Genomic DNA, 72,089 nt, shown 5'->3' on the forward strand with positions numbered 1-72,089 from the left:
CATTTTCAATGTCATTTTATTTTACTATATTGTTAAACATTTTACCATGCCATTATTATATTCCAGTAGGGCCTCGCCTGACCTCATCACTACTCTACCGAGGTTAGGTTTGGCACTTACTGGGTACCGCTGTGGTGTACTCATATTACGCTTCTGCACATCTTTTTGTGCAGATCCAGGTACATCTTACCAGCCTAGACGTCAGTGAGTTACCTGTGCACGGAGACTTCGAGGTATATCTGCCAGCGTCCGCAGACTCCGTAGTCCCCTTCTGTCATTTTATGTTGCTTCCTTATATTTTATTTAGACCTTGATATATAGAGACATTGAGAATAAATTCTTAGAAGCTTGTGACTTATTTCTATTGGGTTTTGGGAGTTGTAATCATTTGAATTGTAGTTTATTTATTTTCAGATATTTATGATTATTCAGCATTGATAGGCTTACCTAGCCTTAGAGACTAGATGCCATCACGACCTCCTACAGAGGGAATTTGGGGTCGTGACAGTGTCTTGCTTAACCTCGAGTGGGAGAAATTCCCCATAGGCATTGAGTCTTACGTGCAACTTGGGTAATTGAAAACCATGTACGCGAGGTGACGAGTACGTACTTGGTTTATATGTGCAAATTTTATTGAGTTAAAGTCTTGAGCATATTGTGTAGTAAATTGGATAATTGTTGGCATATATTTAATCATCTACTTATCGTGCCTAAACCCTTGTTGTTGACTATGTTATTATATGACAATGTGATGTGATTGTTATTTGATTATTTACGAAATTTCGTGAATTTGCTGGCTTGATAATTATTGGAATTTAATTTTATTTTGGATTTTTCCCTCTACAAATAATTAATTAAATGAGCTTAAGAAGAGGTGTTTATATAATTATTGAAAATTTGATCTTTTATGAAGACTTTGCTTTAGGTTGTGTAATTTCTATCTCTATTGATTGTTTTTGGGTGTTGTACACATTGTGTGGATCATTTGGCTATTTGCTATAAAATTAATTGACTTAGTTGTAGCTTTGAAATTTGGTTGTGTCCATTGGGCAAATTGTGATATGAATTGATTTTTGTTATGTTGTGATAATTTCCCGTGTAAATAGTTGTGTTGTATATTGTCTTGGCGGAGCGATAAGGGTGGCTATAGGAGCGATAAGGGTGGCAATATGAGCGATAAGGGTGGCTATTGATATTGTCTGGGCAGAGCGATAAGGGTGGCTATAGGAGCGATAAGGGTGGCAATAGGAGCGATAAGGGTGGCTATTGATATTGTCTGGGCGGAGCGATAAGGGTGGCTATAGGAGCGATAAGGGTGGCAATAGGAGCGATAAGGGTGGCTATTATCAGGGACGATATGTGATGATGTGGGGTTGTGGTGTTGACAATTTTCATGTGATGTTGTGATTTTCTTGTGTTTATTTTTATACCTTGTGCAACTTGTCTTGTTGTTAGTAAATTGATAATAATCTGATTTATGTTGAAATTGGGAGCCTTTGGCTATTGCCAGGCGGTTTATAAAATGAAATGTGGGCACGAGGTGCCGTGAATTTTAATATGAGATAGGGATATTGGCGTGAATTGTCCATGCAGTTGTGATATAAAATGTGGGCACGAGGTACTGTGATGAAATGATAATGATATTTGGCACGTGAATTGTCCGTGCAGTTGTGATATGAAATGAGGGCACGAGGTGCCGGGCAAATATGATGATTTAATTATGGGCACGAGGTGCCATTGAAATATGAAAATGGGCTGAGACCCATATTTATGAAAAATATGAAATGGGGTGAGACTCGTATTTTGATGATTTTGAAATGAGGTGTCACATGGTGACTTTTTAATTGAAAGAATTATATTCAAAATATTTATTTGGAAGGATTTTTACTTAGAAAGTATTATATAAAAGAATTGTATTTTGAAAGATATTTATTTGAGGAAATTGTATTTGAAAAGATTTATTGAAAGAATTATATTTGAAAAATAATTATTTGAGAAAATTATATTTGAAAGAGAGTTATCTGGAAGAACTATGTGAAAGACATTTATTTGAAGGGCTTGATTTAATTGGGTGTAATTTTGTTTATTAATTGCTGAGTAATATTAATGGTATTCTTGTCGTCTGTTGTGCATATCACTAGTTGTTTTATCCTGCCTTTATTATTATTTGTTTCCTATTATTTTATATATTATATTGCACAGGTTATTAGACTAGTGAGTGTCTTGACTGTACCTCGTCTCTACTCCATTGAGGTTAGTCTTGATATTTACTGGGCATCGCTGTGGTGTGTTCACTCTACACTTCTGCAAATTTTTGTGCAGAGCCAGGTATTGGAGTTATTGGACTTGAGAAGAATTAAAGCGGGATCGTAAGGATTCAAGGTAGAGCTGCTTGGTCGTCGCAGTCCCTTGGAGTCTTTCCATTTCATTGTATTTTAATCAAACAGTATTATATATTCGGTCCTCGTGATTATTCTATGTATTCAGTTAAAGTTCGTGACTAAGTACTACCAGTCTTGGGAGGTTGTATATTGTAATTATTTCCGCTGTTAGTTTTGGTTACTTATTTAATTTAAAAAAATGGCTTAAAAAATGCAATGAAAATTGGCTTACCTAGTCTTAGAGAATAGGTGCCATCACGACTCCTGTGGTGGGATTTTGGGTCGTGACACCACAATGCCAATTATATATGGTAATTTTATTCCTTTAATATATATATATATATATATATATATATATATATATATATATATATATATATCTATTATAATAATTTTAAAAATTCTCTACTAAAATTCAAAATTATCTTATATTTTTATTCTTAAAATTAAATTATATTTTAAAATATAATCCCATTTCGAATAATTTATTTACATTTTAAAAAAAAGTTTACGTCATACCAATGTTTTTTTAAAATATACTTTTTGTTACACTTGAAAATCGGTATCGAAACTATCAATTAGAAACCAATATCCCTCTCGTTGAATTCGAGAAAAAAAATCTTTCACATAATCTAATGATTCAAAACTAATATTCTTCAACGAAAAAATATTATACCCTTATAATGTTGGATTGACTGCAGCTAAATGAAGAGGTTTCAACTTATATCCTTAAATTCCTAGAAGGTGCTAAATTAAAATTAATGATAGCAATTGTATAGCCAAAGCTGTGTTATTTGTTTGATATCCATTTATACAAATTGACTCTTCAAAGTAACATTCTTTAAAAAGAAAAAGAAAAATAATTTTTTCTTTAATATTGACTATTTTTGTGATGTTTCTTTCTCCAGCACGTAGGTTTACATTATTATATATATAAATAAACTTTTATTCGATTTTTAAACTCCATTTTGTTATATGGATTAAACATAGATGTGTACCCTATATATTACATTTATTTTAAAAGAAATTCGCTTTATTCAAATCTAGCTATAGTATTTTAAAGAACTATAAGTATAAGGTTTTAAATGTGAAAGAGTTTTACTAGTTATATGGAGTAGTTTTTTTTTCTATTTTGCCAGAGTCGAAGTAGTATTTAAATAATTAGATAAGATAACAAAAGTTCCTAACATGATTGCATATGATCATTAACCGAATTAAGTATGATAACAAGATAATAAAAGATAATTTTTTTTATTTTAATTCAAATTTAAAAACTTTATCTATAAATTCAAAATATCCTTTAATTCATATTCAGTTGTTTTTAGATATATAAGTGCCACGACCCGAAATTCACACCTTCGGACCGTGATGGCGCCTAACATTTCACTTGCTAGGCAAGCCAACGTTAGAATAATATTAATCAATTTTTAAATAATTTTTAAATTATTAATAATCAAAGAAACAAATGCGGAAGCAAAGTTTGAAATATAGTGAATAATCCCTAAAACAAATGACGGTGTATAAATACCATCCCAGAATTGGTGTCACAAGTGCACGAGCTTCTAGAATAACACAAATAAAGGTCTGAATAAAATGAAGCTGTCTGAAAATAAACACACAACTAAAGTAAAATAGACGAGGACTTCAGAACTGCGGACGCCATGCAGTTATACCTCAAGTCTCCTCTGAGTAGTTGAAATCCGAGCAAGTCTATGGCACGCCGCTGAGACCAACTCTGATATCTGCACAAGAAGTGCAGAGTGTAGTATCAGTACAACCGACCTCATGTATTGGTAAGTGCTGAGCCTAACCTCGACGAATTAGTGACGAGGCTAAGGCGGTTCACTTACATTAACATGTACGCAATATTAGTAACAACAGCAATAATAGAAATAAATCAGGTAACTCATTCATAATGATTGAAGCCAACTCAGCAGTCATAACCAATTATCATTTCCATCAATTCTGTTGCAGCGTGCAACTAGCTCTCACAATATATTCACATTCAATTATGTTGCAGCGTGCAACCCGCTCTCACAATATATTCATATTCAGTTCTGTTGCAGCGTGCAACCCGCTCTCACAATATATTCATTTTAATCAAGTCTGTTGCGGCGTGCAACCCGATCCTCCAATATGGACTTTTAATAAGTCTGTTGCGGCGTGCAACCCGATCCTCCAATATGGACTTTTAATAAGTATGTTGCGGCGTGCAACCCGATCCTCCAATATGGACTTTTAATAAGTCTGTTGCGGCGTGCAACCCGATCCTCCAATATGGACTTTTAATAAGTCTATTGCGGCGTGCAACCCGATCCTCCAATATATTCATTATAATCAATCATGTTGCGGCGTGCAACCCGCTCCTCCAACATATTCCTTTACCAATTCTCATAGAAGAATTTCCCTAATAAATGCAACAATTAATATAAAATTATAAGACAACAAGCATACACTAATTATGATTTAATTACGAACAACCAAAGGCAAATAACAAATTATTATAGAAATCAGAGAGAAAATATGCAGTTTAATATTTAATATGCTAAATATCAAATAACAATTAAGGCACATAATTGTAACGACCCGACCGGTCGTTTCGAGAATTTAAGTCTCGTCCGGTGGCATAAGGCCCTGAGCAGCTTCATATTATGTGTATAGACTTACGTGCATAGTTGAATTTATTTACCGGATAATTCAGAGTGATTTGGGACACTTAGTCCCTAAAACGAAAGCTTAAGTCTTAGGATTTTGACCATAGTCGGAACTATGTGAAGACGACTCCGGAATGGAGTTCCGTTGGTTCCATTAGCTCCGTTGGGTGATTTTGGACTTAGGAGAGTGTCCGGACTGAAAATCCAAGGTCTGTAGCGGATTTAGGCTAGTAATGGCGAAAGTCGAATTTTTGGAGATTTGGACCGGAAGTGGACTTTTTGATATTGGGGTCGGAATGCGATTCCGAGAGTTGAAACAGCTCTGTTATGTTATTTGGGACTTGCCTGCAAAATTTGACGTCATTCCGGGTTGATTTGATAGGTTTTGGCACGAGTTTTAGAAGTTGAAAGATTTGAAATTTATAAGTTCGATTCATGGTGCGATTCGTGGTTTCGACGTTGTTTGATGTGACTTTAAGGCTCTACTACGTTCGTATGGTGTATCAGGATTGGTTGGTATGTTGGTTGAGGTCCCGGGGGCCTCGGGTGAGTTTCGGGTGCTTAACGGATTAAAAGTTTGATTTGTGTTACTGCTAAGTCTTCAGGCTTCTGGTATTTTCGCACCTGCGAAGAAGAGACCGCAGGTGCAAATGCGCACGTGCGGAGAGGCAAGCGCAAAAGCGAAAAAATAGAGGAGGGCCAGGGGTCGCAGGTACGAGGAAAATTCCGCATCTGCGATGCCCGCAGATGCGAAGATTAAGGCGCAGGTGCGAGAAGAGCTGGACTTGACAGTCTCCGCAGGTGCGGAGAAATTGTGAGCATCAGCGGCTCCGCAGAAGCGGATTTTTGGCGCACAGAAGCGAGAAGAAGCGCAGGTGCGGTTGGACATGCGCACCTGCGGTCGCGCAGATGCGGCTATTTATGCGCAGGTGCGGTCACGCCTGGGCAGAAAAGAGAAATCCGAGGGTTTGGTTTCATTCTTCGTTTTTGCACTTGAGAGCTCGAAATTTGGCGATTCTTCGAGGGTTTTTCAGAGGAAACTTTGGGGTAATGATTCCTAACTCGTTTTTGGTTGTATTCCATTAATCTATAGTGTTTTCTCCATTTAGTTTCGGATTATTTGGGGTTGAAATTGGGAAAAATTGGAAGAACTTCTTCAATGAAGATTTCGAGTTTTGAAAGGGGATTTGTGGTCAGATTTGAGTAATTCTTATATGGTTGGACTCGTGAGTGAATGGGTGTTCATATTTTGTGATTTTTACCCGATTCCGAGAAGTGGGCCCCATGGGCGATGTTGAGTTAATTTCGGAATTTTCGTTAATACGTTGATTTCGTTAATTAGATGAGTCTATTATTGTTGTAATTATGATATGCAATTGTGTTTGGTTAGATTTGGACCATTTGGAGTCGGATAATTGAGGGAAGGGCATTCTTACGGACTGTTTGAGCTTGGTTCAACGTAAGTATCTTGCCTAACCTTGTGTGGGGAACTTTCCCTTAAGATTTGAGTCTTCTATGTTGATTTGTAGTCCATGCACGCGAGGTGACGAGTGCGTGCTCGGACTTATTTCTGAAAAATTGGCCTTTTAGGATTCTTAGGTCCTTATATTCACTGAGTATGAAGTTGTTCTTGATATGATTAAGTTCCTATTTACTAGTTTCACCTCTACATGCTTTAATTAGAATTAATTGCTTTCAGGATTCACTCTTATTGCCTATTGTATTCTTATTTGACTTAACTGAAGATTCTACCTCCTCTATTGTCATGCTATCTTTTCATAACTGCTTATCTTTATTTGAAATTATTATTATATCATCTTATAATTTGTTCAGTCTTAATTGAGGTTATGATTATCTTTCCGCTGCTTATTCTTAATTAAATTGTTGAAAATCCTTAGTAATTTCTCAACCTTGAAAGAAGTTTTAGATATCCTATGTCTTAGTCGACTTGTTTTATTTGGAATTATTTAACTCGTGTTAGTTTCCCTGTTGTTGAAATGTATATTGTGGGATCGTTGATACACGTTAGTTTCCCTTTATTGAGTTGTTCTCTTTACGCCTAGCATTCTTTACTGTGGTTATTCCTTGTGATTTGGTCCCACATTTTTCCTGTGATTTAAAAGTTCTTGAGTTGATTTACTTGTCGTACTTTGTATTATTGCCATTGTTGTTGTTGTATTTGTTGTGGTGATGCACGAGGTTTCTGACGTGCGATTGTTATTATTGTGATGCACTAGGTTTCTGCCGTGCGGTTGTTGTTATGGGGTTGCACGAGGTTTCTGCCGTGCTATTGTTACTATTGATATTTGCACATGCGGCGTGACAAGGTGGGATATATATGTGTGTGAGTTGCGCATGTGGCGAGACAAGGTGGGAACATTATTATGCACGTGTGGCGAGATAAGGCGGGCATTTATGTTACTATTGCACACGTGGCGAGACAAGGTGGGTTGTGTCAGGGATTGATTTGTGATGATTTATGGCCTGGGGGCATTCTTGTTGTTGATATTTGTGTAGTGGTATACGTACCTGTGTGAGCTTTATCTTGTGAAAGTTGTGAGAAAATATTCTACGTGTTGTCCGTTCTTCTTCTTCCTTATGCTTATTTGTTGGTATGGACTATGTTAGGACACTTGCACAAGCATACACGTAGTTAAGCACTTTTATTGGATAAGAGGTGTTCTTGATATTGTTGAGCATAGATGCTCACCCTTGTTAACTTGCCTTCTATGTGAGAATGGCTCTATTGGCACGTGAGTCATCAGTGTGGTTATGAGGTGTTATGAGGGCACAGGATGCCAAGTGTTAGGGTTCAGGTATTGAGACCCGTGAGTTGTGAATTGTCCAAGGTTCGGTACCTCGTGGAGTTGTTGACTAAAACCTGATGTAAAAGCGGTTGTAATTACTGAGTTATTACTTGTCCTTGCTGTATTCGTGATTCCGGATTTAGGTTGTGTTCCATTCACTTTGTCTGCGTCATTTTCATGATATTCCGCTGATACTTGTTGTTTCTTGCTTTAATGCCATTACTGTATTGTGAGTCATATTGCATAATCTTTATGTAGACATCATACTCCTGTTATTCATGTACTTATATCTGTTCAGTTTATTAGACCAGTGGGTGTCTTGACTGTTCCTCGTCACTACTCTACCGAGGTTAGTCTTGATACTTACTGGGCACCGCTGTGGTGTGCTCATGCTACTCTTCTGCACATTTTTGTGCAGATCCAGGTACTTGTTCGTTAGCTAGTTGGGTGGACTGTTGCTATGGAGACTCAAGGTAAACCTGCTGCTGCGTTCGCAGGCTTCGGAGTCACCTTCTAGTTTTCGTTTTGCTCTGTTTATTCTTATTTCTGGACAGTTGTATTTAGAAGTTTTCTAGCAAACACTCTGTAGAGTTTATGACTTGTACTACCGATTTTGGGAATTTTAAGAGATTCTATTTAAATAATATTGTTGTTTTAATTATTGTTAGGCTTACCTAGTCCCTAAGACTAGGTGCCATCACGATACCCAACGGAGAAAAAATTGTGTCGTGACAATAATTCAAATAGCATGTAAAAATTAATGCAGGAATTTCAGAATTAATATTTGATAAAGAATAGGAGAGAAATAATTATTATAACAATTAATTCATATTTAAAATAATTAATGATTTTTCAACTAAATACACAAACAATTAATTTGACGACGTATAGACACTCGTCACCTCGCCTATACGTCGTTCACATACATTTCACATAACAAATAATTTAAGGATTCTATTCCCTCAAGTCAAGGTTAACCACGATACTTACCTCGCTTTGCAAATTCCAATCAATTACTCAGCCATAACTTATCCTTTTAAATTTGCCTCCGAAAGCTACAAATCTATTCACAAACAATTCGATATATTCAATACTAATCATAGGAATTAATTCCATATGAATTTACAAACTTTCCAGATAAAAATCCGAAATTCATTTAAATATTCGATAGTGAGACTCACATCTCAAATCTCGGAAAAACTTACGAAATTCGAACACTCATTCCGAGACGAGTCCAACCATACAAAAATTATCCAATTCCGATGTCAAATGGACATTCAAATCTAATTTTTTTGTTTTTGGAAAGTTTTACAAAAATTCCAATTTCTTCCGTCTAAATCCGAAATAAACGATGAATATAGACTTAGATTTATGAAATACAATCACTATATGATAAAGAACACTTACCCAGTTCAAAATCATGAAAAACTTCTTTGATATCGCCCCTAAACCGAGTTCTAATGGAGGGTTTGTGAAAAATGGGAAAAATCTCATTCTGGTTCTGTTTTAAGTCACAGGCGTCAGGCCTTCTTCCCGATCGCGAAGGGCCTGTCGCGTTCGCGATGAATAGCAGCCCATGGCTTTCGCGTTCGCGAGTCCTCCTTTGCGTTTGCGAAGGCTTTTCCCCCCTGGCCTTCGCGTTCGCGTGTCAGTGCTCGCGTTCGCGTAGAAGGACAACTGACCCCTCCCCTAGGCCTCTAAAGCTTCACGTTCGCGTTGAGCTGGTCGCGTTTGTGAAGGGTAAAGTCCCCATAGCTTCGCGTTCGCGACCCAATCTTTGCATTCGCAAAGAAGGAAAATTCAGTCAACCCAGTTTGCTCTTCGCGTTCGAGAGAGTACATTTGCGAACGCGATGAAGGAAATACCAAAAGCGTGAAGTTGCAGAAAAATCAGATTTTCTAAGTTCAAAATCATCTCGTAGCCTACCCGAAACTCACCCGAGCCCTCGGGGCTCCAAACCAAATATGCACACAAGTCCAAAAACCTAATACGAACTTGCTCGCGCGATCAAATAGCCAAAATAACACCTAGAACTACGAATCGGACACCAAATCAAAGGAAGTTTTCAAAAAAAAAATAAAACTTATATTTTTACAACTGGACGTCCGAATCACGTCAAATCAACTCCGGTTCTCACCAAATTCGGCAGACAAGTTATAAATATTATAGTGGACCTACACGAGGCTCCGGAACCAAAATACGGACCCGAGGTCAATAAATCCAACATCAGTAATTTCTTAAAAATCATTAAGCTTTCAAGCTTTTAATTTTTTATCAAAATTCCATATCTCGAGGTAGGGACCTCGAAATTCGATTCCAGGCATACGCCCAAGTTCCATATCACGATACGGACCTACCGGAATTGTCAAAATACTTATCCGGGTACGTTTGCTCAAAATGTTGACTAAAGTCAACTTAGTTGAGTTTTTAAAGCTCTATTTCACATTTTAATCTATTTTTCACATAAAAACTTTTCGAAAAATTGTACGGACTGTGCACGCAAGTCGAGGAATGATAAATGGTGTTTTTTGAGGTCTTAGAACACAGAATTACTTATTAAATTTAAACATGATATTTTGGGTCATCACATTCTCCACCTCTAAAACAAACGCTCGTCCTCCAACGGAGTTAGAAAAAGTACCTGAGCTGGTGAATAAGTGTGGATATTTACTCCGCATGTCCAACTCGGACTCCAAGTAGCCATCTCAATAGGCTGACCTCTCCACTGCACTCGAACGGAAGGGTAACTCTTTGATCTCAACTGGCGAACTTGCTGGGCTAAAACTGCCACCGGCTCCTCCTCGTAAGTCAAATCCTTGTCCAACTGAACAGAGCTGAAATCTAACATATGGGATGGATCACCATGAAATTTCCGAAGCATAGACACATGGAACACCGGATGAACCGCTGATAAACTAGGTGGTAATGCAAGCTTGTAGGCTATTTCACCCACCCTTTCAAGAATTTCAAAGGGTCCGATATACCTAGGGCTTAACTTGACCTTCTTTCCGAACCTCATTACACCTTTCATAGGTGAAACTCGGAGCAATATTCTTTCTCCAACCATGAATGCAATATCACGAACTTTTACGGTCGGCATAACCCTTTTTCCTAGACTGAGCTGAGCGAAATCGATCCTGAATAATCTTGACCGTATCCAAGGCATCTTGTACCAAATCGGTACCCAACAACCAAGCCTCTCCCGGTTCAAACCAACCAACTGGCGATCGGCATCGCCTTCCGTATAATGCCTCATATGGAGCCATTTGAATGCTCGACTGGTAGCTATTATTATGAGCAAACTTCGAAAGTGGCAAGAAATGATCCCAAGAACCTCCAAAGTCTATAACACAAGCGCGAAGCATATCTTCCAATATCTGAATAGTGCGCTCTGACTGTCCATCTATCTGTGGATGAAATGTTGTACTCAACTCCACCCGCGTGCCTAACTCACATTGTACAGCCCTCCAGAAATGTGAGGTAAACTGCGTACCTCGACCTGCAATAATAGACACGGGCACCTCGTGAAGGCGGGCAATCTCACGAATATAAATTTTAGCTAACCTCTCTGAAGAATAGGTAACTGCCACTGGAATGAAATGTGCTGACTTTGTCAACCTGTCCACAATGACCCAAACTGCGTCAAATTTTCTCTGAGTCTATAGGAGCCCAACAACAAAATCCATAGTGATATGCTTCCACTTCCACTCAGGAATTTCTAACTTCTGAAGCAAACCACCAGGTCTTTGATGCTCGTACTTAACTTGCTGACAATTCAGATACCGAGCTACATATGCAACTATATCCTTTTTCATTCTCCTCCACCAACAATGTTGCCGCAAATCTTGATACATTTTGGTGGTACCTGGATGAATAGAATACCTGGAACTGTGTGCTTCTTCAAGAATTAATTCACAAAGCCCATCCACATTAGGCACACAAATATAACCCTGCATTCGCAGAACCCCATCTTCCCCCACAACAACATGTTTGGCATTACCGTACCGCACAGTGTCCTTAAGGACAAGTAAATGAGAATCATCATACTACCTCTCTCTCTGATGCGCTCATATAAAGAAGACCGAGCGACTGTGCAAGCTAGAACCCGACTGGGTTCTGAAACATGTAACCTCACGAACTGATTAGCCAAAGTCTGAACATCTGCAGCTAATGGCCTCTCACCAACCGGAATATACGCAAGACTGCCCATACTCACAGCCTTTCTACTCAAAGCATCGTCCACCACATTGGCCTTTCCAGTGTGATACAAAATGGTGATATCATAGTCTTTCAATAACTCCAACCATCTTCTCTGCCTCAAATTAAGATCATTTTGTTTGAACAGATACTGAAGGCTACGATGATCAGTAAATACATCACACGAGACACCATAGAGGTAATGCCTCCAAATCTTCAGCGCATGAACAATGGCTGCCAATTCTAAGTCATGAACAGAATAATTCTTCTCGTGAACTTTCAATTACCACGACGCATATGCAATTACCTTGCCATCTTGCATTAATACTGCACCAAACCCAATGTGAGAGGCGTCACAATATACCGTATACGATCCTGAACCTGTGGGTAATACCAACACTAGCGTTGTAGTCAAAGCGGTCTTGAGCTTCTGAAAGCTCAACTCACACTCGTCTGACCATCTAAATGGGGCACCCTTCTGGGTCAATCTGGTCTTAATAGTTGTTCACAATCAATTATAGAATCGTCAATTAACTTCATGTTAACAAAAATCTCGTTTCAAACCTTCACAATACTAATAATGAGATGCCAGGCATGAAGACCTCATAATTATTCACCCGAATTAATGAGTAACATTTAACACCACCTGGGCGAGCACCTACCTCGTAGGTTAAAACTCAATAATTACAAACACGAATTTTGGCAAATATGCACAGAGAATTTCATACAAGAATTCTCAAATAAGCCTAACATACATGACTCCCTATTAGTACTATAGTACAAATTTAATTTTCACAAGGGAGAATTTAAACACAAGAATTTTTATCACAAGGATCTCGTCCTTATATAACTTCCACCGCAGCTCATAGCCCGGTTTAAACATATCAATTTATTTTAAAATGCGAGGACTTCGGCCTCAGTTCTGAATCACAAGTAATATACACATCTTGCCAATCGAAACTTTCCATTTTCTCCTTTTAAATAATTTCGGTTACACAAAATCACAACACATAATGAACCCCACACCGGTAGGGCATATAATTCATAATTTGTAATTAATTATCCGTAATTTACATCAAAACTTACCGAAATGAGTAACAGAAAGCCACATTTAGCCTTACAGCTCTTATTAGTGACCAACATGGATTGATAGGCGTAGTTATCTCCATAGAATCTCCCAACAGGAATAAACACATAAGTAGATTATAGAATTACGAAGCTTTCTCATAAGTGGAGCACAATAGGAGGACTCATCTTGATACTCAGAACCGAATCAAGTTAAGGAAATTATTCCTTTATTTTAAATCGAGGTCGTACCTATAACGACATCATTTGATGTAATGACCCCCACCATACCATAAAACAAATATAACAACGACTGAGTCTCCACCTCTAGGGCGTCTTCTACCCGCATGTCCTCCACCCTTAACTGGTCGTGTGGGTGGTGTAGTAACTGCAATGGGGCACGTAGCCTGAGTGCTTTGATGAAATATGCCTCTCCCAAGTTTGGGACAATTTTCTCATGATGTGCCTAGTATCACCGCATTCATAACAACCCATTTGCAGGTTTGGCTACTCATACTGAGTCTGTGCTAGATAACTGGGATAACCATTGTAGGAAACTCATGTCAGTGGTGCATTAAAAGAACTTACTGGAGCACCTCGATTAATCCGATGTGTGAACTGGGCTGGCCGACTATCCAAGCCTCCGCCATAATGATTTATACTTATAGAGTAGAATCCACTGTATCCCCCAGAACCTCGAGACGTCTTGGTCCTCCTTAGTTTCCTTCCCGAACATGTTCTAATATCTTGGCAATTTCTACCACTAGTGGAAATGAAGTATTAGCCTGTAGCTCCCGAGTCATACAAAATTTTACGATCATAATTGAGTCCTTTAATGAGTCTGTGGACTCGCTCTCTGGCTATAGGAAGCAAAGTAGGAATATGACGGGCTAACTTATTGAAACTGATGGCATATTATGACAACGTCATGGTGACCTGATGCAATCGTTCAAACCCTATGCACCATGCATTACGGAGAGTCTAGGAAACAAACTCTTTCAAAAGTATTTCTGAGAACCGAACCAAGTGGGCGGTGTTGTATTAGCTGGTCTGCCCTCTTCATAGGCTTGCCACAGATACCTGTGGAGAATTATCTCTCCCAAGGCCAATTTCTTCTTTTGTTATGCTGACTCAACACTGTTGAGCTGACCCATTTCTTAACATACTCTTCGATTTTTTTCTTTGGGGTAAACTTTACCCCTATTTATATACAATGATCACAAAAGTAGAGCTCCATATAGACAATTCTTAGTCCAGAATCTCGTCAAACACTGTACTTCCTCCGAAGCACCCCAAAATCCGCAACCGTGACGTCCACGCTGAGTAGACCTTCTATAAATTCAATGTTGTTTCTCTAACTCCGTTGGTACTGAAGTATAAGATTATTACGGAGGCGGACATACCGCAAGTCCCAACCTTATTCTCTATAAGATCTCAGGCCTTAAACACATGTAAATTTTGGAAGAACCTTTCAGTACCACATATATACATTTCAGGCCAAAACTAATATAACACATGACTCGCAATCCATTCATTGATAGTGGACCCCCGCACTCGGCACGAAGTCATAGTTCACCATGTCCGATGGTCCACAATATTAACCTTCACAACTCGTATAAATCAACCAGATGCCAAGGTACGTTGCACCCCCTACATTATTCACTGGGCAATCTCTTTATACGTCCGCATCTTCAGTCGGAATCACACGTTGAGGCAATGTTTGAGCATCTCTGGCTCCCTCGTAGTTCATCTGTAGCATCACGAACTGTCGACGCACAACTGATATAGAGTGCGCAATGTCATACACGAGTAGATACAAAGGAATACGAGATATAGGTTTCAAGAAAAATCAATGTTGAACGATAAGGAATGAAAGAAGTGATATTGTTCCTAAACTTCATAGCCTCTGAGAGATAAGTACAGACATCTCCGTACCGATCCTTCAGACTCTACTAAGCTTGCTCGTGACTCATGAGACCTATGTAACCTAGTGCTCTGATACCAACTGTCACGACCCGAAATTCCCACCTTCGGACCGTGATGGCGCCTGACATTTCACTTTCTAGGCAAGCCAACATTAGAATAATATTAACCAATTTTTAAACAATTTTTAAATTATTAATAATCCAAGAAACAAATGCGGAAGCAAAGTTTAAAATATAGTGAATAATCCCTAAAAAAAATAACACTGTCTAAATACCATCCCAGAATTGGTGTCACGGGTGCACGAGCTTCTAGAATAATACAAATAAAGGTCTGAATAAAATGAAGTTGTCTGGAAATAAACACACAGCTAAAGTAAAATAGACGGGGACTTCAGAACTGTGGACGCCATGCAGTTATATCTCAAGTCTCCTCCGAGTAGCTGAAATCCGAGCAAGTTTATGGCACTCCGCTGGGACCAACTCTGATATATGCACAAGAAGTATAGAGTATAGTATCAGTACAACCGACCCCATGTACTGGTAAGTGCTGAGCCTAACCTCGATGAAGTAGTGACGAGGCTAAGGCGGTTCACTTACATTAACCTGCACGCAATATTAGTAACAACAACAATAATAGAAATAAATCAGGTAACTCATTTATAATGATTGAAGCCAACTCAGCAGTCATAACCAATTATCATTTCCATCAATTTTGTTGCAGCGTGCAACCAGCTCTCACAATATATTCACATTCAATTATATTGCAGCGTGCAACCCGCTCTTACAATATATTCACATTCAGTTGCAGCGTGCAACCCGCTCTCACAATATATTCATTTTAATCAAGTCTGTTGCGGCGTGCAACCCGATCCTCCAATATGGACTTTTAATTAGTCTGTTGCGGCGTGCAACCCGATCCTCCAATATGGACTTTTAATAAGTCTGTTGCGGCGTGTAACTCGATCCTCCAATATGTACTTTTAATAAGTCTGTTGCGGCGTGCAACCCGATCCTCCAATATGGACTTTTAATAAATCTGTTGCAGTGTGCAACCCGATCCTCCAATATATTCATTATAATCAATCCTGTTGCGGCGTGCAACCCGCTCCTCCAACATATTCTTTTACTAAATCTCATAGAAGAATTTCCCCAATAAATACAATTATTAATATAAAATTATAAGACAACAAGCATACACTAATTATGATTTATTTACGAACAACCAAAGGCAAATAACAAATTATTATAGAAATCAGAGAGAAAATATGCAGTTTAATATTTAATATGCTAAATGTCAAATAACAATTAAGGCACATAATTCAAATAGCATGTAACAATTAATGCAGCAATTCCAGAATTAATATTTGACAAAGAATAGGAGAGAAATAATTATTATAATAATTAATTCATAATTTAAAATAATTTATAATTTTTCAAGTAAATACACAAACAATTAATTTGACAACGTATAGACACTCGTCACCTCGCCTATACGTCGTTCACATGCATTTCACATAACAAATAATTTAAGGGTTCTATTCCCTCAAGTCAAGGTTAACCACGACACTTACCTCGCGTTGCAAATTCCAATCAATTACTCAACCACAGCTTTTCCTTTTAAATTTACCTCCGAAAGCTTCAAATCTATTCACAAACAATTCGATATATTCAATACTAATCATAGAAATTAATTCCATATGAATTTACAAATTTTCCGGATAAAAATCCGAAATTCATTTAAATATTCGACAGTGGGACCCACGTCTCAAATCTCAAAAAAAACTTACGAAACCCGAATACCCATTCTGAGACGAGTCCAACCATATAAAAATTATCCAATTCCGATGTCAAATGGACCTTCAAATCTAAATTTTTTGTTTTTGGAAAGTTTTACGAAAATTCCAATTTCTTCCGTCTAAATCCGAAATAAACAATGAATATAGACTTAGATTTATGAAATACAATCACTATATGATAAAGAACACTTACCCAATTTAAAATCGTGAAAAACTCCTTTGATATCGCCCCTAAACCGAGTTCTAATTGAGGGCTTGTGAAAAATGGGAAAAATCCCATTCTGGTTCTATTTTAAGTCATAGGCGTCAGGCCTTCTTCGCGTTCGCGAAGGGCCTGTCGCGTTCGCGATGAATAACAGCCCGTGGCTTTCGCGTTCGCGAGTCCTCCTTCGCGTTCGCGAAGGCTTTTTCACCCCGGCCTTCGCGTTCGCGTGCCAATGCTCGCGTTCGCGTAGAAGGACAACTGACCCCTCCCCCAGGCCTCTAAAGCTCCGCGTTCTCGTTGAGCTGGTCGCGTTCGCGAAGGGTAAAGCGCCCATAGCTTCGCGTTCGCGAAGAAGGAAAATTCAGTCAGCCCAGTTTGCTCTTCGCGTTCGCGAGAGTACATTCGCGAACACGATAAAAGAAATACCAGAAGCCTGAAGTTGCAGAAAAACCAGATTTTCTAAGTTCAAAATCATCGCGTAGCCTACCTGAAACTTACCCGAGCCCTCGGGGCTCCAAACCAAATATGCACACAAGTCCAAAAATCTCATACGAACTTGCTCGCGCGATCAAATCGCCAAAATAACACCTAGAACTACGAATCGGACACCAAATCAAAGGAAGTTTTCAAGAAAACTTTAAAACTTATATTTTTACAACCGGACGTCCGAATCACATCAAATCAACTCCGGTTCTCACCAAATTCGGCAGACAAGTCATAAATATTATAGTGGACCTACACCGGGCTTCGAAACCAAAATACGGACCCGAGATCAATAAATCCAATATCAGTAATTTCTTAAAAATCATTAAGCTTTCAAGCTTTTAATTTTTTATCAAAATTCCATATCTCGAGCTAGGGACCTCGAAATTCGATTCCGGGCATACGTCCAAGTCCCAAATCACGATACGGACCTATCGGAATTGTCAAAATACTGATCCGGGTCCGTTTGCTCAAAATATTGACTAAAGTCAACTCAATTGAGTTTTTAAAGCTCTATTTTATATTTTAATCCATTTTTCACATAAAGACTTTTCGAAAAATTGTGCGGACTGCGCACGCAAGTCGAGAAATAATAAATGGTGCTTTTTAAGGTCTTAGAATACAGAATTACTTATTAAATTTAAAGATGACATTTTGGGTCATCACAATAATCCACCTTACTTTACTCCTTTGAAAGAAAATTATCTTGCACTACAACATTTTAGCCTTAGCCACCCATGAAAAGTGTGGTCTAAACTAGCAAAAAGTATGTCTTTTGATCAAAAGTCACAGTTTTCAACTTTAGGCAACACTTTTTAGGGATGACTTAAATTGGCGTTACCTTTGCCCTAATTACTGCAATATCATTTGCAAAACCTCGGAAATTTGGGGGAGAGAAGAAAAGTAAGAAAATCGGCATTAATTACTTTTTAAATTTCTTCCTTTGGAATAAATTGCAGTTGGAGCATTAATATATTTGAAAATAACACCTAATCCCACTAAACTTAAAAATGGTTGTGACATGTGACTTACATTAATACATTAAATTCAGGAAGAAAATTTTGAAAATTCAGTTAGAATAAATAAGATAAGAGCTCAAATAAAGATGAAGCTGGAGTAAGACACAAAGAAATAAAGGAGAGATTCAAGAGGAGAAAAAAGGAATATCTCAATCCCATTTGATAGTGATTATAAGCATGTATTTATAACACCTTTTCATGTAAATGATCAGTTGCGATTACTGATCTATTGTAATTAAGCTACTAATATACTATTTAGTTTATATTGTTAGCTCACCATTTACGTTACTTCTTCACAAATTTCGAAGCACCCAAAATATTGTATCCTAGATACGAGTCATTTGAATTTTATATAGAGAGGAAAAACATTTTCCTTCATTTGACGTTTAACTTAAGCAAATTCTCCATCCACCTATTTTGACATCAAACTAATTATAGCCTGTTTGGTAAACTTCTAAAATTAACTTATTTTGAACAATATTTTTTTTTTAAAAAGTACTTTTGGTAAAAATATTGCTAATTAATTTGAAAAGCACTTTTAAGTAGCAATTAGTGTTTGATCAATCTTTTAAAACGTGTTCTAAGTGTATTTTTCTCAAAAAATATAATTCAAAAAGTGTTTTTGGGGAGAAACTATTTTTCTGCTTCTACTCGAAACTTCGTTTTGATATAGAGCTAAAACGAATTACTCCATTACATTTTTGCACCAAACTCTATCTATACTAATATGAAAAACAAGAAAATATGTCAATATAAAGAAGACGCCGAAAAAGGAAGAAGACATGCACGTTACGACTATTTATATAGAGAAATGTACTTTAAATGAAAACTACGGCATGCGGAGAACTATGAAAATGGAGTAATATTAAGTAAAAGCCAAAAAAAATTAGGTCATCCCAAAACAAGAGCAAAAAATTATAAAATTACTAGTCGTGTTTAAGCCATAGTTCAAGGTCATTATCGGTAATCAAAATTTCCAATCCATCTTATAAGCCATGACAGTGATGTGAAATTGTTTTCTTATGGATGATTGTCAGAAAATATTTTCTTAAGAAAAACATTTTTCAAGAAGAATATTTCCGTCAAAAGGTGAAATTTAACCTTTTTTTTACTTTTGGGTGAAAGTTATTTTCGTTCCCAAATATTACAATTCGTATAACTTCATATCATTGGTCCACCTAATTATACTTAGACATATTATTAAATTTTAATACTCAAAAAATTAAATAAAATACTGCTCAATTGCTAATATGAATATCAATCTCTATTAAAAAAAATTCTTAACCAAAAACCAAAAAATATATTTATTTAGAAAATAAGTCATTTTCTAGACACATTATACAGAAAATGTTTTCTGTCGTACCAAGAAGCTGCCCTCATTTTCTTGGATCACTAGGACAGTTATCCCTAGTTGTTAAAAGCATACCACTATTCTTTTTATAGGGCAAATCAGTCATCATATTTATGTGGTCTTGGATCAGGAAAACACATCAACTTGTCACAACTATACATGTAGTATGTCCAAATTTATCTAAGTTCTTTTTGTATGAGACAATCTTCCTGACTTGACCCTTCCATATAGAGTAACAGAACTTAGTATAGTATATGTAATTTCACATTTAAGTCTTTTCCCATATTATTTCCTGTTTCAGTAACAGTAAAGGTACCTATGGTTGATCCAATGCAAATGCACTATTACACATTGTATTTCTATTTTCTATTGTTGTGAGGGAGAGGGGGTGGGAGAAATAAAATTAGTTAAGAGGAATTGCAAGCTCACTAATCACTGCTACAGATGGTAAATAATCAAATTTCTCCTCAGGAAGAGGAGTGCTGTATTATTTTTGTAGATCAGGTAAGCTTATGGTACATGGCAGTTATTACAGAGATCAGTTGCACAAACAACTTTTATTAGCCTGCTACCTTTTGCTCTAGTTTATCAGAAAATAGTACAACTTCTTTTATAATCAATTGAAACATGCTGTAAACTGAAATGAGCCCCTAAACTTCTCTACCCCGAGAGTCGAGACCTTAACTGCATATTAGAACAATGAAAAGGCCACTCACAAGTTCCTCTGAATGAATTCCAAAATTCTCTCCTCCATGTATATACGATCTCTCATTCTCCGAGGCATGTGACGTTCATCTGGGAATATTAACAACTCATAAGTCTTTCCGGCTGCCACGAGTGCATTAATAAGCCTAGCCGTGTGCCTAAAATGCACATTTTCATCAATCATGCCATGCACAAGTAACAGCTTCCCTTTGATCTTGTCTACATGGTGCATTACAGAGCTCTCTCGATAGCCTGATGGATTTTCGGATGGCAGGCCCATATACTTTTCTGTGTAAAATGTATCATATCCATCCCATGATGTTACAGGGGCACCAGACACAGCACATTTAAATACCTCAGGAAACCTTGCCAATGTCATAGCTGAGAGATACCCACCATAGCTCCATCCATATAATCCGATGTGGCCTTGTTTTGCGAGCCCTTGTTTCAGAAGCCACTCAGCTCCTGTCAGTTGATCCTCAGCGTCAACGAGGCCACAGTTATGTTTGAGTGCACCCTCGAACACAAGTCCTCGCCGAGCAGTGCCTCTATTATCCATCTGTAAAAAGCTGAGCAGCTAGGTTCAGAATTACTTTGCTTTTATCGGGTTTATTCTCTGTGTTTTCTATGTTAGCCCGAAATGAATTCTTAAGAAAAACTAAAAGGCAGTGTCATCTGCATAGATAAAAAGCACAAAAAACTCAATTTAGGTAATCCAGAGAAGAGAAGGACAATGATTTCCATAAAAAGACAGTCATGTACAAAAAAGGGCAGCCCCGTGCACGAAGCATCCCGCGTTCATGCAGGATCCGAGGAAGGGCAGCACCCCAAGGGGGTGTGTTGTAGGCCAGTGGCTGATTCCACGGCTCGAACATATAGGTCACACGGAGACAACTTTACCGTTGCTCCAAGGCTCCTCTTCGATATTGCCAAGTACAACTGAATGAATTTAGATTTTTTTAAAAAGGCATATGGATAGAACAGAAAGAGGAGCAGACCTTCCAAACTAAGATGCCTTTGCTTCTTAGATACTGAGCTCTCATATCGACTGTGTTTGTCCACGAATCACACACAAGCTGTACACTGGGACCACCATAGACTTCAATCATAGTTCTGTATGGAGGAGGTCCAAATTTCATTGGATCCGGCTTGTATAATTGCCCATATAAAGCAGTTCCATCCTGGGCCTGTATCTGAATTATTTCTGGAGATTCAAGATGGAGTTTTCTGAACCGTGGAACACTGACTGGTTGATCAAATAGATGCATAATTAAGCTTCCGTCATGCAAGGAGCAGAGTGAAATTCTGGGTGGTGAGACCAAGGAATCATGGATATCTATGAATCTTTGCATTTGGTGATCAAGCACAACAGCATGCTTGCCACGTCCATTAGTCAATCTCAAAGGGGACTGCAATGGACTGTTAGCATCTGGGAACAATTTAGCACAGTAAAGGTGAGATTCCAAAGGCCCATCTAATGTTCCTGTAAAATATACAAGGCCAGTAACTTCATTTACACCAGCAACTTGTTCAACCAGCCAATCACCATGTGTTATAGGTCCCAAACACACTCCATTTGTGTCATGGAGATACAAATGTCTGAATCCTGTTTTCTCACTTGCCCAAATAAATGCACCATTAGTTCTGTTGAGTCCTTTGTCCAAAGGTACAAAACAATCGTGAAGATTTATCCATGTATCATGTTCTTCAACCAATAATACATTCCTTTGCCCTGTCTTGATATCAAACTTAAGAATTTTCAGTTTGGAATGTGATCGATTCAAGACCTGTGCAGTCAGAATATTTCCATGCATCCAATTCACTCTGCTCAAATATTCATCTTCATTTTCTTTGTCCTTTTCACCACACAGAAGATCCATCCAAGTTATTTGACCTCCATTAGTTGGAACCACTCCCAGGCGAACTTTAACATTTGACCCTCCGGCAAAAGGATAAGCATGGTCTTCCTGTGCCTCGGGACCAATGGAACTTTTACCTTGGTGCATAATTCTGAATAGAGGTATACCAGATGAATCAATCTGTGTGAATGCAATATATTTGCTGTCCAATGACCACCAGTACCCATTTTTCCGTTCCATCTCCTCCTACAATCAGCAGAAATGAAATTTTTTAGATGATTCTGTAATACCAAGAAATGACAATTGAAGCATCTAAGCAATCCACTCTGATCCCTATTACTAGAGTCCTAAAAGATCCATTTCCTATTTGCTGGCAGAAGGTCATAACAGATGCTGAAAGTGCTGGAGAAGTAAATAAGTCAGAAATTTTTTTAAAAAAAGGTCAAAAGTAGTATTTATTTTTAACTTACCCTCCTCCCACCCTATACCCAATAAAAATTATATACAAGAAATATAAATTAAGACAAAAGGTCAAACTTCTATGTCAACCCTACCCTAACTTGAACAAAGCTTTAAAATTTTAACAAATAAGTTCAAAAGCACTAGATCCAAACTAAAGGATATGAGAATCTAAAATCTTATAAAATACTTTCAACACTCATTTGACTATGTCTGTGTTCATTTCCTCGGTCAGAGCAAATACAACTATTTCAACAAGCTATCTGAAGATGTCCATAAACGTAGGTCTTTTTGATAAAGGTTCATAAACGTAGATCTTAATGGTACTTACTAAAACGGGCTAATATACTGATGAATTTTCAATATCAATCTCAAACAGGCAAATCTTCCCTATACTAGTAATAAAATATCAATAGCAATCTCACCTGTGCAATGTATTCAGCAAGACCATGTGTCTGTATATGAAAAAAAAGAAGACAAAGAGGATTAGTATCAAATTAATTTAAAGCAAGCAGCATAATACTAACCATACTGTCCATCTCAGCATAAAAGGATTCGGTTACAAATTCTAGCCAAAGCAACTGTTCAATGATCAGTTCTGTTAAAACAACAGATTCACTATAGATACTGATCCTTCCACTTCAGCGCACTCCTTTTTCTTTTTTATTTTTTCTTTTTTTGGAGAAAGAGCATTCCCTTTTCTTTTCTTTCCTTTGCCGTCCCACTTGTCTTTCTCCCTCATGCAATAACTTATGCTCTCGCTACAGCCTAATGGGTCTATTTCTACCATCATCACTATTAGAATAGTTAGAATTATCACATATGTATGGATGTAATATTATATGTATTACTATCCTACGTTGCGTCAACGGATTGTTCAATTCAAGATATTTTTCTTCCCGCATTCTCCCAATCTTTCTCTTGTTTTCTCCTGGCACATCATTAATTCCACTTCACCTCAAAAGATAAAAGGTAAAGGACATTAAAAAAATGTCAAATGAAAACAACTTGACTAGATAAGTTTGTTGTTGACCCACATTTAAATATATCTTTACCTTCTATTTTTCAAGATTTCTGAAAACCAATTCGGATTTATGCCGGGACGTTCGACTACGGAAGCTATTCATTTTATTAGGCAGGGAGAGAAAGAGGGATTTACATATGGTGTTCATCGACTTAAAGAAGGCTTACAATAAAGTGCCAAGGGAGGTTCTGTGGAGATGTTTGGAGGCTAGAGGTATTTCTCGTTGCATACATAAGGGCTATTAAATACATGTATAATGGAGCTAAGACTCGAGTGAGAACAGCGAGGAGGACTCGGAACACTTCCCAGTTGTGATGGGGTTGCACCAGGGGTTAGCCCTCGGCCCATATCTATTTGGGCTGGCGATCGAAGCACTGACGCGCCACATTCAAGGGGAGGTGCCGTGATGCATGTTATTTGCAGAGGACATTGTACTGATTGATGAGACGCGAGGCGATGTTAACGAGAGGTTAGAGGTTTGGAGGCAGAGTCTGAAGGTTTCAAGTTGAGCAGGACCAAGACAGAATACTTGGAGTGCAAGTTCAGTGGTGCGACTCAGGTAGTGGACGAAGACGTGAGGCTTGATTGTCAAGTCATCCCTAGGAAAGAAAGTTTTAAATAGTTTGGGTCAGTTATACAAGAGAATAGAAAGATTGACGAGAATGTTACACGTCGTATTGGGGTGGGGTGGATGAAATGGAGGCTCGCTTCCGGTGTTTTGTGTGATAAGAATGTGCCACCAAAACTTAAAGGTAAGTTCTATAGAGCGGTGGTCAACCCAACTATATTGTATGGGGCGGAGTGTTGGCCAGTCAAGAACTCCCATGTCCAAAAGATGAAGGTGGCCGAAATGAGGATGTTGAGATGAATGTGCCGGCATTAGGTTAGATAGAATTAGAAATGAAGTTATTTGGGACAAGGTGGGCGTGGCCCGTGTGGAGTACAAGCGAGGGACGAGATTGAGATGGTTCAGGCATGTGAAGAGAAGAGACACAGATGCATCGATTAGGAGGTGTGAGAGGTTGACCTTGGAGGCCCTAAGTAGAGGTAACGACGGGCCGAAGAAGTATTGGGGTGAGGTGATTAGGCAAGATATGGCGTTGTTCCAGCTTACTGAGGACATGACTATAAATAGGAAGGTATGGAGGTTGAGTATAAAGGTCAAGGGTTAGGTAGCTGAGCGTTGTCCTTGTATGTTACAGTCACTTTAGTACATGACTTAGTGTCATTTGTGTATTTTCGTATTCCTTGACTTCTGTCATTACTTGTTGTTGCTTTCGTTTCGACTTTCTGATTGCAGTACCTAGTGTTAGTTTTGTATTTTTGCTCCAATTTTTAGATTGGTGTGCTTGTTGTTGCCTTCTTTTTAACTTTCCTAAACCGAGGGTCTACCGGAAACAACCTCCTGCCTTCTTGAAGGTAGGGGTAAGGTCTGCGTATACACTACCCTCCCCAGACCTCACTTGTGAAATTACACTGAGTTCGTTGTTGTTGCTTCTATTTTTCAAGATATGCTGAGAACAATTTCAAAACAAGTTTAAGAAGTAGGTTTGTCATTCTGTTCTATTCTTTCAACAAATAATTAACCACACAAGCTCCGTAATTTTCATTAACAAATTGATTGAGAGTGAGAGTGATAATATTAGAAAAATCCTTTTTTTCCAGAGAATCGTGATAGCGTCAAAGAAAAGTACAGAACATGTATATTTAAATCCAACTTGGTCTTCTAAATAAGCTAACAGAAATTACAGCCAATGTGAAGGTAGCAAGATCATAAAAAGAGAGACAAATTAACTAATGCAAGTAATTCTCGTTTCTCAATGTTTCTGTGCAATGCAAATATGAAAGGGGCTAAGAAGAGTCCCACACCACAAATGAGGAAAAGATTCCCTCCTCCGGCATCTTTTAAAGTATCACTTGCCCTCACCATGCTATACCATGTTAAAGGCTGGGTGTCTTTCCATAGGCCACAGTGGAGTCTTTTTTCCCACATTGGACCGTCTCTAATAGGCTTTTTATTTTCTGATAAGTAAATCCATTTTGACCTGTCTGTAATAGCTAATACACGAGTTTTATCTCTTTGAAATTGTGGTTCACAAACTCAGTATGTTCCGCTTTGAATTCTTAAAAGTTGGTGAAAATTTTAATAAAATTCATTGTTGTGCCCCAAAAACTAGTTAACTGAGGGAGCAATATGTGGCTGCCAAGCATCGAAGTCAATAGGATGGACCAAACAAAAGAATAACTGAATAAAGTTTCTACTTGAGCTACCAAATAATAAAATGACAAAGGAAGAGGATGAACAAGGCATAAATTAGCACAAAACTGTCAGATGATGCATGTTACATGTGAAGAGCAGTTAAATTTGTAGAGCACTTATAGCAAAAGATACAGACAGATAAATCAGCAATAAGTATTTGGAACACGTCCTTACTATAACATTGCCATCGGCACCTGTTGTTAACTGCTTAGATTCATGGTACAGAAGGTTTAACACATGCAACTCGTTATCTCTCACATAGGCAAGCCTGGTACCATCAGGTGAAATATGCGGATCCAAGACCGGCGAGGAGGATGTACTTGCTAGCTCAAGTTCTGGCTCTGCATTCTGATCCTTTAAGTATAACTGTTTTACACATAAAGTAAGCTCTGATTAGATCTGATCATTGGAGAAAAAAGTTCAAGGATTTCAGATTGTTTGGCTCCTTAAAGACACAATATGATACAGATTTATGCAGGATTTCAGGTAAACAACATAATTTCACATGAAAAGAAATTATTACTCCATATGACATTTTCTTAAGCAATCCCGAGAAATATTTTCGTAGATGAAACACAGAATAAAAATGTGTTGATCAAAACTCAAATAAATGACTTCAAATGCGAACAGAAGGACTATATTAAGTGAACTTGAAGAGAAAGAGAAAATTGCCACTAGTTCAGAAAAGACAGTTCTGATCTTTTACAACTTCATGTGCCACACACCAAAATAAGGCTTTCTATGACTTTTTTAAAGCAATACACTTCTTTTATTAAGTAAAAGGTTTAATGATGAGTACAAGGAATTAATGAGTTATTAAAAAATATTCTACCATGAATATTTGCTGTTTTTTTCCTGGCATTCTTTGTGAGACCGAGATGTGATTACTAAAGATGCATCGTGCATACCAGTTGTCGCTACATTGCATGGATAAATAAACCAACATGTAAAAATATTTAGTGGCTCTCTCTCTGTGAGAAGTATTGCTCATAGGCCATTTAACCGCGGTTAATGTCATCCAAAGTCCAGTATAATGCACGTCATAATGAGGCCATGCATGTACAACAGTTATTCCTTGAAAAAAAGAGAATCAGGGAGTTGGCTCCGTGCAGAATATCACAGTGTTGTAAGGTTCTGGAAAGATACACAGAAAATGAGAGAATTTTATAACAGGCAGACAGCAACTCTTTTTCTTCTTTGACTGCCACCAATTGTATCAACAAATAATTCAGGAAAAGCTCTCGTTCAGTGCAACGTAGGGATCAAATTAAATAGAAAGTGAGCACCAAAAATTATATGAGAAGAGAGAACGTACCCCCGCAGGCAATGGCACCATAATGACCTTTCGTTTAGCGCTTGCCTTAACCCATTCATATCGTGTTACCCCTAAACCACGCTCCCTTGACCTTTCCCTTCTAAGCTTCTCTTCTGCAGATAAGTTATTCTCATCGAGCCCGCCATCTGGTGGACTGAAGAACAAATCTTGCCTACCACTTTTGAGATCTAACACAAAAACCTTTCTGTATAGAGTTTGGTTTGGACTATGCAAATATGTAACTAGACTATCATCCGGACTAAAACTTATACAAGTTGGTGAACCATAACCAGGCAATGGGTACTGCACTATTTCTTCAACAGGAAACAGGATGCAATCCTCTAGAGGCTTTGCAACATTTGTATCAGTCGCTGGCATTTCGCTTGGAAATGATCGTTAACGTTTCAAACACTTCTTGTTACTTGAATTTGTAGATTGCATTACAGATTAGGTCATCCAAGATTGTACAATTCACACATTGATCCAATCAATCTCAAAGATTAGTTCTACGCCAAATCACTTCTCAAACGTTCAGCTGCATTCGAAGAAATCAACAGGTACCCCAAATTGAATACTACTTTTTATTAGTGTAATTCAGAGCACTAAAACAAGAAAATTGAAAACACTCAATAGTAAAACAAACCCAGATTCTAAGACAAAATCAAATAAAGCTTCAACCTTTAGGCTACCACCAAAATTCCTACTTCACAATACAAAAACATTTTACTATACATAATAAGTAGATTTCAGATTGGTTTTAGGCTGAAGAGTTTTCACTTTATTCCTGTCCTCTTTGCACAACAAACAGTTAAGTGGTTAAAAAGTTTAGAGCAAATGCCAGTATTTGAAGTAGTGATACTGATAGTGGTTGGTATTTTCTACAACTAAAATAGATGCTGAAAAAAGAAATAAGAAAAACACAAATAGAGGAAACAAAGATTTAAAAACCAATCACCCAGCTAAAAGATACTATTAAACCACACAATACACACATAAAAGCTAAAGAAGATGGATAATAAGTGATTAAGAGATTGAATTAACTTGCCTCAAAGAGAGAAAGTGGTAATCAAATCTGAACTTTCTGTTGAGTGAATTAGGATTCGATGGGCAAGATTCGGATTCCTAATTTTGCTCTTCTTTCGTGTTAGATAATTTAGTTTTTTTTTTTCTGGAATTAGAATCGGAACGTCGATTACTGGGTCCGAGAAAACTTGAAATGATTGGAAAAACTGAAGTGAAAAGAAGAGTAGGGGAAAAATGGGAAGCAACGTGAAGTAAAAGGAGCGTGGGGTAACACGCGCGGTAAGTGAGCGTTGGGGTAAGTGCTTTTGCGGTGCATGATTGACTTTGTTGAACAACAACATAGTGTTAGTTGGATATTATCAGTGATTTATGAATATCAACTCGTATATTTTTATTTACTCTCTCCTCCAAAAACTTCACCTTATTCCCCCCATCCCACCCAAGAGTTACAAATATAACTTCTTTCATCCCAATTTAAATATTTTTAGTTTATGTTTGCACAATTATTATTGGAAACTTTGAAGGTAAGATAGGGAGTTAGTTGGATTAAGGTAAGTTGAGTAGTGATGTTTAAAAAAGCAACACAATCGGAATTGGAATTGTAACATGGTAAAGGCCTTTTTATTTTTTTTTGCAAAATTGACTCGAATAGTTCGTCTAAAGGTGATTAAGATGATAGATCACAAAAAAATAATATATTTTAAAGAAAAAAATTACATAAATTATGAGCCTTTGCAAGGTTTCAGAAAGAATTGTTTTATATATAAGTCATATCGCAACAAAATTACAATTTTTGGTGATACCTTTATTAAAATAAAACAAATTCAATTGACTAAATTATTTAAAACATGTAAGACGAAAATTCGGTGGTATCTATTTGTCAAGAAGACAAGAACTAACAGGTAATATATCAAATAAATTTGTCACCCAACTAACCCCTAAAACCACTTTTTCTTTTACCAATCACGGATATCTAAGCACGATTAATAATTGTTTATAATGGTGAATAGAACGACCATCGTCGAAAGTGCAAAATAAACCATCAAAAAGTTGTTTTAGAAACGGACAAAAACCTCCAGCAGTAAAAGAAAGGAAAAGGGTTCATTGAAATATTTCCATATTATTCTTTTGTACTTCACTAAAAGTGGTCTTAGAAAATTAGCAAAGTATTCCAAATATTAAGATGGTATTTTGACATGATTTGCCAAATTTAGGAGGGCGAGGTGGAGCTTTATCTAAAATAAATATGAAAAATTCATAATGAAATCGTTAGATAGCTAGTGCATATTTTTAGACATTTCGTTAACGGGTTCAACTTTTTTTTTTTTTTTTGAAAATAATGAATTAAGAAGTAAAGATGATCAATGAAGTTATTCATTCGATCACATGGTCGATATAATTGCCTATTACTATTATTGCAGCTAGTAATATAGTACTCCCTCCGTCCCAATTTATGTGGTATTGTTCGAATTTAAAGAGTCAAACAAGTTTTTTTTTATCATAATTTTTTATGTCTTTAAATATTGTGAATTATTATAAATATTATAACTTATACTAGTACTTTTTACGTAGTTTCCAAATATATAAATTTTATTTAAAAAAACTTAAAAATTTTATGTTCGAATTCCCGGCCAAAATTTAAAAAAAAAAATAGCTCTCGACTGATAAATTGGACAGTGGGACTACTGCTTAGTTAAGTTAAATCCTTTAGCATTACCTTTCTATTAAATTCTCTGCCTTATCTATTATATAACTTCATAAGTAGTATATTTATTCACTGCATGTAATTATTTTCTTTGGGATGAAATGGTCAGCTACAACATCAACTAATACTACGCAACTGTACTGAAAAGAGCAACAATCTCAAATGGACCTTAGTCCATTGAATCAAGCAACTCAAATTTTGATTATCAACTGAGACAAAAATTCAGCAAATCAACATTATTTGATATGACACAGTTTTCACATCTTTATTAATTCTTTGACTAAAAAATACATCTTCATCACCAAATATTCTGTTTTTCCTAAGATTATTACAAATGATAAGAGTTTATAAGTTCGAGAGAATGAAAAAAACAGGCCGATATACAAAGCATTCCGCGGGTCCAGAGAAGGGTCGCACTTGTAGGGGTGTGATGTAGACAACCAACCCTAATGCAATCATCAATGGCTACTTTCACGGATCGAAATTGTGACCTATAGGTCACACGGAAATAACTTTACCGTTGCTCCAACTCTTCCCTTCCTTATAAGTCCGAGAGAAGTGAGAAAAAAATATGAACAACCCCTGTTAAAACTTTAGCCTGTATGTGGGCAAAATGAAAAAGAGCCATTTGGAGAACTATGACATGAAAAATGTTAACTTGCTTTCTAACTCCAGCTGAATAGCTAGAAACTTTATAGTACTATATCCTGCCAAGCAATTGAAGATGACAGAAAATGGATGTGGTCTGCCTCTTAAGTTCAAACTTGTGTGGCCAACCTCCAAATAATTCAATGCAACACCTAATGTCTTTTTTGATTCTTGACCCCTTTGCATTTCTGTTGCATCAGTGTGGAAGAGATTACCTGATACGACCTTCAGCTATGCGCGCTATCTGCTAAGCATGAGCCTAGACTTCCAAATCTTCAACCTCAGAGCTCATCACAAAACTAGGAAATGCTAGAGTTATGTCCCTATAATAAAAGCAAGGCCACTTATTAGGTAACAACAACCTACTCAAAAGTTTCTTTGTAAAATGCAACTCAATGCCTTATAACTTACTTCAGATAAGGAAGGGTCATATTCTTTAGAAGAGAAGGATTCTTCAAAGCAAACTCCTTCCACTCTTCTGGATCTATCTTCCCATCACCCGTTTTATCTGCTTCGCTAAATGTCTGGTGCACAAGATAAAATTAGGCGGTAAATATGAATACCAAAAAGGCACATAAACGTTTGAGCAAAAGATAGAGTAAAACGTTCAACCTTATCTACAATCATTTCAACTACATCATCTGAAAGAACCAGGTCTGATTCATGCAGCAGTGCCAAAACCATCTCTTTCAGCTGCAATTAAAACAAGGAAACGAATAAACTATTAACTCGACCAAACATACTGTTGCAACTCAGAGTAATATTAGAATTTCTTTTCTTTTTTTGGATGAGACACCTATTGCTCATGCCAAGGGGAGAATAGAGGAAACCAGTACAATTACGGTTGAAACACCAACCTCTTCTCTCTCAATATAACCAGTTTGCCTCAGATCATATAATCGGAATGCAACTGCAGAAATAATTCCAACATACACATTAATAATGTCACATAAGAGGTAATATGCTTAGAAATCTAAAAGTGTCGAAAATGAAAAATAAATATATAGCGTTTAGAGAGTGAATATTCATAAGGGATCAAAAATCATTCCCTACATGCAATTTTATCGGCTACTGGTGCATTTGGGTGGAACACGCTCAATGATCTGACAAATTCTCCAAACTCAATAACTCCATTGCGCTTGTAATCAAAGAGATCAAAAATCTGCAAAATTCAAGGGAGAAAAAAATACTCAGCAGGTATAAGTCAGATTGATGCAAGACATAGAACGGTTGAGTTTTCAAATGAAGCAGAAATAACTGCAACATAACCAATATTGTAGCTTGGCTGCAAGTTTTAATGCTTAATCAGAAATACAGAGAATTTCGAGGAAAAGTGAGTCAACAGAACGTACCCTGTCTGCAAACAGATTTCTTCTGTTTTGGTTCCTGAAAAGTGCCAGCTGAAGTTCTTCCTGATGATAGAATCGCATAGAAGTTAATAGGTAACTGTAACATATTCTAGGCCTCAGCAACAAGTCGAATACTTAGTATAACGCATAATGATAATGTTAATGCTAGTGGCCAGCAGTAGAGAAATACCTTGTGAATGAACCCATCATCAATTATAGAGCTGCTTATTTTCTTAAACAGCACGTATAATGCTTCAACTTCACTCACCGTAACTGCAATATAACATAACAGTTGAAAAGTTCATACAGAATGATTAATTAGTTGTTTGGATTGGATAAAAGCAGACCATAACTTAATGGCAACCTTGGCTTATTATATGATTCTAGTACATTGTTTGCTTACATGCTACATATTTCACAGTGAAGTATTAGTTCCATCATCATATTCACAATGCAGACTTACCCTCTCTTTCTTAGCACAAGAAGTGTTTTCATAACATTTTTGAGGAGACAATTTGTAAGCTTTTTGTTGACCACTGCCCTCAAAATCTCATTGATACAATGCTACGGAAACTCTTTTGGTTATTTGATACGCGCACTTTCAAAAATCTAGAGAAGGAAGTTTTCATTCTGAAGCTCAATTATATTATTCCGTCGTTCCTTCAGTTTAAATTCTATAAGATTATCCATATGCACTTAAGGGGTTTGAGCTCTTCTTGCTGTGTAGGAAGAAAACCATATCCATTTATAACCTTGTAGTATTTTCCTTTAGCAAGAAGCTCAAGCTGTTGTCTTTAAGTATGAGGGCTCTACTGCAAAGAGGAAAGCTAGAGGTGTCTGACTGACTTGCTAAGGTCATACGATATGAAATCCAAACAGGCAGACATAACGACATGTAACTTCAAACTGATTGAAACAAAAACCCAATTTCATAAGGATGCATACTCACAAGCAGTCTCAGCAGCAAGCACTGTTGGCTCCTCATAACCAGGGGTGTATTTGGAGATTGTTGAGTGACAGCAGCCCATCAAAAGATGGAAATACTAAAATGTTGTTAACGAACAATATATCCAAGATAGTGAGACTTCATTGATAACCACCTGACAATACAAATACAAGAGAACTACAACATCATCATCAGGGAGTTAAGCAAATAAGTATATGTCAGGTCAAAATAATACAGTTGGAAAAAAGCAGAATAGTATTAAAAGCTAAGATAGATCCATCATCTCATTAAGCTTTGCACCCTCTTCACAAGCTCTGGCGGCCAAACAAAGTCCGAGGAGATAACTATACCTAGATAAGGTCAAATTCTATAAAAATCCCAAGCTGGGGATAAATTAAAAAATAGAAAGAAGAAAAAAGAGATACCACTAAAGATTGCCTTGCGATAGTGTAGATTATGCGAAATATACCCTCTCTTAAGAGTGCTCCAAAAACTATATAGTTATGTACTTGTGATCTTTATCAGGTTCAGGATAATCATCGGGACATCAAATGTATCGCTTTCTTAAATTAGCTAAAAACAAGAATACAGAAAAGAAAAAAAAAAATGATACTCCATAATAATTGCCTTCACTCGTGGTAACATTAGATGCTTAAGACTTAAGACTGTAGATCTACATGATCTTCAAACATAAGAGTAGTAAAACTCAATATGACATCCAAATTCCGGTGCTTGATGATAAAGGCATAAATTCTTGGTTACCACTCACCAAGACCTTACTTCAAAACCTGCAATCTTATTTCTTCAGCAGATTATACCCTTTCCGTTTTCGTAATTAATCTACCTAAAGAATACAAAAATTATCTGCTTCGAAAGGCAATATAAAGTTACTTCTGGATGCATATCGAGAAGCCAATGCCTAAGCAAATCTAACCTCTTCTCATTAGCTCCTTGGAGTATTGTGAATATATAGAAAACGAGAAAAATTCCGACTAGTAAATTAAAGAAAATGTAAACGGAATAATACATTAACCTAGTTAAAATTCATAATCTTGACGGTGAAAACACACAGGGACCAAAGTGACAAATTTGAAAGTATCTTTAAAGTGAAAGGGTAAGCGGCGGATTGAATTTGAAGCTCATTGTATAAAAATGATGCATACAAAGATTGGAACTGAGATTACTGAAAGACTTATTACCTAATGTTGCATTGCTTGTTAAATTTGTGAAAACCAGGCTTATAAAGGGCACATATATTTATAACCCTTTTCATTCTTAGTTAGTTTCTTTAAATCAAAGCCATAGCCATACTTGCTTAAGCTGGAAAAGGGAATAAACGATGAGAAAAAGTGACAAATGACGCATCAGACAGACATGATAAAAGAAACATTAGATAATGAAGGAATGTGGCAAACAGAGATCCCAAAATACTACGTACTTATATTAAAGGCTAAAGAGGGAGAGACACGAGTTACTCAACTTGAAGAAAGAGGACAAATAATAGAGGATCTTGGGAAAGCTGCAATGTTACAAACTCCACCACTTCAAGCACGTATTATTATAGTACTCATTTTTCTGTCGGGCTGCAGATTTAGATCGATTCTTTTTTGTTTCAAAATATACTCTTTTTTGTCCTTTTCAAGCGCACGTATATACATTGCGTATGTAGTATTATTCTAAACTAGGCTACGGCTTTAAATTTGCTTGGCGTGCTAACCTTTACTGGTTCCTACTTGTGGGGTGTGTGGGGGGAGGGGGGGGGACTGGTTTAATTTAATATCTCCAAAAGTATCTCTAACCAAAATGAGTTTGAGTTATGCATTAAGTGTAAAACAATCATGTTATTTGTAAGATAATTATAAACAAGTCTTGATATAGCTATAAGCCTATAACTGTATCTAATAATCAGAATCAGCTATATGAAACTTCATTGATCATATTACTATCGAGTAATACTAATATTTTGCCTACGGCAAGCCGCATGTGATGGGTCAACCCGACTGAGGATGGCTCGGGATGGTGTTATGGTCAAACATAGTCAACCCGACTGAGGATGGCTCGGGATGGTGTTATGGTCAAACATAGTGTTTGTTTGATGGACTTGGTTAAAAAATAAAATTACGTCATTGCTATCAGCTATAACTTCTGACATATGATGATAAACACAGTTATTCACTTAAATACATCTCAATGCACATTATACAATAAAAATAAAAAGAACTAAAAATCATATATGTTATTAATAACCTAAAAACTGATACTTAACATGCTATAATAAACTGAACTAGATTACTTAATATTTACCCCATTATATAGCTTAAATCCTATACAAATGTCACAACTTTCGCTTTCTGATACCCCAATTTGGTGCGAGACAGAGAAAGCTTTGAACTGTTAATCCTCTCTTAGTTGGCATTTAATCACCTACCCCCGTCTGCCCCTTCCTTGTCAAATATGTACTACTCTTTCCTAATTTTTTTTTCTTTTTCAATAAAAGAAATGAATATAGTCTATTATCTTCAATATTTCTCCCTTGATTCTATCAAATTGTCATCAACTTTGTCTCATTGCTTCGAATATTTTAATAAATATATCAAGAATTGACTACATTAGCGATTAAACAAAAGCACCGATGGAGACGGATAGATTCAGAAGTTGAGGTCTACATCATTTTGTTATAGTAACAACATTCAAGAACTTAAACTTGTTCTTGGAAGGAGACAAAAAAAAAGAAAGCAAGTGGGGAAGAGTATTTATGTTTGCAACTTGACATTATATCGAGAAATGTCCATACCAACGACATATTTGACCTAATTATGCTACTGCTCTATCCTTGTGAATGCATAATATTAGACTATTATAACGATTCTGCCGGTCGTTTTGAATATCGTCCCGATCCCCTAATTATTGCTTCCTCTATGTTGTATTATGGTTATGTGATTTGCCGGAGGTGTTTGGTTTTGATCTCGGGGAAGTTTCAGAGTGAAATGGGACACATAGTCCCTAAGTTGGAGTCTTAAGTTGTTAGAGTTGACCGTGGTTTGACTTTTATATAAACGACTCCGGAATTGAGTTTTGACGGTTCCAATATTTCTGTATGGTAATTTTGGACTTAGGAGCGTATTCGGATGCTGATTTGGAGGTCCGTAGGTCGTTTCGGCGTGAATTGGCGAAAGTTAGAAAATCGAAGATTTGGAAGGTTGGAGAGTTTGACCGGGGGTTGACTTTATTGATATCGGGGTCGGATTTCGATCCCGGAAGTGGGAATAGATTTGTCATGTCATTTATGAGTGAAAAATTTGAAGTCAATCGGAATTATTTTGGTATGAATCGTTATTAGTTTTAAAATTCGGAAGTTCATAAGTTCATTAGGCTTGAATCAATGTGCGATTCGTGGTTCTAGTGTTATTTGATGTGATTTGACGCTTAGCGAGTTCGTATGATATTTCAGGACTTATTGGTATATTTGATTGAGGTCATGTAGGGCTCGGGTGTGATTCGAACCATGTTCGTGTCACGACCCAAAACCCCAACCTGTCGTGATGGCACCTATCTCGATACTAGGTAAGCTGATAATCTCAATAAACTACAATTTCTTTTAAGTTTGAAAATATAATATTTAAATAAAATTCACAAATCTTACGAATACCGATACAATCACTCCCAAAACCTGGTGTCACTGAGTATATGAGCATCTAATTATGAATACAAGTTTGAGACCAAATACAGTAAATAAGAAGATAGGGAAGGAGAGACAAGGTCTACGAAATATGGCAGCTACCTTAGGATCTCCGAAAAATCAGCTGCGCGGAAGAATCAACACCCGCTATATTCAGGAACACCTGGATCTGCACACGAAGTGCAGGGTGTAGTATAGGTCAACCAACTCAGCAAGTAACAATAATAAATAAAAAACTGAAGATAGTGACGAGCTACACAGTTATAGTTCACTTTCAGTTATTCCAACAAAGAATAGACATGCATTCAAATTCGGTAGTTTAAGTCAAATCAATTTATACAATTCAATTTCATGTAATCCGGATATAAATCTTTCAGAGATTTTATAACAATGACAGATAGCAGCCAAGTGCAACAACAAATGCAAACAAGTACAGCCTCTCAGGCAACAGTCACTCAACTCATCACAACAGCTCAACCACTCGGTTCTCTGCCCTCAGCACTCACAGTCAATGGGTACCCGCGCTTACTGGGGTGTACAGACTCCGGAGGGGCTCCTACAACCCAAACGTTATAATCTGCACGGCCAACTCACGTGCTGCACAGACAACTCACGTGCCATAGTATCAATATCTGGATCAGCACGGCCAACTCACGTGTTGCACAGACAACTCAGCTATAGTATCAATATCTCATAATCAGGCCCTCACTCAGTCATAAATCTCTCCAGTCTCTCAAGCTCTTAATAATCATGAAATCAGCCCAAACAACAATGATATGATGCATCAACAATGAACAATAGAGACTGAGATAAAATAAATAAGTAAATTGTGACTGAGTACCAAACAATAATTTAGCGGATAATTCAACATGTACACGACCGTTGTGGGTCTCAGCAGTACCAACATATAGCCTAAACATGATTTCTAACATACCTTACAGTCAAATTTCCACAACACATAGAGAGCATATAGCTAACAACAAGATATTCAACTTTTCAGTTTCACGGGATGGACCAAGTCGCAATCCCCTCGGTGCATGCCCATACGCCTGTCACCTAGCATGTGCGTCACCTCCAAAGTAATCACATGATACCAAACCCTCAAGACTAGATTTAAAATTGTTACTTACCTCAGAGTGTGAAATTCTTTACTCTGCTATGCCTTTGCCTCGCAAAACGGCCTCTGAATGCCTTGAATCTAGTCACAAATAATTCGTTTCAGTCAATAAAATTTATTGGAATTAATTCCATAAGAAAATACTAATTTTCCATAAAAATCCAAAATTTAGCTCAAAAATTGCCCGTGGGGCCCATGTCTCAGAACCCGACAAAAGTTACAAAATTCGAAAGCTCATTCAACCACGAGTCTACCTATACCAATTTTACCAAAATCCGACCTCAACTTGATCCTTAAATATACAAATCTTATTTCCAACTTTCTAAGTTCAAATCTCCGATTTACACCTCAAAATCATATAATCTAGTCGTATTATTCAATGATAATTCAATATTATGGAGTAGAAATGATCACAAGGGACTTACCTAAAGTTTTCCTTGAAAATCTATCAAAAATCGCCTCTTTATAATTCTGCCCAGACAGCCCTCGGTACTGCCTCGATTTTGGCCTTCGATCGTGGTCCTCGATCCTGAGCCTCGATTCTGACCCTCGATCCTGGCCCTCGATTATGGACTTCGACCCTGCCTTCGATCCGGCCTTTTATCATTGATTCGATACTGGCTCGATCATGGGAGATTCTGGGCTCACTTCTCAGCTCGATTTTGGGTGAAGGAATTTGCAGCAGCTATTTTAATCCATTTTTTGATCCGTTAACCATCCAAGACTCACCCGAGACCCTCGGGACCTCAACCAAATATACCAACAAGTCCTAAAATATCATACGAACTTAGTCGAGTATTCAAATCACATCCAACAACACTAAAAACACGAATCACACATAGATTCAAGCCTAATAAACTTTGAAACTTTCCATTTCTATAAACAACGTCGAAACCTATCAAATCACATCCGATTGACCTCAAATTTTGCACACAAGTCATAAATGACATAACAGACCTATTAAAATTTTCAGAATCGAATTTCGACCCCGATATCAAAAAGTCAACCCCCGGTCAAACTTTCCAAAAATTCAACTTTCGGCATTTCAAGCCTAATTCCTCTACGGACCTCAAAAAAAAAAATTCGGACATGCTCCTAAGTCCAAAATCACTATACAAAGCTATTGAAATCATAAAAATTCAGATCTGAGGTCGTTTACACATAAGTCCACATCCGAAAAACTTTTCTATCTTAAAATTTTTAATTATGAGACTAAGTGTCTTGTTTTACTCTAAATTCCTTTCGGACCCGAACTAACTAACCCGATAAGTCATAAATTAATTGTAAGGCATAAATTAAATAGTAAATGAGAGAACGGGGTTATAATATTCAAAACGACCAGCCGGGTCATTACATTCTCCCCCTCTTAAACAAACGTTCGTCCTCGAACGAGTTTAGAATAATACCTGGAGTCTCAAATAGGTGTGGATATTTGTTCCGCATCTCCTGCTCAATCTCCCAAGTAGCTTCTCCGACTGGCTGGCCTCTCTACTGTACCTTCACTGATGCTATGTTCTTTGACCTCAACTTTCGAACCTGCTGGTCTAAAATAGCTACGGGCTCCACATCATAAGTCAAATTACCGTTCAGGTGTACTGTACTGAAATCCAGAATATGAGACGGATCCCCGACATACTTTCGGAGCATGGATACATGGAACACTGGATGAACATCTAATAGACTAGGTGGCAAAGCAAGTTCATAAGCCATCTCTCCAATTTTCTTAAGTATCTCAAAAGGCCCAATATACCGAGGGCTACACTTGCCTTTCTTCCTGAACCTCAACACACCCTTCATGGGTGAAATCTTGAGCAGAACCTTCTCCCCAACCATGTAAGTAACATCACGGACCTTCCTGTCGGTATAACTCTTCTGCCTAGACTGCGTCGTGCGAAGCCGTTCCTGAATCACTTTGACCTTCTCTAAAGCATCATGAACCAAGTCAGTACCCAATATTCTAGCCTTACCCGGCTCAAACCAACCCACCGGGGACCGGCACCGTCTCCCATACAAAGCCTCATACGGAGCCATCTGAATACTTCACTGGTAGCTATTATTGTAAGCAAACTCCGCGAGTGGCAGAAATTGATCCCAAGAACCCCCAAAATCAATGACACAAGAGCATAACATATCCTCCAATATCTGAATAGCGCACTCGAAATGTCCGTCCGTCTGAGGGTGAAATGATGTACTCAATTGAACCTGTGTGCCCAATTCTCGCTGCACTGCTCTCCAAAACTGTGATGTAAACTGCGTGCCCTGGTCTGGAATGATGGACACTGGCACACCGTGTAGGCGAACAATCTCGCGAATATAAATCCCAGCCAACCGCTCCGAAGAATAATTAATACCAACTGGAATAAAATGCGCAGATTTGGTCAACCGATCTACTATCACCCAAACAACATCAAACTTTCTCAAAGTCCGTGGAAGCCCACTATGAAGTCCATGGTAATACGCTCCCATTTTCACTCCGAAATTTCAAGCCTCTGAAGTAATCCTCAAGGTCTTTGATGCTCGTACTTTATCTGTTGACAATTTAAACACTGAGCTACAAATCCAACTATATCTTTCTTCATTCGCCTCCACCAATAGTGCTGCCTCAAATCCTGATACATCTTCGCGACGCTTGGATGAATAGAGTACTGTGAACTGTGAGCTTCCTGGAGAATCAGCTCACGCAAACCATCTATATTAGGCACACATAGCCTGCCATGCATGCGTAATACACCGTCATATCCAATAGTGACTTCCTTGGCGTCACTGTGCTGAACCGTGTCCTTAAGGACAAGCAGATGTGGATCATCATACTAGCGCTCTCTGATGCAATCATATAAAGAAGACGGAGAAACCACACAAGCCAAAACTCGATTCGGCTCGGAAATATCCAATCTAACAAACTGGTTGGCCAAGGCCTGAACGTCCAATGCTAAAGGCCTCTCTATTACCGGTAAGTGTGCTAAACTGCCCAAACTCTCCGCCTTACGACTCAAGGCATCGTCCACTACATTAGCCTTTCTGGGATGATAGAGAATGGTGACATCATAATCCTTAAGCAACTCTAACCACCTACGGTGCCGCAAATTAAGATCCTTATATTTAAACAAATGTTGTAGACTCCGATGATCGGTATATACCTCACATTAGATACCGTACAAGTAATGCCTCCAAAATTTTAAGGCATCAACAATAGCTGCTAACTCAAGGTTGTGGACTAGATAATTCTTCTCATGTACCTTTAACTGTCTGGACGCATAGGCAATCACCCTACCGTCTTGCATAAGCACTGCGCCGAGACCTATACGCGATGCGTCACAATACACATTATAAGACTTTGAACCTGTAGGCAACACAAATACTGCGGCTGTAGTCAAAGCTGTTTTAAGCTTTTGAAAGCTCTCTTAACACTCATCCGACCACCTGAACGGAGCACCTTTCTGGGTCAATTTAGTCATGGGTGATGCATTAGACGACAATCCCTCCACAAAACGGCGATAATAACCGGCCAAGCCGAGAAAACTCCGAATCTCCGTAACTGAAGATGGTCTGGGCCAACTCTAAACTGCCTCTATTTTCTTCGGATCCACCTTAATTCTTTCACTGGACACTATATGTCCCAAGAATGCCACTGAATTAAGCCAGAACTCACACTTAGAGAATTTGGCATAAAGTCTCTCATCTCTCAGCCTCTGTAATACAATACCCAAGTGTTGTGCATGCTCCTCCTGTCTACGTGAGTACACCAGAATATCATCAATAAATACTACGACAAATAAATCAAGATATGGCTGGAATACACTATTCATCAAATGCATAAATGCTGCTGGGGCATTGGTTAGCCCAAATGACATCACAAGAAATTCATAGTGGCCATAACGAGTTCTGAATGCCGTCTTTAGAATATCCGAATCTCGAATTTTCAACTGGTGATACTCCGATCTCAAATCAATTTTAGAGAACACCCTCGCTCCCTAAAGCTGGTCAAATAAGTCATCAATACGCGGCAAAGGATATTTATTCTTGATTGTAACCTTGTTCAACTGCCTATAATCAATGCACAATCCGCATAGTACCATCTTTCTTCTTCACAAACAGAACCGGTGCACCCCAAGGTGACACACTAGGCCTAATAAACCCATTTTCAAGGAGTTTCTAAAGTTGCTCTTTCAATTCTTTTAACTCAGCTGGTGCCATACGATATGGAGGAATAGAAATGGGCTGAGTGCCCTGCACCAAGTCAATACCGAAATCAATATTCCTGTCGGGTGGCATACCTGACAGATCTGCAGGAAATATATCCGAAAAGTCTCGCACGACCGGTACTGAATCAATAATAGGAGTATCTGCATCAACATCTCTCACAAAGTCCAAATTTGACAAGCACCCCTTTCCAACCATACGTTGGGCCTTCAAATAGGAAATTACCCTGCTAGGAACAAGATCTAGAGAACCCCTCCATTCAACCTTTGGCAACCCCGGCATCGCCAATGTCACGGTTTTTGCGTGACAGTCCAGAATAGCATGACATGGAGACAACCAATCCATACTCAGGATTACATTGAAATCAACCATACTGAGTAATAAGAGATCAACCCTAGTCTCCAGTTCCCCAATAGTTACCACACACGACTGATACACACAGTCCACAATAATAACATTACCCACCGGTGTAGATACACAAACAGGTGAAACTAAGGACTCACAGGGCATATCCAGATAATGAGCAAAATACGATGATACATATGAATAAGTGGAACCAGGGTCAAATAATATAGAAGCCTCCTTGTGGCACACTGAAACAATACTTGTGATCACTACATTTGAAGCAACAACATCTGGCTTGGAAGGAAAAGTATAGAATCGGGCCTGACCGCCACCTGATCGGCCTCCCCCTCTTGGGCGACCCCTAGCTGCCTGACCCCCACCCCGAGCTGGCTGGGCGGGTGGTGGAACTACTGGTGTTGGTGCCGTCAGTCGAGGACTCTGCTGTGGAGCTCCACTCAACAGCCTAGGACACTCTCTCTTGAAATGACCAAATTCCCCGCACACGAAACAACCCCTACTCTGACGGAATTATTGCTCCTGATATCTCGAGAAATTACCTGTAGAAGCCTGAGCGGACGAGGCATGATGAGAACTCTACGCTGGCAGTGCACTGAATAAAGACTGGTCTGAGTGAGAATTGTAAGAACTGTGGCTAGCTGATGCACCATGATGAGCTGGACAACCCGTCTGAGCGTGTCTGTAAGAACGACCCCAACCACGGTAAAACTGACCCCCTGAAGGAACACCGTTGTAATCACCTGGACCACGAGGCCTCTTAGCCTCTCTCTCTCCACGTTCCTGGCTACGAACCATCTCTATCTGCCGAGCAATGTCAACTACCTCATCAAAAGTAGCACCAGATACTCTCTCCCTAGTCATAAGTAACCGCAGCTGATATGTGAGGCCATCAATGAACCTCCTAATCCTCTCCCTATCAGTGGGAACCAACCAGACTGCGTGACGAGCTAACTCAGAAATCTCATCTCGTACTGCGTCACGGATATATCACCCCGGCGAAGCTGCTCAAACTGTCTGCGCAACTCCTCTCTGCGGGACTGAGGCACGAACTTCTCCAAAAAGACTATGGAGAACTACTGCCAAGTAAGGGGTGTTGCACCAACAGGCCTACGCCTCTCGTAAGTTTCCCACCATCTGAGTGCAGCCCCAGAAAACTGAAAAACAGTGAATGAGACCCCGCTGGTCTCCAGAATACCCGTTGTCCGAAGCATCCGTTGACACCTATCCAGAAAACTCTGAGCATCCTCTGACTCAGTACCGCTAAATGGTAGAGGTCGAAGCCTCTCAAATCTCTCAAGTCTCCTCTGCTCATCATCTGCCATAACAGGAACTACCGGGACTTGAACAACTGCAACCGGCTGGGCTGGTAGTGCCCCCGGTATCTGAAGTCCCTGTACTACCTGGTCTGGAGTACGGGAAACATAGGTATGAGTACCTCCCCCGGCCTGAGAAGTAGAAGGTGCGGCCTGAGCCGAAACCACCTAATCAAGACTAGTGCAAGCTGTCAATATCTAGGCCAAAGTCTCCTGAAGGCCTGGAATCTCAATGGGCACAGCTGGTGCCTGAGATGGTCTTGTCGGCTCAGCTATATTTGGAATCTGCTCCTGACCTGGAGCAACTAGTGGTACTACATATACGAGTCCAACTGTGGTATGAGCTACACCTCGACCTCTACCTCGGCCCCGACCTCTACCACGGCCCCGGCCTCTCGCGACCAAAACTGGTGGCTGGCCGTCCGATCCGGTAGTACGTGTCCTCATCATCTGTGAGAGAATAGAATAACAGAGATTTAGTTTCCGGAATCAACAAATCCGCACAACAGAATACAAGAAAGTAAAATTTTCCTAAGGGTTCTACAGCCTCTCGAAGATAAGTACAGACGTCTCTGTACCGATCCGCAAGACTCTACTAAACTTGCTAATGACTCGTGAGACCTATGTAACCTAGGCTCTGATACCAACTTCTCACGACCCAAAATCCCAACCTGTCGTGATGGCGCCTATCTCGATACTAGGCAAGTCGATAATCTAAATAAACCACAATTTCTTTTAAGTTTAAAAATATAATATTTAAATAAAATCCACAAATCTTACGAATACCGATACAATCACTCCCAAAACCTGGTGTCACCAAGTACATGAGCATCTAATTATGAATACAAGACTGAGACCAAATACAGTAAATAAGGAGATAGGGAAGGAGAGGCAAGGTCTGCGAAATACGACAGCTACCTGAGGATCTCCGGAAAATCAGCTACGCGGAAGAATCAACACCCGCTATGTCCAGGAACACTTGGATCTGCACACGAAGTGCAGGGTGTAGTATGAGTATAACCAACTCAGCAAGTAACAATAATAAATAAAGAACTGAAGATAGTGACGAGCCACACAGTTATAGTTCACTTTCAGTAATTCCAACAAAGAATAGACATGCTTTCAAATTAGGCAGTTTAAGTCAAATCAATTTATATAGTTCAATTTCATGTAATCTGGATATAAATTCTTTCAGATATTTCACAACAATGACATATAGCAACCAAGTGCAACAAAAAATGCAAGGAAGTATAGCCTCTCAGGCAACAGTCACTCAACTCATCACAACAGCTCAACCACTCGGCCCTCGGCTCTCGGCCCTCAGCACTCACACTCAATGGGTACCCGCGCTCACTGGGGTGAACAAACTCCGGAGGGGCTCCTACAACTCAAGCGCTATAATCTGCACAGCCAACTCACGTGTTGCACGGACAACTCACGTGCCATGGTATCAATATCTGGATCCGCACGGCCAACTCACGTGCTGCACGGACAAATCACGTGCTATAGTATCAATATCCCACAATCAGGCCCTCGGCCTCATTCAGTCATAAATCTCTCCAGGCTCTCAGGCTCTCAATAATCATAAAATTAGCCCAAACAACAATGATATGATGCATCAATAATGAACAATAGAGACTGAGATAAAATAAATAAGTAAACTGTGACTGAGTACCAAACAATAATTTAGTAGATAATTCAACATCTACACGACCTATGTGGGTCCAAGCAGTACCAATATATAGCCTAAACATGATTTCTAATATGCCTTACAGTCAAATTTCCACAACACATAGAGAGCATATAGCTAACAACAAGATATTCAACTTTTCAGTTTCACGGGGCGGACCAAGTCACAATCCCCTCGGTGAACGGTCACACGCCTGTCACCTAGCATGTGCGTCACCTCAAAAGTAATCACATGATACCCAAAATTCAGGGTGTCATACCCTCACGACCAGATTTAAAACTGTTACTTACCTCAGAGTGTGAAATTCTTTACTCTGCTATGCCTTTGCCTCTCAAAACGGCCTTCGAATGCCTCGAATCTAGTTACAAATAATTTGTTTAAGTCAATAAAATTTATTGAAATTAATTCCATAAAAAAAACTAATTTTCCATAAAAATTATCCGAAATTTAGTTCAAAAATCGCCTGTGGGGCCCACGTCTTGGAACCCGACAAAAGTTACAAAATCCGACAGCTCATTCAACCACGAGTCTACCCATACCAAATTTACCAAAATCCAACCTCAACTTGACTCTCAAATCTACAAATATTATTTCCAACTTTCTAAGTTCAAATCTCCGATTTACACCTTAAAATCATGTAATCTAGTCAGATTATTCAATGATAATTCAATATTATGGAGTATAAATGATCACAAGGGACTTATCTCAAGTTTTTCTTGAAAATCTATCAAAAATCGCCTCTCCTTAAGCTCTAATTTGTCAAAAATGGCGAATCGGACGAAGTCCCCTGCTTTATAATTCTGCCCAGACAACCCTCGGTACTGCCTCGATCTTAGCCTTCGATCGTGGTCCTCGATCGTGGTCCTCGATTCTGACCCTCGATCCTGGCCCTCGATCATGGCTTTCGACCTTGCCTTCGATCCGGCCTTTGATCGTTGCTTCGATACTGGCTCGATCATGGTAGATTTTGGGCTCGCTTCTAAGCTCGATTTTAGGCTCGATTCTGGGAGAAGGAATTTGCAGCGGAAGGAAATTGCAACAACTATTTTAGTCCACTTTTTGATCCGTTAACCATCTGAGACTCACCCGAGGCCCTCGGACTTCAACCAAATATATCAACAAGTCCTAAAACATCATACGAACTTAGTCGAGTCTTCAAATCACATCCAACAATACTAAAAACACGAATCACACATAGATTCAAGTCTAATAAACTTTGAAACTTTCCATTTCTACAAACAATGCTGAAACCTATCAAACCACGTCCGATTGACCTCAAATTTTGCACACAAGTCATAAATGACATAACAGACCTATTAAAACTTTCAAAATCAGATTTCGACCCCGATATCAAAAGTCAACCCCCCGGTCAAACTTCCCAAAAATTTAACTTTCGGCATTTCAAGCCTAATTTCTTTACGGACCTCAAAAAAGATTTTTCGGACACGCTCCTAAGTCCAAAACCACCATATAGAGCTATTGGAATTAAATAAATTCAGATCCAAGGTCGTTTACACATAAGTCCACATTCGGGCAACTTTTCTATCTTAAAAGTTTTAATTATGAGACTAAGTGTCTCATTTCACTCCGAATTCCTTTCGGACCCGAACCAACTAACCCGATAAGTCATAAATTAATTGTAAGGCATAAATTGAGTATTAAATGAAGAACGAGATTATAATATTCAAAATGACCGGCTGGGTCATTACAGTTCGGCGCATTTCGGAACTTGAAGACTGCTAATTTCTGCTGGTGCTGGTTTCCTTGTACGCGTTTGCGAAGAGTATTTTAGGCAAGTGAGGATTTGTTCTTCGCGTTTGTGAAGAGAGAAATGCGCTCGCGAAGTTCTGGGGAAATTTTTCATCACGGTCACAATGAAGAGCTCGCGTTCGCGTAGAAGGTAAAGGCACGCTTGGGCACCAGGCCCTAAGCCTTCGCATTTGCAGTTAGGGGGACGTGTTTGCGTAGGCAAAGCTCTGCGAAGCATCGCGTTCGCGGGGGATACTCTGCATTCGAGTAAGAGGATTTCTGGGCAACTGAGTTTTGCGCTTCGCAAACGCAAGGCACTTTTCGAGTTCGCGAAGGAGGACGTCTCGGCAAAATAGAAAATATCAAAAACGAGGGTCGGAGTTATTTTTCATAATTTGACCTTGGGAGCTCAGATCGAGACGATTCTTGGAGGGATTTTCAAGAAAGTTATTGAGGTAAGTTATTCTAACTCGGATTTGGTTAAATTACATAAATATATCATTGTTTTCATCATTTAATTAGTGATTTGAGTTGGAAAATGGAGAAATTTGTTAGAAATTTCGTAGGCTTTAATTAAGGATTTGAAGGTCGAGTTGTGATAGGATTTGAGTAATTTTGATATGGTTGGACTCGTGGTCGAATGGATGTTCGGATTTTATAATTTTGGTCGGGTTTTGAGACGCGGGTCCGGGTTGACTTTTTTGAGTTGACTTTTTATTTCTTTGCAAAGATCGTAACTTTATGATTCAAAATAGTTTCCTACAGCTTATATTTATAGTATGAAGTTGTTTTGCCTAGAATCGAGCCGTTCGAAGTTGGATAATCGAGGAAAAGGCCTACTAGTGGGTTAAATTAGCGTGTTTTGAGATAAGTGTCTTGCCTAACTTTATGTCGGGGAATTACCCCTTAGGATTGAGATAAGTGTCTTGCCTAACTTTGAGATAAGGTGGGCTTGATACGCGTGGCTAGTAGAAGAATTATTAGAAACCACGCGATGTGATAAAGTGGGCTAAAATGCGGGATGTTATTTCGGAAAAATAGTTTTCAAAACTAAATGCAAGGCTCCCGAGGTGATATAAGGAAAAACTGTGAACTATTCATGTAATTTAAGACTATGAGGCGGTACCTCGGTAGTGACTCTTGTTGGTATTTCTCTACTGCTGCACTTGTATTTGGTTGTTTTATTTCCTTAGCATATCATTCCTTATTTTCTCCGTGTTACATTATTTGCTTTAGTTCCATGTAGCTAACCTTGATATATTATTTGTTGTTTCAATTTCATTGCTTTCATTACTACACTGACATACACTTGTACAATTTTATTTTATTTATTCTAGTAGGGCCCTAACCTGACCTCGTCACTGCTCTATCGAGGTTAGACTTGGCATTTACTTGGTTCCTTTGTGGTGTACTCATGCTAAGTTTCTGCACATCTTTTTGTGCCGATCCAGGTACCTCCTATCAGCTTAGGTACTAGCGAGAACTCAACTTCGGAGACTTCAAGGTATACCTACCGGTGTCCGCAGGCCTCAGAGTCCCCCTTTACCTAGACTATTATGTTTTCCTTATCCTGTATAGACATTGATGTATAGGATTATTCAGTACTACTATTTAGTGCTTATGAATTGTATTCGCCGGGTTTTGGGAAAATGTATATACTGAGTTGCAGAGTTTCTTTATGTTAAATTATTAAGTATTTGAGAGTTATTTGTCATTTCAGATATATTCCGTAGGCTTACCTAATCTTAGCGACTATGTGCCATCACGACATCCTGCGGAGGGAATTAGGATGGTGAAAAATATTTCTTTTTTTAATAAAAAAAGGAAAAAAAATGCTATTGAAATTGTGAAGCTCAATATCTAGTAGAAGAAACTTGAAAGAGAAACATGGGGATAAGCGTTAGAATTAGTTGAAACATAAGCACATAATACAAACCATCCAAATTTACAGTCTAATGATATGAGAAGTCTCTCACATAATAAGGTTGATTCCAATTACATTTTAGTATATATCCTTCTCCCTTCCCTTTTCTGCTTTATGCTATCGATGCATGCATCTTTTTCTGATTGTAAAATTATTACTTTTAAAAAAAAAACGCAATCAAGGAAGTATTATTAATACAAATGAATCCTTAATTTTGTTGTACACGTGGTTAAATTATCGTCAATTTTGTCCTATTTAATTGGAGTTTTATTATTGAAGCTACAAGTTGAGATGACTACTAGTATTATAACCACTTAAAATCTCAATTGATAATCTTGAATTGGTTATAAAGAAAAACACCGATATAGAGACCGACAGATCAAGACGTTGAGGTTTACGTTTTAATATTAAAAAACAAACATATAAATTTGATGATCTTGAAAAAGAAATGCAAGTGGAAGATCGTTTGTAACATGAGATTATCCATTTATCAATATTTATTTGATCTATGCTAATTATGCTTCCGTATTAGTCGAGACTGTCTTATTTTTTATTTTTCAAATTACATAATAGAAGAGGCTTGAAGCTGAAACATATATATGAGCACATGGTACAAGTTTTCATTGCAAAACATTGAACGATAAGTTGGTAAACCTATATATCTACGGTAGATGTACTAAACAATTAAAAACATACATATACACGTCAGAAAATTGTAGTTAGTAAAATACTGGCGGCTCCTAAATGCAAGATTTGTTGTTTATTAGATGTCTCACGTCTGCAACTAGGCGGAGTTATAGTATTATATACACACTTGGATAAGTTATTACTAGTTTTTGCTTATGCATTAAATATTTAATTATAAATTCAGTGACTAATTTAATCATTAATTTGGCTTTTTTAAAATAAAATTAGTCATGAGGTACTCTGCTTAGTGGTAAATTAGCTATTAAAAAAAGAAGATAAATTATGTTTTAATCGACAAATTCAAAGTCCAAAATTTTAAATTCTGGCTCTGACTATATATATATATATATATATATATATATATGCGACTTCACTATTTAAAACATGCATGCATTATTAGAATTTAGAAAAAGAAAGAATGAGACTTTGGGATATATCTATGTAGAAGCTGTCTTATTAAAGAAAGACATGACAAGTGAACATTGATTCACCACAAATTTGTGTGGAGCTATCTCTTACATTGATAATGCTTATAAATCTGCCCACCTAATAAGACCTTATCAACGATCATCTTTTTTCTTTTTCCTTTTTTCTATTCAGTAGTCAACACTACCATTTCTACCACAGTTAATTAAATTTTATTGATGGTAGCTCTTCCAAGTTCTAAGTGTCACTTGAAGTTGGAATGTAGAAACTGGCCACTAAATTAGTTAGCTTTTGCTACTATCTTTTGGGTGACCTTCATGCAATTTTTTATTTGTCTAGAAGAAAGCAACTACTAGGGATGGCAAGTGGCGGGGCGGGTGCGGGTACGGGTGCGAGTGCTGGACATGTTTTCTCTTAATCCGTAAAATTTTAATCCGCCCCGCCCGCATAGCAGTTACACCCGCGTTCACTCGCCCGGCCTGTATCCACACACGCCTCTACCCGCCCCGCCTAATTTTTTTTTTTTTGGTTAGTTTTAATTTTTTTAATCTTTTGACTGGATTTTTTTGTATACTTTTACGATATATACTCATGCTATTTATTAATTTTATAAATGACGGAAAGCTTCATCTATGGAAAGAAGAAGATAAGATACTTACGGAATTAAATCTGGCACATATGCAATAAAAGTTACTTAACAAAATTCTTTGATATCATAATACCTCTTTGTTTTTTTTAACTTTTTATATTTGATAAAAGTATATATGTTATTTTACCCTATTCAAGCTTTTACATTAGAAATACAAAAAATCTCTGTCATGATTAATTAATAGATATTTTTTTTTGTTAATCAATAGTCACGACTCGTGTACTTGAGCAAAATAAGGGATAACACTTTGATAAAAAAAGGATTTTTAATTAATTAATAATCATGTGTTAGATAATACATTACCAAAACTTGTCATAATAGAATAAAAACTTGACGTGCAAGCGTTGGGTTCAAAGCTCAAACAATATAAAACTTTATTTTGCTTCAATATATTATATGGAATCAATTTCATCTTCAGAAAATCAGAAAATTGAGTTTTCTTCTTTGATGAAGTTTTTAAACCCGCACCCGCATAGATTTAAATTTTTTTTTTATTTCGGGCCGCCCCTCCCCGCCCCCGCATATATTTAAACCCGCACCGTCCTGCATGTGTCTAAACCAACACTGACCCGCACTCGCACCGCCCAATTGTCATCCCTAACAACTAGATTAATAGTGCAGTTAATCATTTGGGTTAATTTGCTCAGGGAATAGAGAATGTTGGTTCTTTTAAGGGTAGAGAGATGGAATTTGAGAGATTTGTGTTGCGCTGGTTTGAAACTTTTATATGTGTGAATTAAGTTGGGTGTTAAATTTCTCTTATAGAACAACAGTCATACCTTTACGTCAAACTTAAAAGATGTTTAGCAAACACAATGTTAAATATGCTAACACATCTAGTTAGTATCTCTCGTTTGCAATAGCCAAATATTCGCCAATATATTCAAGATTATATATATATATATATATATATATATATATATATATATATATATATATATAAAAGATATTCACCAGATGTAATGTTAAATATGCTAACACATCTAGTTAGTATCTCTCGTTTGCAATAAAGAAGTCAGGAATTTTACTAAAATTCAAGATTATAATATATATATATATATATATATATATATATATATATATATATATATATATATATATTAAAAGATGAACACCAGATGTAATGTTAAATATGCTAACACATCTAGTTAGTATCTCTCGTTTGCAATAAGCTAATTAATTAAAACTAAAATTCAATATATATATATATATAAAAGTAATATTAAACTTATGTATACAAATTAATTTTTTGACGAAAAATGGTCAATTCACCACCCTTAATTGGTTGTCGCTCCACCCAGTATGAATTTTATTTCTTAATTTTATTTTGAAGAAAAAAGTGATCAAATGAATCTTATCGCTATATGTTATTGAATTGTATTGTTGAGGTTTATCGGAAAAGGGCCAAAAATGCCCTTGAACTATTTAAAATAGCTCAAAAATACTCTCCGTTTATTTTTGGTACCAAAAATATCTCTGCCGTCTATATTTTGGACCACAAATGCCCTTCAACCGTTAGTCTTGCCATTGAAGGTGACATGGCATTTCAACTAGATTAGATTTGCTTACATGGCCATCCATCAAAGCAATCCAGCATGTCAAAAAAAAAATTTCGAAAAAAATATTTTTTCGGAAATTTTAATTAAAATACAAAATCAACACTTATTCTGAAAAAAGTAAAAAAAAATTCGGAAAAATTATTTATTTCGGAAATTTTTATTAAAATATAAAATCAACACTTATTCCAAAAAAAGTAGAAAATTCCGGAAAAATAACCCCCAGATATTTATTTTTCCGAATTTTTTTTACTTTTTTCGGAATAAGTGTTGATTTTGTATTTTAATAAAAAATTCCGAAATAAATAATTTTTCAGAAATTTTTTACTTTTTTCGGAATAAATGTTGATTTTGTATTTTAATAAAAATTTCCGAAATAAATAATTTTTCCGAATTTTTTTTACTTTTTTCGGAATAAGTGTTGATTTTGTATTTTAATAAAAAATTCCAAAATAAATATTTTTCCCCGAAAGTTTTTACTTTTTTCGGAATAAGTGTTAATTTTGTATTTTAAATAAAAGTTTTCGAAATAATTAATTTTTCCGGAATTTTTTTACTTTTATCGGAATAAGTGTTGATTTTGTATTTTAATAAAAAAAAATCAAAATAAATAATTTTTCCGGAATTTTTTTACTTTTTTTGGAATAAATGTTGATTTTGTATTTTAATAAAAAATTCCGAAAAAATAATTTTGGTAGGCTGGATTGCTTAGGTGGATGACCATGTAATCAAATCTAACCCAGTTGGACTGCCATGACATCTTCAATGGCAAAACTAACGGTTTAAGGATATTTGTAATCCAAAACATAGACGGCAGAAATATTTTTTGTACCAAAAATAAACGAAGAGTATTTTAAAGCTATTTCAAATAGTTAAAGGATATTTTTGCCCCTTTTCCGTTTTCATTATTAAGTTACCCACACGGGGCGTTGCCAAATGAATAAATGCACGGCATGTTTCAATATTCACAGTGCAACTCCACTAAATCTACTCAAGCTGAAAAGTTTCATATTGTTGGATAAAACGGGACGATTTCATACTTTCATATCTATCAGATCTATATAGTTTATTTCCTTCACCAAATCTTTTGTCGGTTCACTAAAATCGTAGAGATTAAAATGTTTGCATAAACTATAGTCCATAATTACATGTAGCAGTAGGACCACTAATATTTGTGACACGCTGATGTATAATTGACGTTGAAGTTGGACATGACAGCACAAGGCAAGAGAAGTACCGTTGAACTGATAATCAAATATGGAATCCGGAATAAAAATGTGATTCTTTTGGATTCAAATAACCGAAATATATGAAAAAAAGAGATAATAACCAAAATATGTATAACGCCCTTTTAAAGGGTGCTATACATTAACGGCCGTTTGCCCGTTAAGGTATAGCGCCCTTTAAAAGAGCATTATAGTATAACGCCTTTTATTACCGTGCTATAGTATAGCGCCTTAATAAACGGCACTATACCCACATAAAAAAACGCCCCCTTCCCTTTCCCACCAAACCAGAACTACTCCCATTAAAAAAAAAAATTACAGCGCCCCTCCCCCCCCCCCTCCATTGTGAACGAAAAAAGCTCGAGTGGAATTCACCCGTCCCACAAAAAGTAAAGATTCTCAATCCCACATCCTAACTAAGGCGTTATCTCGTAGTGGACACATTGATTTTTTTTTTTTAGTATTTTATGTACATATAACATTCATTAAATAATAGCAATAATTTTTATTGTTTACATTATATGCGCATTATGTTTTTATTTCTCCGGTTCTTAATTATTTTAATACTACAACACAAACACAAACATAGCAACTTAACATAATTTAAATTCAGTACAACTAATGAAAATACATGACATGAAAAACATAAAGATAAAATACTACACTTAACATATACATGTTGTTTAGTCACTACCGCCTATTATTCTCTGCTCCAACCACTTAAATTTCTCTTCCATTTTATTTTTTTCTTCTTCCGCCTCCTTTAGTTTCTCCTGCACTGCCGCAATTTCTCGTTACATTTTAGAGATCTGGCGTTGGTATTCACCGTTCATATTCCAAACATACTGCAAACATAATTTGTGGTATTCCTAGTTAATGAGTTCATCATACCAATCCTCAAACATACAATGATTTCCGTCATTACGTCCAAACAATTGTTGACACATTCAGTATCTGCGCCCAACATTACCATCGGACCAACATGCCTTCAAAATCGCACGTTTGCCACAATAACACCTTGGTTGGTCATTGCGTCCTGACATTTGTTAATGCAAGAAAAATGACAAATTTATAGAAAGTTTTGCTATTTGTTTTGGTTAAGCGCAGATAATAACTAAAATGCGCTAGTTATTTATAGGCAAGACAACCCAGATAACGTAGTATTTTACCGCGCTATGCTTCGCATGTTAAAGATTCTTTCGGGTACAATACAACTTTTTCAGAAGTTAGCTTTTGCAGGCGAGCAACTTTTTACGTCGACAAGACAACCCACATAACGTAGTATATCACCACGCTATGCTTCGCGTGTTAAAGATTTTTTCGGGTACAATACAGCTTTTTCAGAAGATAACTTTTGCAGGCGATAAGCTTTTTCAGGTCGACAAGACAATTATTTTTTTAAAAAAAATGGATTAATGTTAGATTGTTGTACTGAAGTATTAATGTTAAATATCAATAAGATTTAACAGCAAAAGAAAACCTAATTTTATTTCATACATTCTGCAAGATAAACAAGTACATACACTTATTACAAGCATATTACGGAAACAAAATACTACGTGTATCCTTGATAGTTGGGCACATTAGATGAACTTCCATCAGGAGCTGGATTACCACCGCCACCCAAACCAACTTAAGGACATTTAAGACGGTTGTGTCATGTTTGCGAGCATATGCTATATTTGCACGCATAAACGGTATCACCAACATCCATTTGGTTCCGTATACGCGTTCTTTTTTGCAACTATCGTTGACGTACATAGTTCTTGTTACACACCATTTTAAATGGTTCCGGCGGCCAATAATGCTCAGCACCCACTGGCTGCAACTGCCCACTATAGATGTTTAAGTATGCAGCAATACTATATTCTTTATCAACGTAATTGGTTGGCCCTAAACCTGTATGTTAAAAGCACGTGATGGCATGTGAGCACGACATGTGGTAGATGGACCATTTTCCACAAGAGCATAACCTTCTAGCTTCATTTACGTGTGTATATTATTTTTCTGGTTTTGATGGATAGCGGTGCGAACTTCAAAAATATTTCGTTCGTTGCAATACTGTAAATATGAATGCCAATGTGCTCACCGCCTGTATTTCTCAAATCTTTTTATTGGTATTGGCATAAATTCAACATCCCTTTCCATCAATGACGATACACATCTAGCCCTTTCAACAAACCTCTCCGCCATCTACTTGAATGGCATCCGCACCATGGCAGTGATAGGCAATCTACGTGCAGACTTCAATAACCCGTTGAAAGGTTCTGACACATTTATAGTCAGAATTCCCCATCTTCTTCCACCATCCACATACAAAGTCCACTTGTCAAGATCATGTCGCATCAACCAACGATAGGCTCCCTCGTCTTCCTGCCTGATAGATTCTATGCGCCTCCTGAATTTACACTCTTAGTGATCTGTTGCAGCCATCCACATTAAATCATGCAAATACTTGTTGGGATATGCCTTCTGAAAATTGGCCTTCTGGTGCTTCACACAGTAATGGTGGTAAGCATACGGTTCCTGCCGTGCACACAAATTCTGTACAAAATATAAAATACCACCATACCGATCAGATATTAGACAAATACCTGAATGCTGTTTGATAACGTGCTCTTTCAAGTGGTTTAAAAATATGTCCACGTCTCTTGGCTTTCATTGGCACAAATAGCAAAAGCTAAGGGAAATATACTTCCATTAGCATCTACTGCAACGGCGATCAACAACTTAATATCATACTTTCCATAGACACGAGTGCCGTCTATGGATATTTCCGGCCGGCAATGCAGAAAACCATCAATTGGTAGTTTAAATGCCCAGACCACATATTTGAATATATGTTCTGGTATTTCAGAACTCCGCTCAAGCTTCCATTCAACAACAGTCCCGGGGTTAAAGTGTTGCAATACAGCCATGTACCTGGGTAGAGATGCAAAGGACTTATCTCAGTTATCATAAACAATTTCAAACGCACGTTTGCGCCCGAAAAATGCCTTTCTTTTGGTAATGGTGTACCCAGATTCCTGGTGGACAGATCTTATACACTCTTTGATCTTGTACTTTATGGACGCTTCAATGTGTGGAATTAAGACAAGAGAAATCAAGTCAGTATTCAAGTTAAAATGATTCCCACTGAATGTGTCCATTTCACAATTGTGGGTGCCAATGTATACCCACAACCCACATCTTTGTTTTCTTCTTCCTCGCACGCAACATCCAATTATAACCCGTAAACCATCTATGGAAGACTACCTTGTATACATCTTGAGATGACTCGCGTACCATGATCTCACGACACTCTTTTATGTTGTACATTAGCACCGCCCTGGTTAGGCACGCTTTATCGGAAAAAAGAATGCCCTTTGACAGCACCGTTGCTCTAGATTCATCCTACATTGCTGTCTGAATTTCGTCAATATCCCTTGTGAGGGCATCCACATCCGGCGTACTTGGAAAATGATCAAGGTAGGGAATCTCCGTTGAATGAAACGGCACGTAAGACTTATACACTCTTGGTCTAACGGGGGTGGAGCATGCTCCCTCGTCAAATCAGGTCCAGCATTCTCTTCCTCCTCATCATCACCCTCATCAGGGAAGGGTGTGTCATCTCCAGACTCATCGGCATTGTTGTCATAATCACTATTCTCTTCCTCACTCTGTGCATCTTCTAGATCCCGATTAAATATGTCGTCTTCGGAAAATTGAGTAAGGACATGACCTTCAGGATGCTCGCTTTCACTGCACAAACAACAAAATAATGAGTTACTCAAATTGATAAATACTTTACATATAGCTATATCACTTCACTTACAAATTGTAATGTGTTGACATCGCATGATGGACATTATCCTGTTGGTGATGACTTCCGAATGGACCACCATGATCCAACACACCAGAACTAGGCATATTCCAACTGGGCCTTGGTTCATAACTTGTAAAATTCATATCTGGCTGGTACCCCCCTGTGGAATATATGAGTGTTAGTAAAAATTCAATACAACAAAAATAAATACTGTAACACAAAGAAAAATTGAAGTTTACCACTCGTCTTGTGGATTATGTAAACTAGGAGAGAAATTATTTCCTCGCTCCTCATTCGCCCGTGGAGATAAGTTTAGATCGGGCCAAACTTTTTCAGTCGGAACCTGTTCGACTAAACCTACTCCAAAATGACCACCCGATGACTGAGGGATATCCCTGCTTTGCGCAACCTCATTATTGCGAATGTCTTCAACCTTAACGTTCATTTCCAACATTTTTATCACAAGAAATTCTCGGTATTCATACGGAGTCCTCAAAAAATCTCTCAGAGTTTCATCGTTCTCGATGTTAAACTCAACATAACAAACAACCCCTTGCGGAATGACAGAATATAGATATCTTTCGGTTACTTTAAGGTTCACCGAACGTTTGCTCACACTAATTTTTTTTTACATAACAACGATACAAATTTAACGCTCCATTGTAAGTGGCAACTTAACATGACACTGTGGAGATAAACTATAGGCTACTGAATTATTCGCCACCATAACCTCACCCACTCAATATAAGAAAACCCTTAATTTTCGCTCTTCAGACATTATGACAAAATGCAAAACAATTTAACGAAGAAATATTTCAGAAGACTTGAGAATATTTATGAATGAATTTTTAAAAAATTCTTAACCTCCTTAAATAGGGCAAAAATCAGTCTGGGGGGTACAATATTTTTAGGTATAGCGCCTTAAATAAGGGCGCTATACCTAGTTGAATTATTGTTATGTCAGTTAAGTCCTAAAGAATTATTTGTGGACCCACAAAATATGTATAGCGCGGTAATAAAAGGCGCTATACCCCGTCTTTTCAAATTCACATATAACACCCTTTTAAAGGGCGCTATATCTTAACGGACAAATGGCCGTTAAGGTATAGCGCCCTTTAAAAAGGGCGTTATACATATTTTGGTTACTATATCTTTTTTCCATACATTTCGATCGTTTGAGTCCAAAAAAACTACATTTTGGTTCCGGGCTCATCAAACATGGGGTGGCATTTTGATTTTAGTAGTTCTTCTGGAGAATGTCTTTTTCTTGGAAAATGTCTTTAAAATGTTTAAAGTAAACAATTTGTCGAGCTATTTTGAAATATAATATTTTTGGAAAACAATTGCATTTGAATGGATATTGTAACACAACACGACTATGAATAGCTTAGATGGTTTTTCGTTCTTTAACAGCTTCTTCGAAGAAATAAAACAAAATTCTTCAATAGTTACCCTTCTTTGTAAACATAAATCAAAACCTCCATAAATATTTTTAAGATTAAAAGCTTACTTGGGCAAGGCGTGTATTCAAATGATGGCCAGGTGTTTTGCACAATCATATTTTTCTGTTTTTAAGATTAAAAGTTTATTTGGGCCAAATATCAGACTCCAAAATTGTTAACTGTTGTTAATAATTTACTTTCACCGTTTCACTCGTACATATAATCCAAGGGATTAATCAATAAGAATTACGTACTTTTTTCCGTCCCACTGAAAAACTTCTTAATTACGTACGGTGTATTATTGTTTTGATGCATTCTCAGGAGAAAAAGTTAGCCTATTCTTTACCCAATATATTATCCCTTCAACAACTCAAATTACTTCAAATTAAATCATATTTCATGTGACTTGCCAGATTGCCAGCTAAGTACTTCATTGTTTATATTCGAATTTTTTATTTAGTATTCTTATTAGGATTGGTGTAATAATTTACTCAAATATTTTACTCCTAATAACAAGGGAACCATATTATGCCGGATTTATTTGGAACACAAAACAACTTATGTATTCTATATGGTAGCATTTGTCTTTGTATACGGGTGAAACCGGACCCATAAACCGACCCGGTTCCCGATAAAATAAATCAAGTAAGGGACGCGATGACGAGGAGTTAGAATCGAGGTAAGGGATTCATCGAGGCAGGCATCGAGGGCACGACTTTGCCCTCGAGTATATCGAGGCCATAACCCCGAGATCGGTCCAAATCCCAAAAGACTTCGAAGAGCATTATTGGGTAATCGAACACGATTAACGGAAGGCCATAATATCTGTGACCAACCGAGTATCACGGCGCGTATATCAGCATGTATCGACGGGAATCCAGTAATTAGTTAAACAGGAGATTTTCACCTTTTATGAAATTGTACCTAGAGTAGATTCTCCTACTATATAAAGGGGGTCTGATTATTCATTGAACACGTTGTAGCATGCATCCCAAAGCAATATACTGTTATTTTTACTATTATTCATAGCTCTTATTCTCGTTCATCAGTTCTAGCCATTGTGAATCCGAATCAAGGGTGGATATTTCATTAAGGCTGGAATTATCCTCCTTACGTGGTTTGAACTTACTATATATTTATTTGTATAATCTAACGCAATTTATCGTTTGTATCTAATTAATCCACGTATCCTTAAAATTACTTACAAATTTAATTGTTATCTATTTTTAGGGTAAACAGTTTGACGCCCACCGTGGGGCTAAGGATAATAGTGGCAATTTGATATAAATTTCCATAACACACCCTATTTTACACTTGTTCTTTGGAGTGTCTTTAATTTCAGGTCAAAGTTTAAAATATCGAACACCCAATCTGCCCCTCTAAACGTGGATGCTGAGTCCAGTCATCATGGCGAGAACAACGATATGGTACCCAATAACGAGGTGCTCCCTGTCAATCCCAACAGAGTTCTGGTCGCGGACCCAATCGATGCTAACTCACATGTGGCCATCAATGCGAATTCACCAACGATCCTGAGAACAGCGTCCGCGGGGGAGTCTGATCAGTAGCCCAAAATACACACGATGCCGAAGGAGATGGGATCAACTTGCAAGTGATCTTCGAAAAGGTAGCGATAGCCCAGTTGTAGAACCAGAGCCGTGCCCCTAGCAGGGTTGAGCCTGAGCCGCCCCGGGAAATCGCTCGCAGAAACGAACCAGTCACGGAGAGTCTGAGTGATACCGAACTCGGGACTAACCCCGAGATCATAAAAATGCTCTAGGAACTAACAAAATGGGTAGAATGGGGAGAAAAGAAAATCGAAGCCAATGACAAAAAGGTGGAAACCTACAATTCTAGGGTCGACTAAATCCCAGAGGCACCACCGATATTTAAGGGCCTGGATTCCAAGAAGTTTGTTCAAAAACCTTTTCCTCCGAGCGCAGCTCCGAAGCCAATCCCGAAGAAGTTCTGCATGCCCGAGATTCCTAAGTACAACGGAACAACCGACCCAAATGAGCATGTGACCTCCTACACATGCGCCATCAAAGGGAACGACTTAGAGGATGATGAGATCGAGTCTGTCCTGCTGAAAATATTAGAGGAAACTTTCTCGAAGGGAGATATGATATGGTATCACAACTTACCCCTAATTCTATTGACTTGTTTGCTATGCTTGCGGACTCCTTCATGAAACCATATGTCGGGGCCATCAAGGTCGATACCAGAAAGTCAGACCTTTTCAAAGTGAAACAGAGAGATAATGAGATGCTCAAGGAATTTATTTCCCGATTTTAGACAAAACAAATGGGCCTGCCTCCGGTCGTGGATGATTGGACCATCCAGGCCTTTACCCAATGACTCAATACTCGAAGCTCATTGGCTTCATAGCAGTTGAAGCAAAATCGGGTAGAATATTCAACTGTAACTTAGGCCGACGTACATAAACGGTATCAATCAAAACTTAGGGTGGAAGATGATCAACTTGGGGCTCCTTTCGGGTCTGTTTATCCCGTCAGAGCTATCGACAGACCCAAGAGAGACATTGATCGTGAACCGAGATCAAATAGGGATCGGTATCAACCATACAATGGGGACCGAAAAGGTAGTGAGTCTGGACGAAACCCTGTGAGAAGTGAAAGGAGAAGCATCGAGGTCAAAATAACTGGGGACTCATGAGCAAAGCGATTTCGATAGGCCCACCAGGCCTAAGGAAGTTCCAAAGTTATCGGAGTACAACTTCAACGTCGATGTTGCTACCATCGTATCTGGCATCAGACTGTAATGACTCAACTTGTCATTTTAAGAATTTATGTTCTGTTTGGTGGCTTAAGGTCTCAAGCAGCTTTGAAATGTGTATTATGACTTGCGAGGGTGGTCAAGTTTGGTTTTGAGATGATTTAGGATTTAATTGAAAGAACAATTCTTGTTTTGGAAGCTTAAGTTGACATAATTGACCGGATGGTGAATTATGTGTAAACGACCCTGAAATGGAGTTTTGATAATTCCAATAATTCCGTATGGTAATTTTGGACTTAGGAGTGTGTCCGGAAAATATTTTGGAAGTCCGTAGTGAAATTTTGTTTGAAATGGCGAAAGTTGAATTTTTGGGAAGTTTGACCGGGGAGTTGACTTTTTGATATCGGAGTCGGAACCCAATTCTGAAATTTTTTATAGATCTGTTATGTCATTTATTACTTGTGTACACAATTTGAGGTCAATCGGAATTGATTTGATAGGTTTCGGCATCGAATGTAGAAGTTGAAAATTCTTAAGTTCCTTAAGCTTGGTATGATTCATGGTTTTAGTGTTGTTTTATATGATTTAAGATTTTAACTAAGTTCGTATGATATTTTAGAACTTGTTTGTGTATTGGGCTGAGGTCCCGAGGGTCTCGGGTGAGTTTCGAATTATTTTTAACTGTTGGATATTTTGACAACAATGTGCGAAATTTCTGATGCGTAGAGCTGATTTTGGAAGCTTATATATCAAAATCTATAAGGAATATTGAAATTATCAAAACATAAAAGTTGTAGCCCTTTGATTCTATTTTTCAGAATTATAAACCATTTAGCATTCAGACATTTGTACAAAAAGGTATGATTGATTGACTGAAGCTGGTACTGCAGATTTTGGCTACAGCAGTGTGCATCGCTAGAAATTTCTGCTGCACAGGCTGACTTTGGGAGCTTATATCTTGCAATCTATAAGAAGATGGGCGATGAGAAAAACATAAAAGTTGTACCCCTTTGTATCTAGTTTGCCAAAATTTAAACCGTTTGACAGTTGGAGTTGAGTACAAGAAGTTATAGTTGACACACTACAAGCTGTCGGGGAAGAGTTTTGGAAGAGTTTGATGTTTTTAGCATAAGCATGTAATGATCCAAAGGTCCATTTTTAGTTCTAATAATTGAAATTCAATTTCGAGACTTCCGAGATTCTGATAATGAATTATAGGAGTGATCTGGAAAGTTTGGTCTAATTTCATCAAGTCGCGATTGAGTTTTTAGCGCGAAATATGAGTTACTTGTTTAACGGGCAAAATTAGTATTATATTGAGCAAATGAGCTCCGAATTGAGTTTCGATTAAATGACTAGGTTTGTATTATTATTTGTGACTCATAGGAACAGGAATTATCGAATTCCGAGTTCGTATGATGGAGTTAAAACCTTTTTAGTGAAAACCATAACTGGTGGTGCAAGCAAGTTCTGGTGTAGACTTTTAGTGACGAAAAATGGACTTTTAGCGATGGAAAATAGACTTTTAGTAATATATGGGCAGAAACTTAAGGACCCAAAATGGTCATTTCCTTCATTTCGTTTTTGGATTTTTGGAGCACGGTTCTTGGACGATTTTAAAAATTTCTTCACGACTTCGTCTTGGGTAAGTGTCCTATATCCAAAAGCGATTATATTTCATAATCCATGGTTATATTCATCATTTATTTCGGATTTAAATGGAAGAAATCAAGATTTTTGCAAAACTTTTCAAGAACGAAAATTTTAGATTTAGAGGTCGAGTTGTTATCGTAATTTGATAAAATTGGTATGGGTGGACTCGTAATTGAATGGGTTGTCGAATTTTGTGAGTTTCGTCAGATTCAGAGACGTGGGCCCCACGAGCAATTTTTGAGTTAAATTTCGGATTTTGTTGAAAAATTAGTATTTTTATATGGAATTAATTCCTATAATTATTATTGACTGAATTGAATTAATTTGGATAGATTTGAGCTATCCGAAGGACAATTCAAGCAAGAAGGCCATTTTGAAATATCGGCCTAACTTTAAAAATGTAAGTATCTTGCCTAACCTTGAGTGAGGGAATTATCCCTTAGGCATTGAGTCTTATGTGGAAATTATGTGATTGAAAGCCGTGTACGCAAGGTGACGAGTACGTACTTGGTTTATATGTGCAAATTATATCGGTTAAAATTCGTAGACACCCTTATGTATTAAATTGAAAAATTTTTGGAACTTAGTAAATCCTTGAATTGTCATGCCTCGTTCCTTGTTTGTCGAAATTTTATTTTATATGATAATTTGGTATTATTGTCACTTGAATTTTTATGTGAATTCTGTGTGCTTGTTGATTTGATATTTTTTTTCTTGGAATTAAATTCATTATTGAATCCTTATCTGCAAATAATTATTAAATAAGTTTAAAATGAGGCATTAATTTATATTTATTAAAATCTGAATTAAAGAAGGCGTTGTCCTATGCTGAGTTACTTTTCCATCTCTGTTATTGTTTTGAGATTTTATATACGTTGTGTGGAGCCTTGGGCTAATTTTGAGAAATTTATTGATTTTACTATATCATTGGAATTGGTTGTGGTCATTGGGCAAATTGTGATATGAATTGATTGTGTTGTGTTGTCGTGATAATATTCCGTGTAAATTATTATGTGATTTGAGTTATTATTATGAGGATATAAGGGTGGCATTTCACTATTGATATTATGTGGGTATAAGGGCGCCATTTCACTGTGGTTATGTGTGTTGGGATATTGTCTGGGCGGAGTGATAAGGGTGGCCATAGGAGCGATAAGGGTGGCTATTGATATTGTCAGGGCAGAGGGATAATGGAGGCTATTATAGGAGTGATAAGGGTGGCTATAAGAGAGATAAAGGTGGCTATTGTCAGGGATGATATGTGATGATATGGAGTTATTGTGTTGGTAATTTTTATGTGATGATGTGGGGTTATTGCGTTGGTAATTTTCATGTGATGTTGTGATTTTCCTTGTGTTTATTTTTATATATTGTGTAATTTGTCTTGTTATTTCGGTAAACCTGATAATAGCCTAATCTATGTTGAAATTGGGAGCTTGTGGCTATTGCCAGGCGGATTATGTTATATAGGATCGGGTTGCATACCGCAACAAGTATAATTAATGTTATATAGGATCGGGTTGCACGCCGCAACATATATGAAATGTGGGCACGAGGTGCCGGGGAAAATATGATGATGATGATATTGGCACGTGAGTTGTCCGTGCGATTGTGATAGAGATATTGGCATGAGGTGCCGTGGAAATATGAAAGTGGGCTGAGACCCGTATTTTATGATTATGAGATAAGGTGTCACAAGGTGACTTTTATTTGAAAGGATTATATTCAAAATATTATTTGAAAGAATTATATTCGAAAGACATTTATTTGAAAGAATTATATTTGAAGGATATTATTTGAAAGAATTATATTCGAAAGATATTTATTTGAAAGAATTATATTTGAAGGATATTTAATTGAAAGAAGTATGTTCGAAATATATTTATTGGAAAGAATTATATTCTAGAGATTTCTATTGAAAAACTTATTGATGAAAGATGTATATTTTGAAGGACTTGATTATTGGTTATACTTGTGTTCATTACCTGTTTGAGAAATATTTATGGAGTTCTTGCTGCCTTGTTGTTTACATCACTAGTTGATTATTGTTGCTATCACTGCTATTTAATTTTCTATTATTTTTGTATACTATATTGCACAGTTTATTAGACTAGAGAGTGTCTTGACTGTACCTCGTCACTACTCCACCGAGGCTAGTCTTGATACTTACTGGGTATCGAGTATGGTGTACTCATACTACACTTCTACACATTTTTGTGCAGAGCTAGGTGTTGGAGATATCAGACTCTGGCAGAGTTAAAGTGTGATCGCAAGGATTCAAGGTAGAGTTGCTTGGTCGTCGCAGTCCCTTGGAGTCTTTCTATTTTATTGTACTGTTAATTATTAATCAAACAGTATTAAGTATTCGACCCTTGAGATCATTCCATGTATTCAGTTAGAGTTCGTGACTTAGCATTATCAGTCTTGGGAGATTTTTATAATTGTTTCCGTTGTTGGTTTCTGGCACATGTATTAAATTAAAAAAAAAGGCTTGAAATATAATTGTAATTGGCTTACCTAGTCTTAGAGACTAAGTGCCATCACGACGCCTGTGGTGGGATTTTGGGTCGTGACACGGACGCATCAAAGACACCAAGTGGCCTCGACCTCTACAGTCCGATCCATCCCAAAGGGACCCCAACCTAATATGTAAGTATCACGACACTCACAGCCACAGAACGGAAGATTGCCGACAATTGAGAGAGGAAGTAGCCCGGTTATTCAACAACGGAAATCTCCGAGAGTTCCTGAGCGATCGAGCCAAAAACCATTTCAGGAATAGGGATTCTAATAAGAAGATCGAGCAGGAGGAACCTCAGCATGTCATTAACATGATCATTGATGGGGTCGACATCCCCCAGAGGTCGTTGTTAAATAGCACCAAAGTGTCCATCACTAGAGAAAAGCATACTCAAGATTACGTGCCATAAGGAAGCTTATCTTTCAACGACGAGGACGCTGAAGGCATCGTGCAGCCACACAACTATGCACTGGTAATATCTGTACTCATAAATAAATCTCGAGTTAAGCGTGTGTTTATCGATCCAGGTAACACGGCCAATATCATCAGATCGAGAGTCGTAGAGCAGCTGGGTCTACAAGACTAAATTGTGCCTGCAGAACGAGTTCTAAATAGATTCAACATGGCATGTGAGACCACTAAAGGGGAGATAACACTACCATTGAACACTGCCGGAACCATTCAGGAAGCAAGGTTCTACGTGATCGAGGGAGATATGAGATACAACGCTCTGTTCGGGAGGCCGTGGATTCACAACATGAGGGCAGTGCCCTCGACACTACACCAAGTATTGAAATTCCCAATGCCAGGAGGAATTAAAAAAATTTCGGAGAACAATCATCCGCAAAGGATATATTTGCGGTCAATGAGGTGGTCCCGATATCCTCACTTTTTACACCAAAGGACCCGCGTTTGGTCGCCAAGGAAAGGACCAAATAGTAATCACCGACACCGTCCCCGACCAGACCGGAGAAGCAGGGGACGAATGAGGACGACGACTACGAAGTTCCCAGATCCTTCATAGTCCCCGATGATTCCGACGCCTCCAAATCAAGGGTCAAAGAACTGGAGCAAGTCATATTGATCGAGCACCTACCCGATCGTAAGGTATACCTGGGTACGGGGTTAAATCCCGAGCTTAGGAAAAAACTCATTAAATTTCTTATGGCTAACATAGATTATTTCGCTAGGTCCTACCTCGACATGACAGGGATCCCGCCGGAGATAACTACCCATAAGCTGAGCCTGGATCCGAAGTTTAACCTGGACAAACAAAAAAGGAGGACTCAGTCCGAAGTCAAGCATGCATTCATCAAAGATGAGGTATCTAAACTCCTTAAAATAGGGTCCATCCGGGAGGTTAAATACCCAGATTGGTTAGCAAACATAGTGGTAGTCCCTAAAAAGGGAATAAATTAAGAATGTGTGTAGACTACAAAGACTTGAATAAGGCATGCCCAAAGGACTCTTTTCTTCTGTCCAACATCGACTGCATGATCGATGCGACGGCCGGCCACGAGATCCTCAGCTTTCTCGATGCCTATTCCTGGTACAACTAAATTCGGATGGACCGGGAGACCGGGAAAAAACGTCCTTTATCACTATGTACGACACCTACTTCTATAGCGTAATTCCATTCGGATTAAAAAATGCTGGTGCCACTTACCAACACCTAGTAAATCGAATGTTCGAAGAACAAATCTGAAAATTAATGGAGGTTTACATTGACGATATGTTAGTTAAGTACTTGCGAGCAGAGGACCATTTGAAACATTTGTAGAAAACCTTCAACATATTGAAGAAATACAATATGAAGCTGAACCCGGAGAAATGTGTATTGGGAGTCGGGTCCGTGAAATTTCTCAGATTCATGGTGTCTAATCGGGGAATCGAGATCAATCCCGATAAAATCAAGGCCATAGAGGATATTACTGTGGTAGACAATGTCAAGGTCGCTCAAAGGCTAACCGAGCGCATAGTCGCGTTGGGCCAATTCATTTCAAGGTCCTCCAACAAGAGTCATCAGTTCTTCTAGTTATTAAAGAAGGAGAAGAATTTCTCATGGACACCGGAGTGTCAGCAAGCCCTGGAAGAACTCAAGCGGTACCTTTCGAGCCCGCCTTTGCTTCATACTCCGAAGGCGGATGAATAGTTATACCTATACTTAGCGGTATCTGAGATAGCGGTAAGTGAAGTCCTAGTCCGGGAAGAATAAGGTACGTAATTTCCTATTTATTATGTTAGCAGGACTCTAGGCGAGGCCGAAACTAGGTATCCTCACTTGAAAAAATTGGCGCTCGCTTTGCTAAGCGCCTCTAGGAAGTTAACATTGTATTTTCAATGTCATCCCATATGTGTCGTGACTACTTACCTGTTGAGGAACATAATTCATTAGACCGAACTCTCGGGACGATTGGCCAAATGGGCCGTGGAAATCAGTGGGTACGATATCGAATATCAACCCCGAACCGCCATCAAATCTCAAATTTTGGCAGACTTCGTGACCGACTTCACACCGGCCCTAATACCCGAGGTCGAGAAAGAATTGTTGTTGAACTCGGGGACCTCATCCGGAATTTGGACCCTCTTTACAGGCGGTGCCTCTAACGCAAAGGGGTCTGGACTTGGCATCGTGTTGAATTCACCGACGGGTAATGTAGTTAGACAATCTATTAGAATTGTAAAATTGACTAACAATGAGGCCGAGTATGAGGCCATGATTGCAAGTCTCGAACTGGCTAAAAACATGGGAGCCGAGGTGATTGAAGCTAAGTGTGATTCCCTCCTTGTGGTGAACTAAGTCAATGGAACGATCGAAGTCAAAGAAGAGAGAATGCGAAGGTACCTTGATAAACTACATGGGACTGGAGAAACAAGCATATAGATTACCTGAAGACTGGAAAACTGCCCTCGAATCCTAAAAAATCGAGAGCTCTGCATATGAAAGCGGCCAGGTTCTGCTTGTCCGAAGACAAAACCCTATTCAGGAGAACATTTGATGGCCTACTCGCCATATGTCTGGAGCCAGGAGATACCAACTATGTTTTCATGGAAGTTCACGAAGGCACCTGCGGGAATCATTCGGGTGCCAAATCGTTGGTTCGTAAGATAATCAGAGTCATATACTACTGGATCGACATGGAAAAAGACGCAAAGGAGTTCGTGCGAAAATACGACGGATGTCAGAGACATGCACAGATGATTCACTAGCCCGGGGAGCTGCTACATTTGGTTTTGTCACCCTGACCATTCATGAAATGGGTAATGGGCATCGATGGCCCCCTGCCATGGGCACCCGATAAGGCTCAATTCAAATTATTTATGACTGACTATTTTTCTAAATGGGTGGAAGCCCAGACATTTGAGAAAGTTAGGGAGAAAGAACTTATTGACTTCATTTGGGACCACATAATATGCTGGTTTGGAATGTCGGTCGATATCGTGTGCGACAATGGGAAATAATTCATCGACAGTAAGGTGAGTAAATTTTTCGAGGACCATAAGATCAAAAGGATCCTATCAACATCCTATAACCCTAGTGAGAATGGGCAGGCGGAGTCTACGAACAAAACCATACTCCAAAATCTTAAGAAGAGTTTGACCGACGCCAAAGGAAAATGGAAGGAATTTTTACCCGAAGTCCTGTAGGCATATCGAACGACCTTAAAGTCTAGTACCGGGGCCACCACGTTCTCGTTGGTCTACGGTGCCGAAGCGCTAATACTGGTCGAAGTAGGAGAACCGAGTCTCCGAGTCTCCGATTCTAATACGCGACCTAAGAGTTAAATGATGAGATCATGAACACGAACCTGTAACTGCTAGACGAGAGGCGCGAGGTTGCCCTCGTCCGGCTGGCCGCCCAAAAACAATGGGTTGAAAGGTATTACAACTAGAGACCCAACCTCTGACACTTCAATATCGGGGACATGGTGTTAAGAAAACTGACACTAAACACCCATAACCCAAACGAAGGCAAGTTGAGACCGAATTAGGAAGGTCCATATCGAATTATCGAGATTACCAGCAAAGGATCATACAAACTCGAAGTAGGGAACAGTGAGTAACTACCGAACAACTGGAACATGACCCACTTAAAATGGTACTATTGCTAAGGTACGACCCCATTCATTCTTTTCTTTACCTGTATTACGAATTAAACTAACATTTGCACGTAACGACCAAAGAATGATGCAGTTATTAGGCCTGAAAGCATGCGTTGCACTCTTTTTCCCTTGAAATGGTTTTTTCCTAAATGGGTTTTTCGGCAAGGTTTATATTGAGGAAACAGTATATCGTGCTAACTTATAATTAAAGACCGGCTATGAACTGGAGTCAAGGGTCACATCAACAGTATCCGAGCCCTCTCTATGATCGGCCTCGAATATTGGAGGCCATAACCCTTGATAATGATTTTAGCAAGGAAGGAAACTTTGTGCCCGAACAATCTGGGCTTAGTAGATAAGATTTATTGTAAGGGCCAAACAGTCAAATGAACCGTGCCCACATATATCACTTAAGCCATAACATGAAGCTTATACACATTTGCCATCTTGTATGTTGCGCACAAAAATGAAAGAAATTTTCTACCTTGCAGATACATATTTTGTCTCTTAAAAACTACTACATTTTGTTCCTTAAGGACATCGGGCCCAAGGGCCACCTCTATCTGGATCCAAGAGATCACCCCACTCGGGGACTGTCGTCCAAGTCAAACTTGGACGGCTCGGGCTGTCGAAGCCCGGGGTCACAAAAACTTATTAGGCAGTGCCCGTATTATCAAAGGCTACGGCCACCCCTATTCGGGGGTTGTCATCCTGGGAAAGCCCAGATGACTCGGTTATCGAAGCCCAGGGTAATAAGCCTATTGGAAAATACCCGAACTTAAAAGACTACGGCCATCCTAGAAACAGCTTGGAGACGTCCGAAACCCGTAACCAAAATATAAGGCCTTCAAAGTTTCCAAACCAATTAAAAGGCTACCCTCGGCAAAATTATAATCTAAAAACTTCTAAGTAAGCACTTTGGGGAAAGCTTACGATTATACCAATCCCCCACGAGTTCTAAAAAAAATTATATCGAGAATAATCCTTGTTCGAACCTCCGAACAAAACCTTATTACTACGTTCCAAGGCATTTGAAATCTTTGCAATCGTAAAGAAAAAACCCAAACTTGAAATTGTCGAAGGGAAAAAAGGAAAAGCATTGTGTGTGTGTGTGTGTATATATATATATATATATATATATATATATATATATATATATATATATATATATATATATATATATATATATATATATTTACAAATGCCAAACGACCTCAACAAAATATACAAAAATACAAAAATGAAGAAAAATCTACAAGGCACCTACGCCTTATCTTCGTCGGAGCCCGCCTCATCACCGGGGCCATCGGCATCTTCTCTACCCTCGGATCCGCCGGAATCCTCATAGCCCTCGTCATCCTCGGGGTATACCAACTTCTTGGGCTCGGCCTTGAGCCTCTTAGCATTTTCAATCTCGGCCGATAGGTCAAAACCCCAGGCATGAACTTCTTCGAGAGCCTCCTTTCGGGACTGCCACTTCACGTATACAACAATGACTTTCAAGCGGTCCTGGGCTACCTCAGCGTCAGCTTTATACTTGTCACGACCCAAACCGACGGGCTACGACGGGCACCCGGTACCTTACTCAACCGAGTACTAACGTAACGTATATTTCGTATAATACTATCATAGGTAAATGAGCTAGAAAGGCAGTCGTGAGATAACTAGAATAAAACATGAGGAAATACTCGACATAGGATGACCCAACATGATGTACCGACTTATACATATGATATACGGGCCTATAAAGCCGGCACGATACTTTATGTACTCAAAACATAGGCCGACAAGGCCATACAAGTATCCATATACATGACATCTATCTACAAGCCTCTAAGAGTAGATAAATACCATAAAGGTCGGGACAGGGCCCCGCCGTACCAATCAATACATGTTCAAATCATACTGACCAAATAAGCAACCCCGGAGAAAATGGAGTGCACCAACACCTTCCGCTGAGCTGGTATCCTACTTGGAGGGATCTCAACCTATCTATCGGGACATGCGGGCATAAAACGCAACATCCTCAGGCAAAAGGAATATCAGTACAAATAATTTACTGAGTATGTAAGGA

General features: G+C 38.1%; 2 protein-coding genes across 8 annotated transcripts; both read right to left on the reverse strand.

The window, feature by feature from the left end:
• Positions 1-20,331: 20,331 nt before the first annotated feature.
• LOC107761261 (uncharacterized) lies at positions 20,332-28,869 on the reverse strand. 2 transcript variants are annotated; one of them, XM_016579472.2, is made up of 6 exons: positions 28,551-28,869; positions 27,506-28,040; positions 26,365-26,556; positions 23,332-23,361; positions 21,587-22,693; positions 20,332-21,147 (listed from the first exon to the last, which is right to left on the reverse strand). In XM_016579472.2, the coding sequence occupies exons 2-6, from the start codon at positions 27,881-27,883 to the stop codon at positions 20,596-20,598; spliced, it is 2,259 nt and encodes a 752-aa protein (XP_016434958.2). In that variant the 5' UTR covers positions 27,884-28,040; positions 28,551-28,869; the 3' UTR covers positions 20,332-20,595. The 2 variants fall into 2 exon arrangements, with proteins under 2 accessions (XP_016434958.2, XP_075104700.1); XM_075248599.1 differs by having other exon boundaries at positions 20,332-21,263.
• A 1,585-nt stretch (positions 28,870-30,454) lies between these two features.
• On the reverse strand, positions 30,455-34,812 carry LOC107761260 (calcineurin B-like protein 7). 6 transcript variants are annotated; one of them, XM_016579469.2, is made up of 9 exons: positions 34,657-34,812; positions 33,180-33,330; positions 32,421-32,503; positions 32,234-32,293; positions 31,935-32,043; positions 31,739-31,791; positions 31,494-31,574; positions 31,293-31,405; positions 30,455-31,204 (listed from the first exon to the last, which is right to left on the reverse strand). In XM_016579469.2, the coding sequence occupies exons 2-9, from the start codon at positions 33,256-33,258 to the stop codon at positions 31,141-31,143; spliced, it is 642 nt and encodes a 213-aa protein (XP_016434955.1). In that variant the 5' UTR covers positions 33,259-33,330; positions 34,657-34,812; the 3' UTR covers positions 30,455-31,140. The 6 variants fall into 6 exon arrangements, with proteins under 6 accessions (XP_016434955.1, XP_016434957.1, XP_016434956.1 ...); XM_016579471.2 differs by having other exon boundaries at positions 34,615-34,696; XM_016579470.2 differs by lacking the exon at positions 34,657-34,812 and adding an exon at positions 34,376-34,608.
• Positions 34,813-72,089: the final 37,277 nt, after the last annotated feature.

The sequence above is a fragment of the Nicotiana tabacum genome, unplaced genomic scaffold, assembly GCF_000715075.1.
Source record: "Nicotiana tabacum cultivar K326 unplaced genomic scaffold, ASM71507v2 Un00002, whole genome shotgun sequence".
In the NCBI taxonomy this organism is placed as follows: domain Eukaryota; kingdom Viridiplantae; phylum Streptophyta; class Magnoliopsida; order Solanales; family Solanaceae; genus Nicotiana; species Nicotiana tabacum.

Coding starts and splice junctions, on each gene's coding strand:
- LOC107761261 (XM_016579472.2), bottom strand. CDS start 27,883: ATGCCAGCGACTGATACAAATGTTGCAAAGCCTCTAGAGGATTGCATC. Junction 22,694..23,331: donor TTGCTGAATACATTGCACAG/GTGAGATTGCTA, acceptor TGCTGATTGTAG/GAGGAGATGGAACGGAAAAA. Junction 21,148..21,586: donor AAGGCATCTTAGTTTGGAAG/GTCTGCTCCTCT, acceptor AGCTTTTTACAG/ATGGATAATAGAGGCACTGC.
- LOC107761260 (XM_016579469.2), bottom strand. CDS start 33,258: ATGGGCTGCTGTCACTCAACAATCTCCAAATACACCCCTGGTTATGAG. Junction 31,792..31,934: donor AGTAGCCGATAAAATTGCAT/GTAGGGAATGAT, acceptor TTATTTCTGCAG/TTGCATTCCGATTATATGAT. Junction 31,406..31,493: donor TTGAAATGATTGTAGATAAG/GTTGAACGTTTT, acceptor CTTGTGCACCAG/ACATTTAGCGAAGCAGATAA.